This window comes from Bufo gargarizans, chromosome 1, assembly GCF_014858855.1.
Source record: "Bufo gargarizans isolate SCDJY-AF-19 chromosome 1, ASM1485885v1, whole genome shotgun sequence".
Classification (NCBI taxonomy): Eukaryota; Metazoa; Chordata; class Amphibia; order Anura; family Bufonidae; genus Bufo; species Bufo gargarizans.
Genome location: NC_058080.1, coordinates 189,194,790 through 189,266,878, shown reverse-complemented (window position 1 = coordinate 189,266,878; position 72,089 = coordinate 189,194,790). Strand labels below are relative to the sequence as shown.

At 45.7% G+C, this 72,089-nt stretch overlaps 1 protein-coding gene across 1 annotated transcript; it reads left to right on the top strand.

Moving 5' to 3' along the window:
* The first annotated feature begins 32,636 nt into the window (after positions 1–32,636).
* SMARCA5 (SWI/SNF related, matrix associated, actin dependent regulator of chromatin, subfamily a, member 5) lies at positions 32,637–71,821 on the top strand. Its single transcript, XM_044300532.1, has 24 exons — positions 32,637–33,169; positions 37,618–37,698; positions 38,630–38,796; positions 47,633–47,733; positions 49,269–49,369; positions 49,995–50,174; positions 50,542–50,697; positions 51,702–51,833; positions 51,929–51,997; positions 52,080–52,189; positions 62,498–62,724; positions 64,265–64,386; positions 64,457–64,609; positions 65,686–65,818; positions 66,581–66,729; positions 66,831–66,950; positions 67,497–67,607; positions 67,715–67,828; positions 67,926–68,048; positions 68,369–68,501; positions 69,853–69,971; positions 70,055–70,267; positions 70,539–70,649; positions 71,378–71,821. Exons 1-24 carry the CDS (start codon positions 33,017–33,019, stop codon positions 71,444–71,446), a joined length of 3,147 nt encoding a protein of 1,048 aa, XP_044156467.1. The 5' UTR covers positions 32,637–33,016; the 3' UTR covers positions 71,447–71,821.
* The last annotated feature ends 268 nt before the right edge of the window (positions 71,822–72,089 follow it).

Here is a 72,089-nt window from a genome sequence, read left to right as displayed (position 1 = left end):
TACATTTAGACCGTCTTACATATGAATGTAGCAATACGATCATTTCTGTTGCTATTTTTGAACTGCGCACAACGAGTCAGTATGACATGACATGGCCGCGACAGTCCTTGCGCGCAGTTATGTGACGCCGCCCTCACCACATGACCACGTGAAGGTCATGTGATCATACGGGACCACATGGTCTTCCGGACGCCGGCGTCTAATGTTGGAGGTCATTTCCGGCGCGACCACGGCGATGCATTAACCAGTAATAGATGGTATGTACCGATTGGTCAGCAGTTGTATTTAATCTGGGTCCTCCAGTGATGACGCTACCCCCAGACGAAGGTACGCCGAAACGCGCATTGGGGTTGGCGCCATCCTGGAGGAGACACAGTATGGGTAATTGTCCAATGTTCATTATATTTATCAGCTTTTTGCACATGCACTTTAACCCCTTAAGGACTCAGCCCTATTTCACCTTAAGGACTTGGCCATTTTTTGCAAATCTGACCAGTGTCACTTTAAGTGCTAATAACTTTAAAACACTTTGACTTATCCAGGCCATTCTGAGATTGTTTTTTCGTCACATATTGTACTTCATGACACTGGAAAAATTAAGTTAAAAAAAATAATTTTTTTTGCATTAAAAAAAAATACCTAATTTACCCAAAATTTTGAAACATTTGCAAATTTCAAAGTTTCAGTTTCTCTACTTCTGTAATACATAGTAATACCCCCAAAAATTGTGATGACTTAACATTCCCCATATGTCTACTTCATGTTTGAATTATTTTGGGAATGATATTTTATTTTTTGGGGATGTTGCAAGGCTTAGAAGTTTAGAAGCAAATTTACAAAAAAACTATTTTTAGGGACCACTACAGGTCTGAAGTCACTTTGCGAGGCTTACATAATATAAACTGCCCAAAAATTCTGACCCCATTCTATAAACTACACCCCTCAAGGTATTCAAAACTGATTTTACAAACTTCGTTAACCCTTTAGGTGTTGCACAAGAGTTATTGGCAAATGGGGATGAAATTTGAGAATTTCATTTTTTTTGCCTAATTTTCCATTTTAACCCATTTTTTCCACTAACAAAGCAAGGGTTAACAGCCAAACAAGACTGTATCTTTATTGCTCTGACTCTGCCGTTTACAGAAACACTCCATATGTGGCCGTAAACTACTGTACGGACACACAGTGGGGCGTAGAGTGAAAGGTGCGGCGTATGGTTTTTGGAAGCCAGATTTTGCTGGACTTTTTTTTGACACCATGTCCCATTTGAAGCCCCTGATGCACCCCTAGAGTAGAAACTCCATGAAAGTGACCCCATCTAAGAAACTACACCCCTCAAGATATTCAAAACTGATTTTACAAACTTTGTTAACCCTTTAGGTGTTGCACAAGATTTAATGGAAAATAGAGATACAATTTCAAAATTTTACTTTTCCAGTTACAAAGCAAGGGTTAACAGCCAAACAAAACTCATTATTTATGGCCCTGATTCTGTAGTTTACAGAAACACCCCATATGTGGTCGTAAACTGCTGTACTGGCACACGGCAGGGCGCAGAAGGAAAGGAATGCCATACGGTTTTTGGAAGGCAGATTTTGCTGGACTGTTTTTTTTTACACCATGTCCCATTTGAAGCCCCCCTGATGCACCCCTAGAGTAGAAACTCCAAAAAAGTGACCCCATTTTAGAAACTACGGGATAGGGTGGCAGTATTGTTGGTACTAGTTTAGGGTACATATGATTTTTGCATAAGAAAGAATAAAAACAGGCACTCACCAGCTGGTATGTCTATAGTAGAATATTTATATAATAAAATCTCACATAAAATATATATAAAATACAAAATAAAATACAATATATCATAAAATAGTAATACACTGAGATTGGTCCATATGTTAAATCTCCTTCACTCTATCTATGGCTAGCAAAATAAATACATTGTAGCGGTATAATTCAAGAAATAATAATTGCTTGCATCTGTTAAATGATAAGACTGGTCAATATTGAGTAAAGTCAAGGATCTGTGAATAATTGTCCTAAATACAAGATGATGATCTGTGAAAAAAATAATATATATCCTGTGAAAAGTTATGAAAACAGTGAAAAAAACTGTGAAAAAACAGCTAAATCGCTGAATGCTATCTTCTTCTGTGACAATTGTGTCCATATGAAACTGATGTAGCTACTTAGTAATTTTCTTGCATAGATGTTATATCCAATATATTGTAGCGCTATTGTAGCAATGTAAAGCCGCAGATATTACCTGCATACAGAGTCCGCACTCAGGGTTCAGTAAGGCATATGTTAAAGTGTAAACGGTGATCAGGTTTTAAGAATGGGGCGTCCCCCTATCTGTAAACCCCCTTACCTTGTCCTTTAGAATGCTTGTCACTTGTATAGTTTCTGCTGCCGATGGTAGTTGGGTACTTTATATCACTCGATATGAGATCTGGTGTTTTAAATTTCAAATTTCCCGCTTGTTGCTCTCCGGTCCCGGCGTTCCACGTGGTATCTGTGCGTGTCACCTTCCAGGAAGCAATATGCAGGGATTGCGTAATCCCGCGATAGGTCAAACCAGCTTCTCTTTCACTAGTATCCAGATACTTATATTGACCAACAATGTATAGGTCTCTGTCCTCGGGTTAAGGTGGGTAGTATATCACTCGCAGGACCAGCCAGACGTGTTTCGAGGGGTCTCCCTCTTCCTCAGTGGCTATATTGCGAGTGCTGCTACCCTCTTCTTTATATACTCCAATTTTCACAAACTCCCCCAAATACCCGGCATGGATTGATAATCTTCATATTTAGCATTTTACCTTATCCTCAATGCATAATATTACATATATCTCTATAGACACTTTTACCTTTATTAATAAAACTAGTATTTAATTCTAAAATTAGTATTGATAAGAATTAAGGTTAAAATACATTTAAAATACATAAAGAAACGTCTTTGGATTCCTTTTCCTTCTTTTAGATCTCTCTATACTTCATTAGTGATGTATTTTAGTCAGTCTCTGTTTTAGCTTTTTCTTGTTATTTTCCCACTCCTAATATTTGATTCTTCAAATGTTTCAAATGCATTATATATAAATGTTCCAATATGTATAGAACTCATACAGCCGCATCAAAAAGTCCAGAAAACGCATCGAACTTGAAAAAACCGCATATGCTTTTTCGGTGCGTTTTTTTCGGATTCCGCTTTCTTATGTTTATTTGTATTGTCCCTTATCAATTGGAAATAAAAACTGATAATTTTAGAAGAATCTTGTTGAATATTTTATTTGTTTCTTATTTTTAATTTCTTATTTCTTATTTTTGTTTTTTTAATTTCTTATTTCCCATATTTATTAGTGCCCCTTCTCTCCCTTGAGTTACTCAGAATTCTGCAGTGTTGATAGCTGTGTGTGGGGAGGGAGCCCAACTCTGAGGGGAGATCCTGGTGCTGCTAAACAGCCTGACTCAGGATGTCACCATCAGAGGAAGGCACCCATCCCCAATATCTACAGGAAACCGATCAACTCAAAGTCTGAGTTTAGTCCTCGTGGGAGGAGTGTTTCAAAATCAAAGATTCGTCTGGATTCCTGCCTTGACATCCTGGCGATATGGTCTCCTCCTCTCCAGTGCACATCCACTTTTTTGAAAGCCGCCAAGACCATACCCTCAGGATTTTTATTATGATGTTCTTTATAATGTAATGAGAGAGAGTGCTTTTCATAGCCATTTCTTATATTTGTGATGTGTTCTGACAGTCTTTTTTTCAATGTACGTTTTGTCCAGAATTTATCCTTAAAAGTGGCACCGACAGTTACAAATAAAAATAATAAATTGTCTATGCAAGGTTGGTTGAATTTGAGTGGCTTCTACAAATGTGGGAAATGTGGGATATGTAAACTAACATCGTTTCCTAAGAAGACCACTGAAATTCAATCACGGGTAAGTTCCTTTACATGGAAAATAAAGGAATTTCTGACCTGTAGCTCAACCAATATTTTGTATATGATAGAATGCCAGTGTAAAAAACAATACTTGGAAGGACAAAACGTACATTGAAAAAAAGACTGTCAGAACACATCACAAATATAAGAAATGGCTATGAAAAGCACTCTCTCTCATTACATTATAAAGAACATCATAATAAAAATCCTGAGGGTATGGTCTTCGCGGCTTTCGAAAAAGTGGATGTGCACTGAAGAGGAGGAGACTATATCGCCAGGATGTCAAGGCAGGAATCCAGACGAATCTTTGATTTTGAAACACTCCTCCCACGAGGACTTAACTCGGACTTTGAGTTGTTCGGTTTCCTGTAGATATTGGGGATGGGTGCCTTCCTCTGATGGTGACATCCTGAGTCAGGCTGTTTAGCAGCACCAGGATCTCCCCTCAGGGTTGGGCTCCCTCCCCACACACAGCTATCAACACTGCAGAATTCCGAGTAACTCAAGAGAGAGAAGGGGCACTAATAAATATGGGAAATAAGAAATTAAAAAAAACAAAAATAAGAAATTAAAAATAAGAAACAAATAAAATATTCAACAAGATTCTTCTAAAATTATCAGTTTTTATTTCCAATTGATAAGGGACAATACAAATAAACATAAGAAAGCGGAATCCGAAAAAAAAATGCACCGAAAACGCATATGCGTTTTTTTCAAGTTCGATGCGTTTTCTGGACTTTTTGATGCGGCTGTATGAGTTCTATACATATTGGAACATTTATATATAATGCATTTGAAACATTTGAAGAATCAAATATTAGGAGTGGGAAAATAACAAGAAAAAGCTAAAACAAAGACTGACTAAAATACATCACTAATGAAGTATAGAGAGATCTAAAAGAAGGAAAAGGAATCCAAAGACGTTTCTTTATGTATTTTAAATGTATTTTAACCTTAATTCTTATCAATACTAATTTTAGAATTAAATACTAGTTTTATTAATAAAGGTAAAAGTGTCTATAGAGATATATGTAATATTATGCATTGAGGATAAGGTAAAATGCTAAATATGAAGATTATCAATCCATGCCGGGTATTTGGTGGAGTTTGTGAAAATTGGAGTATATAAAGAAGAGGGTAGCAGCACTCGCAATATAGCCACTGAGGAAGAGGGAGACCCCTCGAAATGCGTCTGGCTGGTTCTGCGAGTGATATACTACCCACCTTAACCCGAGGACAGAGACCTATACATTGTTGGTCAATATAAGTATCTGGATACCAGTGAAAGAGAAGCTGGTTTGACCTATCGCGGGATTACGCGATCCCTGCATATTGCTTCCTGGAAGGTGACACACACAGATACCACGTGGAACGCCGAGACCGGAGAGCAACAAGCGGGAAATTTGAAGTTTAAAACACCAGATCTCATATCGAGTGATATAAAGTACCCAACTACCATCGGCAGCAGAAACTATACAAGTGACAAGCATTCTAAAGAGCAAGGTAAGAGGGTTTACAGATAGGGGGACGCCCCATTCTTAAAACCCGATCACCGTTTACACTTTAACATATGCCTTACTGAACCCTGAGTGCGGACTCTGTATGCAGGTAATATCTGCGGCTTTACATTGCTACAATAGCGCTACAATATATTGGATATAACATCTATGCAAGAAAATTACTAAGTAGCTACATCAGTTTCATATGGACACAATTGTCACAGAAGAAGATAGCATTCAGCGATTTAGCTGTTTTTTCACCGTTTTTTTCACTGTTTTCATAACTTTTCACAGGATATATATTATTTTTTTCACAGATCTAATCTTGTATTTAGGACAATTATTCACAGATCCTTGACTTTACTCAATATTGCACAGTCTTATCATTTAACAGATGCAAGCAATTATTATTTCTTGAATTATACCGCTACAATGTATTTATTTTGCTAGCCATAGATAGAGTGAAGGAGATTTAACATATGGACCAATCTCAGTGTATTACTATTTTATGATATATTGTATTTTATGTGAGATTTTATTATATAAATATTCTACTATAGACATACCAGCTGGTGAGTGCCTGTTTTTATTCTCTCTTATGCAATTGAGGTACATTTGTTCCATTGGATGAACACGTGAAACATCCAAAAAACAGAGCACCTTAACCACATTAACAGACACGGGTGAGCCACGATATAATTATATTCTACATATGATTTTTGGTTGCTCTATATTACACTTTTTGTGCGGCAAGGTAACAAGAAATAGCTTTTTTGGCACTTTTTTTTTTGTTATTTACAACATTCATCTGACAGGTTAGATCATGTGGTAATTTTATAGAGCAGGTTGCCACGGACGCGGCGATACCTACTATGTATACAATTTTTTTTATTTATGTAAGTTTTATACAATAACTTCATTTTTAAAACCCCAAAAATGTTTAGGGTCTCTATAGTCTAAGAGCCATAGTTTTTTCAGTTTTTGGGCGATTATCTTGAGTAGGGTCTCATTTTTTGCGGGATGAGATGACAGTTTGATTGGCACTATTTTGGGGTGCATATGACTTTTTGATCGCTTGCTATTACACTTTTTGCTTTTTTTTACACCGTTTTTATTTTTTACGGTGGTCACCTGAGGGGTTAGGTCATGTGATATTTTTATAGAGCCGGTCGATACGGACGCGGCGATACCTAATATGTATACTTTATTTTTATTTATGTACGTTTTACACAATGATTTCAAAAAATCATGTTTTAGGGTCTCCATAGTCTAAGAGCCATAGTTTTTTCAGTTTTTGGGCGATTATCTTGAGTAGGGTCTCATTTTTTGCGGGATGAGATGACGGTTTGATTGGTACTATTTTGGCATACATGCAACTTTTTTGATCACTTTTACTACCTTTTTTGGGAAGTAAGGTGGGCAAAATTTCAATTTTCTCATAGTTTTTATTTTTTTATTTTTATGGCGTTCACCGTGCGGGGAAAGTAACATGACCGTTTTATAGATCAGGTCGTTACGGACGCGGCGAAACCTAATATGTGTAGTGTATTTTATTTTTTTCATTTTTATTCAGTGATAAATGTTTGTATAACAGTGGGTCTGATGTCTGTATAATACAGTACAGTACAATATATATTGTACTGTACTGTATTTTACTTACACTTTGTCTGAACAGATCTATGCCTTTAGCATAGATCTGTTAAGCACCATGGACAGCAGACGTGGAAGGGTAAGCACAGGGCAGCGGGGGGCTCTCTCCCTCTCCATCGAGGGGCTGCAAAGGCACAGCAGCCCCCCGATGGAGAGAGCTCCCTGACCGATGACAGTTAACCTTTTCCATACCGCGGTCCGTACAGACCGCGGTATGGAAAAGGTTAAACGGCTGACATCTGCACAGATGTCAGCCGTTTATACCAGGGTGTCAGCAATGTGCTGACACCCTGGTATACCCACTAGAAGCCAACAAATTTTCAAGGGGAGGTGGGAGGGGGATCGCGATCCCGCCTGCCGCACCGCCTGCCTCCCGCAACGCCCCCACCTCTTGCGACACCCCCCCCACACCACCCGCCTGCATAAAATCGTGCAGGGGTGCAGGGGGGGGGGGGGGTGAAAAATCTTTGTTTTAGGCACTCAAAAGTTTCTGATCCCCGCGGATCAGAAACTGCAAAAAGCGCAGCAAAACGCAGGTCTGAATTGACCTGCGGTTTGCTGCGATCGCCGACACGGGGGGGGGTCACATGACCCCCCTGTCGTTGTGACAGGATGCCGGCTGAATGATTTCAGCCGGCATCCTGTTCAGATTAACCCCTGGGGCGCCGGAATCCCGATGTAAAGTTAGGACGTACTGGTACGCCCTGAGTCCTTAAGGACTCGGGAAATATGGCGTACCGGTACGCCCTGCGTCCTTAAGGGGTTAATGAATAATTAATCATGTTGGATACTAATGGACTTATATTCGCTGTATATCTCCTCCACCATTGTTTTTAATCATGTCTGTATTGAATTTTTGTAACATAATGTGAGTTTTGTAATAAAGGATATTATTAGCCTAAGCGGTCTGGCATTTTCTATGTAGGTTATATATATTATATGGTGCCATAGGCTTAATCAATTACTTGGACAAGTAATCATCCTTTGTTTGGGGTTTATATTGGATGTTGCTACACCAATTAATCTGCGACGTGCCAACTCGCTTGAATTCGACCTGTTGGGTGTTGAAGCACTTCGAAGAATCCATAAAGTTTGTCAGCATGGACAACTGCGGCATGAACAATGTCATCCCTCTAATATTTATCTTAGAACACATGCAGCAGGGGACCACAGTGGAAAAACAGCAGCTGATGCATCTTGCTGTTGGCCCTATAGCTGTTGGGAAGACACAAAGGGAGTCTGCCATGGAGGAGGATGACAAAGATGAGGAAGATAAGGAGGAGGAGTCGAAGGAGCAAGAAGACAATGATGAGGATGACACCAGCCAAGATACCCAATCGTCTCAGTGGAAAGCTGAGCTGGTAGGAAGTGGCTCCTCAGGCACTATGGTCAGAATGGCCACCTGTATGCTCGCTTGCTTACGCAGTGACAGGCATATAGTTGACATCAAGCAGTCATAGCTTTTAGACCCTCACTACCAAGGCTAAATGGGGGAGTTTTTATCTGACAGAAAATGTTACTACCAGGAAACACTGTGTACGCAGCTTGCCACAGCTCCCGCCACCACGATCAGCAAAAGCCACATCAGCCATTTCGGTCTCCTTAACATGATGGAGCATTTTTTCCACATGTCGCACCAGGCAAAGGTCAGCAACCCGACAGCTCCCACCTCAACACCCAGATTCAGGCCTACCTAAACTATGGCCAGTCTCTGTGGCATATCCTAGTCCCTGACCCCATGGATTTCTGGGCAGGCAGATTGTGACAGTGGCTCAAACTGGCACAGCACGCTCTCTATCTTCTTTCTTGCCTAGCCTCCAGTGTCATCTTGGAGAGGGTTTTCAGCACCACAGGAGTCGTGGTGACACCCAAACAGACCAAATTGTCCTCCACCAGTGTCCATCACTGTTCAAAATGAAATAAGCCTGGATTCAGGAGGATTTTCACACTCGGCTGATTCCAAAGAACAGACCTAGCCTTGCTCGCGGTACCCCATCTTGCCACTGTTGCTCTCTGTCTTCCCAACTACCATTACATTCTGTATTGCTGCATGCTGCGGCCTCCATCATGCCATTTATGGCTCAATTGTCAGTTTATGTGTATTCAGTTTCTACATTGTTGAAATTATAAATATTGTGTGTGTTGGTTACATTTTATTAAGAGGCATAAGTATGTGATTACTGCATCAATACCAACATTTTCTCACAGCTCAGACTGATTCCGATGAATACACATCGCAGTGGGGATCTTGCCACTGTTGCTGTCTGTCTGCCTACCATCACGTTCTGTACAGCAGCTGCGGCCTGCATTATGCCACTAATCCCTCAATCGCCCGTTTACGTGTATTCAGTTTCCACACAGCTGAAATAAAAATAAAACATTTTTCAGTTGACCACAGATTAAAGGGGTTGTCTCACCCCAGCAAATAGCATTTATCATGTAGAGAAAGTTAATACAAGCCACGTACTAATGTATTATGATTGTCCATATTGCTTCCTTTGCTGGCTTGATAAATTTTTTGATCACATTATACACTTCTCTTTTCCATGGTTATGACCACCTTGCAATCCATCAGCGGTGGCTGTGCTTGCACACTATAGGAAAAAGCACTAGCCTATATCCCGGCCACCAAAGAGGCCGGAACTTTTTCCTATAGTGTGGAAGCACGACCACCCCTAATGGATTGCAAGGTGGTCATAACCAAACAAGCAGTGTATAATGTGATGGAAAAATGAATTAAGCCAGCAAAGGCTGAAATATGGACAATAACAATACATTAGTAAGTGCCTTGTACAGTATTAATTTTTTCTACATAATAAATGATTCCTGCTGAAGTGAGACAACCACTTTAATGTCTGATGTATTTGTGTGCAATAGTTACAGATATATACCATAGTGGACTTACTCTGTCCAAATTACCTTTTTTTTTTTTTTTTTTAAATAGAAAATGATAAATTATTTTTATTATTAAAAACAGATTACAGATACAATACAGATAATCACAGACCGACCAACCAACCTGACACCCCCCCCCCCAAAAAAAAAGTTAAAAGCTAATTAACCTCTTAAAGTGTCACTAACCAACAAACTCTGCATTAATCAATGCATGTATCTGACATCAAGGTGCAGTTTTCCTCTGAACATAGTGAATGTCTCGTTTGCAGTTCTCTCTGAGATGGTGGGTGGAGACTAGCTGCCATCCATTGCACACAGAAAGTAGAGGAGAATCTGCTTCCTAACCCTCTCGTATGCACTCAGAATCAGCCCCAGGTTCATGGAAGACATTACAGAGAAGTAATGACCTGTATGTTTGTGAGGACTCTTCTCTGTCTTACTCCTGCTGCTATCTGTCCCCTCCCCTCTGTATTGATATGTGTAATATGATCATCCTGTGGAGCAAATCCATCTAGGACGGGATTAAAAGGGTTTTCCGAGATTTTAAAACTAATGACTGATCCTCCATTTTTGTATGGCTTTTTGATAACTTTTCTTAAAAATTTTTTTCCTCTAGCCCCCACAGCGGCACGACAGGAGGAGGAGGATACCCCGCCTCCCCAGGGACAGGAAACAACGTGGAGATCTTTAACCTGCTCACGACCACCCTACGCAGGATTGCGTCTTCGCGGCGGTCGTGCAGTTCTGCGTCCTCTCGCAGGACACGAGATTTCGGGGAAAGCCAGCCCGCGCATGCGCATCGCGGGCCGGCAAAATTCAAAGGACAAGTTCGTCATCAACCTGCCAGCCACGATCATTGGCTGGCAGGTTGATGATTTAAAAAAAAACGAATCAGCAGCCAGATACCACATCATATTAGTAAATATGATGTTATATGGCTGCTGTGCTCCTCTGCTCCTTCTTTTGGTCGGTTGGTTCCAGCAGAGGAGCAGAGGAGCACACATCACTGTGATTACCCACCAACACCACATACTAGCCCCAGATCACCTCCCAGCACCCAATTAACCCTTTGATCACCCCTTCTTGCCCCTGTCAATCACTAGTGAAAAGGAAAAAAGTGATCAGTGCAAACTGTCACTTTTTTTTTTTCACTGGTATTGACCGTTAGGTTTTAGGTATAGTTTAGGCCCTTGGTTAGGTAGTTGAGCGATCAGTTAGCGCCCAGCCCACCGCACCGCAGTCCCTTATTCGCTGATTAGCGTATCGCTAATCAGCATTTGTACTTTTATAGTATCTGGAAGTGATCAAAACTGATCACGGTCAGATCTATAATAGAATTAGTGTCACTTTAGTTCGCCCTCCACCCAAAACACAGTGTTTGCCCGATCAGGCCTGATCGGTCGCCCACACGTGCGTTCACCCACGCCCGCCCCACCGCAGTGACAAAAAAATTATTATTTTTTGAACACTGCACATTCACTTTACACGCACTGCGGCAATAAAAAAAATCAGTTTTGATATTTTTTATCAACCGCAGCGGCCTCCGGTACTTCGCTAGGCTCCCCTTTGTAAGACAGGCTTGCTTTTTTTTCTTGGGTAGTCTCAGGGAATACCCCTAAATTTAGTTGCCCAAATGTCAAACAGGGGGTATTCTTCTGAAGAGGCCTACAGGCTTCTGACCCAGTCGGATGAGGAATGGGAACCCTCATCTGACGAATCTAGCGGGTCAGAATACGAACCTGTAGAAAGCAGTGGCTCTCTGACCCAAAGTTCGGCTGAGGTCCCTGATAGCACCAGGCGTACCCGGCCCCGTGTCGCTAGACCGCAGGTTGCGCAGGATCCGCTTCAAGAGCAGCAGAGTGGGGCTGGTGCTGTCGGATTACGTGGTGAGGCATACACCAGCAGCCCAGCCCTTCCTGGACCTAGTACCAGCACTGCCGTACAACCTGGTGAAGTGGCGAGCACCAGAAAGGCAGTTGAAGCTGGTACGGTGGCACGAGCAGTAGTGACCCCGTCGCAGCCACCGCAAAGACGTGCCCGTAGAGCCCCTAGAATCCCTGAGGTGCTGGCAAACCCTGATTGGCAGTCCCCAACTTCAGCCGCACCTGTAGTTTTCCCTTTCACTGCCCAGTCTGGAGTTCGGGTTGAGACAGCTCAGATCGGTTCGGCCCTGGGATTTTTTGAGCTGTTCTTAACTTCGGTCCTCTTGGACTTAGTCGTGGCCGAAACAAATCGGTATGCCACACAATTTATATCCGCCAACCCGGGAAGCTCTTATGCTCAGTCTTTCCGGTGGAAACCAGTCCAAGTTTCCGAAATTAAAACTTTTCTGGGCCTCCTCCTCAACATGGGTCTAACTAAAAAGCATGAATTGCAGTCATATTGGTCCACGAACCCAATTCATCACATGCCCATGTTCTCTGCTGCTATGTCCAGGACACGATTTGAGACCATCCTGCGTTTCCTGCACTTTAGTGATAACAGCACCTCCCGTCCCAGAGGCCACCCTGCTTTTGACCGGCTCCACAAAATTCGGCCCCTCATAGACCATTTCAACCTGAAATTTGCAGATTTGTATACCCCTGAGCAAAACATCTGCGTAGACGAGTCCCTGATACATTTTACCGGGCGCCTTGGCTTCAAACAATACATCCCAAGCAAGCGCGCCCGGTATGGGGTCAAATTGTATAAGCTCTGTGAAAGGGCCACAGGCTATACCCACAAATTTCGGATCTATGAGGGAAAAGATCAGACCCTGGAGCCGGTCGGTTGCCCTGACTACCTGGGGAGCAGTGGGAAGACAGTCTGGGACTTGGTGTCACCCTTATTCGGCAAGGGGTACCATCTTTATGTGGACAATTTTTACACAAGTGTGGCCCTCTTTAGGCATTTGTTTCTAGAACGGACTGGCGCCTGTGACAGCGCGCGAACTAGTCACGCGGGCTTCCCCCAACGGCTCGTTACCACCCGTCTTGCAAGGGGGCAGAGGGCCGCACTGTGTAACGAAGAACTGCTCGCGGTGAAATGGAGAGACAAGTGTGACGTTTACATGCTCTCCTCCATTCACGCAGACTTGACAATCCAAATTGAGCGAGCAACCCGTGTCATTGAAAAGACCCTCTCAGTCCACGACTATAATTTGCTCATGGGAGGGGTGGACTTCAATGACCAGATGTTGGCTCCGTATTTAGTGTCCCGCAGAACCAGACGCTGGTATAAGGTGTCTGTATATTTAATTCAATTGGCTCTGTATAATAGTTTTGTTCTCTACAGTAAGGCTGGGAGAACTGGATCCTTCCTCAAATTTCAGGAAGAGATCATCGCGAACCTCCTGTACCCAGGAGGTTCCGTGGCCCCATCCACCAGTGTAGTTAGCCGTCTACACGAGCGACATTTCCCCAGTGTCGTTCCTGGTACCTCAAACCGACCGCCACCCCGAAAAAAATGTCGTGTCTGTAGCAGGAGTGGAATAAGACGTGACACCCGCAATTTCTGTCCTGACTGTCCTGACCACCCTGCCCTATGCTTTGGAGAGTGTTTCCGGAAGTACCACTCACAGGTACACTATTAGCATAGGGATCACATCTCACCAGGACAATAATAGTAAGGAAGTTGCAGCACACAGTTTTACTTGTTAACTATTAAGTTTTAATTTCACATTTTTTTCTTTTCACATTTTTTAAACATGGTTAAAGTTCCGGTGCAATATTTCACAGCAATGAGAAGAAAAACGACCAGACGTTTCGGCCTTTCACGGCCTTCCTCAGTGGTCTAAATCTATAAAGATAATGTATATTTGTATGAGTTATATAATATATGCATTGGTCCCTTCGTTACATGAGAAAAAAATGTTTAGGAAAAGTTTTCTAGTATACATATATATACACCCACATATACAATTGAACATAAGGAAAAATTATATACAAAGGATATAGTATAAAAACAATAGATAGCTCATTGTCATCTGTGAGTAAATAAGATTTTACCAGCGATTATAGTCAATTAAGTTTAGTATGCTACTATTGGTAAGTGGGTTATTGAATGTGGTGCATCACAGTATCGTAGTTGCACACATGGCGGTTTTGCCCAATGTAAAACACATTTGCACTATTGAACCGGTATATCATATAGAGGATCCACTAAGAAGGCAGAGGGTCTTGTGGAATATTTGTATATAACTACAGAGAGGTATACATAAGGTTAGTGCGCTGTGTCTATCACTGGGCAGCCCCATGAGTGCACATCATTTAGTCTATAATCTAGAGATTATTCACCAGTTGTAATTACTGGCGGTTGTCCCCTCATCCTACTGATTAAGCATATACAGGTCTCTTGAGAATATATAGGTAGCCGATAATGTAGGCTTCTAAGTAACATATAGGCAGGCAACAATATATTGAGTAACAAGCCAGTAGATATGCAGTAATTACCTTGTATGCTGTATGTCAGGGGTGAAGCGCCGGATGCACTGAATGCGCGCCAGTCTAGTGTCTTTTAAAGACGAGGGGAACGCCGCTGCGCTCTGAATCATGGGGCATGTCCGGTCATGTGGGTAGATGGGGGCGTGCGTGCGTTCCACTTGCGTGTCAAGCAAGCGGATTTGGCCGTTCACCGGGCTGTATAGTGCATGCGCGAGCAGGGCGGAGCTGTCCTGCGTTCCACCTGCGTGTCATTCGTGCGGCTCTATGCTGGTCAGAAGGAAGGAGTTTTATGTCATGTGACATAATGATATATTGTGCGTTAGGGTTGCGTTAGACACCCTTGTGTGTCTAGATAGTGGGGCCATATATATTTTAATGTAAATCCTAGGCGAAATTCATGACAGGGGCTAAATTGGCACATTGGAATAAATGGTACAGCACCACATATAATATCAGATTATACGACAGGGGATTCATTGGCACACTGGAATAAACGGCAAAGCACCACATATAATATCCGAGCATACTTTTGTCGAACTTGATTCAAGATAGAGAACTATTAGTATATAGTAAACTATAATATCCCTAATGTAATGGATGGTTTGTGGGGTGGATAACGGGAAAGGAGGGTAGGGAAAAGCTGAGGAGGGGGAAGGAGGGGGAGGGAGGTAGGGAGGGAAGAGGGAAAATGGGGGTAGGGAAAAAAAAAAGGGGGGGGGGTTGTTGGTTATCTCACCCTCGCAGGTCGTAATATCAACGGGTCTGTAATGGAAAATAAGAGTTTGTTAATCATACATAGAAATTGTAATTGACCCGATACATTAGACATTAATAGAAAAATCACATTCCCGATTGAGACCATGTGGTGAGAGAGTCCCGAGTGTGTGGATCCAATACGCTTCTCTTTGTTTTAAATGTAGGATCCGGTTTCCGCCGCGTCTCGGAGGGTCCACTTGTTCTAATACCTGGAACCGTAATTGGGATACCCGATGGTTTTTCTCGTTAAAATGGTATGGGACGGGTAGTAGGGTGTGTCCGAGTCTGATTGTGGATTTGTGTTTACTTACACGATCTCGCACATGTTGAGTTGTCTCGCCCACATACGCCAGTCCGCATGGGCATTTCAGTACATAAACTACAAAACTAGAATCACATGTAAAAAATCCCCTAATCTGGTATGGTCGTCCAGTTCTTGGGTGGGTGATATGTTCGCCTCTAGTGACGCTAGAACATTGTGCGCAATGTAAACAAGGAAATGTCCCTTGTCGTTGACTCCTCAGGAAAGTTTGTTTTGGTAACTTGGTAAGGCTACCTATGTCTGCCTTGACCAATTTGTCTTTGACATTATGGTTTATGGGGTCTCTTATAGCACGTGATTGGTGGTTCGCTGAATTCCGGAATGTTAGGGTATGCTTTTATGAGTAGTGGCCAGTGTTTTCTCAACGCCTGGTGGATCTTAGGTATCAAGTTGTAACGCAGGCTAACCTTTTGAGTTACTTTTGACGTGATTGGACTTTTTCAGTAATGTTATTTAATGTGGAATTAAGGAGTGTTTGTGGGTAACCTCTTGTCTGGAATTTCTCTGTCATCTCCTTCAACCTGGTTTCTCTCACATCGGTGTCGGTAACAATGCGGTTGACTCTTATATACTGAGATTTGGGCAGAGAGTTTTTAGTGGCCCTAGGGTGGCAGCTGTTGTAGTGGAGGAGACTGTTACGGTCGGTGGGTTTATTATATAGATCAAATGTTATGTTGCCTGCTAGGTCAAGTTTGACTATTGTGTCCAGGAAGCTTATTTTTTCTTTGCTTGACTGTATGGTGAAGCCTAATTCTGGATAAACAGAATTGAGATCCTGCACGAATTTGTCAATAGAGGTTGTGGGGCCCCCCCATATGCAAAAAATATCATCGATGAATCGTAGCCACGTGATTGAGAATTGATTGAACAAAGAATGGGTATATACGTGATCTTCCTCGAAGGCTATCATGTAGGCATTTGCATACGGTGGGGCCACATTTGATCCCATGGCGGTACCTTTTTTCTGACCGTAGTATGTGTCCCCGAACATGAAGTAGTTTTTGGTCAGTATGGTAGTTAATAATTCTATACAGAATTTCTGTTGTCTTATTTCCAGATTTGAATGATTACATAATAATCTGGCTGTGGCTTGAATTCCCTTTTCATGTTCGATTGATGTATATAAGCTGTTTACGTCTAGAGTGATTAGTGTGCAATCCAGTGGTTTATCTATCTGTTGTAATTTGGAGATGAAATCTGTTGTGTCAAGAAGAAACGATCTGGATGTTTTAATCAGAGGAGTGAGAATTTTCTCTAGGTAGATGGCCAACGGGGAAAATATGGAATCTGTGGAGGCAACAATGGGGCGTCCTGGGGGATCTTGTAAATTTTTGTGAATTTTGGGCAAGGTGTAAAATACTGGTATGATGGGATCTTGTTTGGTGAGGAACGTTACGGTCTCACCAGGACAGGCACACAGGGCTATTAGGGCCCATTCACTCACACAGCTGCTGCAAACGTCTCCTTTCACCTGGGACAAAGTAAGCAAAAAAGGTTAATGTTTAGTTCAAAAAGTTAAAGTTTATGTATTCTGTTCCAAAGTTAATAAAATTATTGCGTTGCGGCCTGGTTTTTTTCATTTTTTTTTACCTTTCAGGTGGACCAACCGACCGACTAGCTGCAGCACTGATGTGCATTCTGACAGAAGCATTGCGCTGCTGTCAGATTACACGCAAGTCGGTGTATGCGGCGCTGCAAGACGAGATTTCTCCTCTGCAGTAACAGATACGTTTGCCGAGGCATACGAGCTGAGGAGGAGGCGGCGTTCCTATGCTTTGGCAAACACTTTGTATATAAAAAATAAATAAAAAACCCCATTTTGGAAAGAAGACACCCCAAGGTATTCGCTGAGGGGAATATTGAGTCCATGAAAGATTAAAATTTTTGTCCTAAGTTAGCAGAAAGTGAGACTTTGTGAGAAAAAAGAAAAATAAATCAATTTCCGCTAACTTATGCCAAAAAAATAAATTTCTATGAACTCGCCATGCCCCTCATTGAATACCTTGGGGTGTCTTCTTTCCAAAGTGGGGTCACATGTGGGGTATTTATACTGCCCTGGCTTTTTAGGGGCCCTAAAGCGTGAGAAGAAGTCTGGGATCCAAATGTCTAAAAATGCCCTCCTAAAAGGAATTTGGGCACTTTTGCAGCCTAGATGCGCAAAAGTGTCACACATCTGGTATCGCCGTACTCAGGAGAAGCTGGGGAATGTGTTTTGGGGTGTCATTTTACATATACCCATGCTGGGTGACAAAAATATCTTGGTCAAATGCCAACTTTGTATAAAAAAATGGGAAAAGTTGTCTTTTGCCAAGATATTTCTCTCACCCAGCATGGTTATATGTAAAATGACACCCCAAAACACATTCCCCAACTTCTCCTGAGTACGGCGATACCAGATGTGTAACACTTTTTTGCAGCCAAGGTGGGCAAAGGGGCACATATTCCAAAGAGCACTTTTCGGATTTTGCAGGCCATTTTTTACACATTTTGATTGCAAAGTACTTCTCACACATTTGGGCCCCTAAATTGCCAGGGCAGTATAACTACCCCACAAGTGACCCCATTTTGGAAAGAAGACACCCCAAGGTATTCCGTGAGGGGCATGCCGAGTTCCTAGAATTTTTTGTCGCAAGTTAGTGGAATATGAGACATTGTAAGAAAGAAAAAAAAAGAAAAAAAAATCATCATTTTCCGCTAACTTGTGACAAAAAATTAAAAATTCTAGGAACTCGCCATGCCCCTCACGGAATACCTCGGGGTGTCTTCTTTCCAAAATGGGGTCACTTGTGGCGTAGTTATACTGCCCTGGCAATTTAGGGGCCCATATGTGTGAGAAGTAGTTTGCAATCAAAATCTGTAAAAAATGACCGGTGAAATCCGAAAGGTGCACTTTGGAATGTGGGTCCCTTTGCCCACCTAGGCTGCAAAAAAGTGTCGCACATCTGGTATCGCCGTACTCAGGAGAAGTTGGGGAATGTGTTTTGGGGTGTCATTTTACATATACCCATGCTGGGTGAGATAAATATCTTGGTCAAATGCCAACTTTGTATAAAAAAAATTGAAAAGTTGTCTTTTGCCAAGATATTTCTCTCACCCAGCATGGTTATATGTAAAATGACACCCCAAAACACATTGCCCAACTTCTCCTGAGTACGGCGATACCAGATGTGTGACACTTTTTTGCAGCCTAGGTGGGCAAAGGGACCCACATTCCAAAGTGCACCTTTCGGATTTCACCGGTCATTTTTTACAGATTTTGATTGCAAACTACTTCTCACACATATGGGCCCCTAAATTGCCAGGGCAGTATAACTACGCCACAAGTGACCCCATTTTGGAAAGAAGACACCCCAAGGTATTCCGTGAGGGGCATGCCGAGTTCCTAGAATTTTTTGTCGCAAGTTAGTGGAATATGAGACATTGTAAGAAAGAAAAAAAAAGAAAAAAAAATCATCATTTTCCGCTAACTTGTGACAAAAAATTAAAAATTCTAGGAACTCGCCATGCCCCTCACGGAATACCTTGGGGTGTCTTCTTTCCAAAATGGGGTCACTTGTGGGGTAGTTATACTGCCCTGGCAATTTAGGGGCCCAAATGTGTGAGAAGTACTTTGCAATCAAAATGTGTAAAAAATGGCCTGCAAAATCCGAAAAGTGCTCTTTGGAATATGTGCCCCTTTGCCCACCTTGGCTGCAAAAAAGTGTTACACATCTGGTATCGCCGTACTCAGGAGAAGTTGGGGAATGTGTTTTGGGGTGTCATTTTACATATACCCATGCTGGGTGACAAAAATATCTTGGTCAAATGCCAACTTTGTATAAAAAAATGGGAAAAGTTGTCTTTTGCCAAGATATTTCTCTCACCCAGCATGGTTATATGTAAAATGACACCCCAAAACACATTCCCCAACTTCTCCTGAGTACGGCGATACCAGATGTGCGACACTTTTTTGCAGCCTAGGTGGGCAAAGGGACCCACATTCCAAAGTGCACCTTTCGGATTTCACCGGTCATTTTTTACAGATTTTGATTGCAAACTACTTCTCACACATATGGGCCCCTAAATTGCCAGGGCAGTATAACTACGCCACAAGTGACCCCATTTTGGAAAGAAGACACCCCGAGGTATTCCGTGAGGGGCATGGCGAGTTCCTAGAATTTTTAATTTTTTGTCGCAAGTTAGTGGAATATGAGACATTGTAAGGGAAAAAAAAAAAAACATCATTTTCCGCTAACTTGTGAAAAAAAAAAAAAAGTTCTATGAACTCACTATGCCCCTCAGCGAATACCTTAGGGTGTCTACTTTCCGAAATGGGGTCATTTGTGGGATTTTTCTACTGTTTGGGCTTTGTAGAACCTCAGGAATCATGACAGGTGCTCAGAAAGTCAGAGCCGTTTCAAAAAGCGGAAATTCACATTTTTGTACCATAGTGTGTAAACGCTATAACTTTTACCCAAACCATTTTTTTTTTTGCCCAAACATTTTTTTTTTATCAAAAGACATGTAGAACAATAAATTTGGCGAAAAATGTATATATGGATGTCGTTTTTGTTGCTAAATTTTACAACTGAAAGTGAAAAATGTCATTTTTTTGCAAAAAAAATCATTACATTTTGATTAATAACAAAAAAAGTTAAAATGTCAGCAGCAATAAAATACCACCAAATGAAAGCTTTATTAGTGAGAAGAAAAGGAGGTAAAATTCATTTGGGTGGTAAGTTGCATGACCGAGCGATAAATGGTGAAAGTAGTGTAGTGCAGAAGTGTAAAAAGTGGCCTGGTCATGAAGGGGGTTTTAGCTAGCGGGGTTGAAGTGGTTAAATACCCCCCTCCCCTTACCTGCTCCAGTAAATAACCGAGAAACTCTGGAATGGATGCAACAAAATTAATCTTTATGTGTTATTGAGAATTAGACAAGGAAACTCTCCAAGAAAGACAAAAAAACTTTTTTTTTTTTCAAATAAAAGTTAGAATAATCGTTAGGAGGGAAATTCCCTGTGCTGCTGTGGGGGCTAGAGGAAAAACCAATTACCGGTAAGTAATTGAAATCTTTCCAAACGCCCCCACAGCGGCACGACAGGAGGAATAACATAGGAATCCCATATCAGGGGGGGACAACAGCAGATAACACTCTGCGAGCAAATGATAACTCCCTGTTCTTCAACACATCTAACTGATAATGTCTAAAGAAAGTAGAAGGTGACGACCAGGTGGCTGCCTGGCAAATTTGTTCTAACGGAACTTCCGCTGATTCAGCCCACGAGGCTGCTACAGATCGGGTTGAATGGGCTTTCAAGCCTGCCGGGGGAGGAACCTCCCTTAAGTCATAACAAGTCAAGATTGTCGATCTAATCCATCAACTCACGGATGCTTTGCTTGCAGCGTTTCCCTTATTTGGGCCTGCAAACTGAATAAATAGTCTGTCCGTCTTCCTGAGATCCTCTGTAGCCTTTAGGTAGGTAAGAACTGTTCTTCTTACATGTGAGAAGTACTTTGGAAGCGTCTTTGCTCCTGACTGCCTGATGGGGATCCAAAAGAAGGGAGGGACACTTCCTGAAGACAGTGGAACTTAGAGACCACCTTGGGTAAAAAAGAGGGAGAATGTCTCAGTACTATCCTATCATCCTTGATGGACAGGTACGGGGGCTTACACGAGAACGCCTGTATCTCCCCCACCCTCCTAGTTGAGGTGATGGCTATTAAGAAAACTGTTTTAAAGGTAAGCAATTTTAGAGATATTTCTGGTAAGGGTTCAAAAGGGCTGTCTGATAAGGCTGCTAAGACTAGATTTAAGTCCCAAGGGGGGACAGTGGACCTCACTATTGGCTGTTTTCTCCGATCTCCTTTCACAAATCTCTTAACAAGGTCTATCTCTGCTAATTTCATATCAAGTAAGGCACTCAAAGCTGATATATGAACTTTTATAGTGCTTACTCTTAGCCCCTTCTGAAGACCCGACTGGAGAAACTCCAGGACCTTAGTGATTATAAGGGGACCTCTGGTATCTCCCCTGTAAATCTTCTGAAAGACTGCCAGATCCTGTCATAGATCTTAGAAGTCACCTTCTTGCGACTAAAATGAATTGTGGAAATTACCGCGTCCGAGAGGCCCTTTCCTTTTAATATTTCCCGCTCAGTCTCCATGCTGTCAACTGAAGTTGTGTTGTCCTGGGATGCCATACTGGGCCCTGGTGAAGGAGATCCGGGATGTTTGGTAGTTGCCACACGTTTCCTGCTGACATCCTCACTAGGAGAGGGAACCATGACCTCTTGGGCCAGTAAGGAGCAATCAGGATCAGCTTGTGGTTCTCCTGTAGTACCTTTTGCAGCACCTTGGGGATTAACGCAAAGGGAGGGAAGGCATACAAGTTTTCTTTTGGCCATGGGTGGGAGAGAGAGTCCACTATCACAGGGTGATCTGTATAGGCCAGAGAGCCGAACTTCTCTACTTGTCTGTTTTGACGCGTGGCAAACAAATCTATTTCTGGAAGGAACCATGTTTGTGCTATCTGACGGAATATCCTTGGGTTTAAGGACCATTCCCCTTCTTTCAAGACATCTCTGCTGAGAAAATCCGCAACTGTATTGTCCTCTCCCCTTATGTGAACTGCCGATATTGACAGTATGTTCCTTTCTGCCCACTGGAAAATTTCTCTTGAGACCCTCGCCAAGGATGGGCTTCTTGTGCCTCCCTGCCTGTTTAGATAGGCCACCGCTGTGGTATTGTCTGAGAGTATTCTCACTTCTTTCCCGCGGATCTCTGAGTGAAGGGCCTTCAAGGCCTCCCAGACTGCCCTTAAATCTTTCAGGTTGGAAGAGGCTAGGATTGGATTTCCTTGCCAGCCCCCTTGTATTACGGACCTGTCTGAAAAGGCCCCCCAACCGTTCTTGCTGGCGTCTGTAGTAATAGTGACTACATCTGTTTGTTGCCACGGGACGCCTGTGTTTAGGTTTTGGTTGATCAACCACCAATTTACGGAGTCTCTTACATATTGAGGGACTCTTACTCTCCGTTCTAGTGAAGCTATGCTCTTGTCCCATTCTCTGAGCATAAAAGCCTGAAGGGTTCTTGAGTGAGCCTGAGCCCACTTTACTGCTGGGATAGCTGAGGACATTAGACCCAAGATCTTTATTATTGACCTGATTGTCACTCTTGATTTGCTGCGGAAAAGAGTAAACTCCTGCTTGATAGTCTGAACTTTTTCCTGTGGGAGGAAGGTCCTCATGAGACCTGAGTCCAGCAGCATTCCTAAAAAGATTTTTCTTCTTTCGGGCTGGAGGTCTGACTTTTCTATATTTATTAGCCACCCCAGGTCTGTTAGGCTTTGCTTCACTAATTCTATCTGTTCTAATAGGAGACTCTCTGATGCAGCCGCTATAAGGAAGTCGTCTAAGTAAGGCACAACTAATATGCCTTTTAGATGAAGATCTGCTATTACCTCTGCCATCACTTTGGAGAAGACTCTTGGTGCTGACGTAATGCCGAAAGGAAGGACCTGGAATTCATAATGGAGTACCACCGAACCTTGTTGTACTGAAAATCTTAGGAATTTCTGATGCTCTCTGCAGATTGGAATATGGTAGTATGCGTCGGTAAGGTCTAGGGTTGCCATAAAGCTGTTTTTCTGTAACAGACTTATAGTGGATTTTATGCTCTCCATCGTGTTGGTTCAGTCCCTTTAAGTTTATAATGGCTCTGTATGAGCCGTTTGGTTTTTTGACTAGAAATAAGGAGGAATAATAACCTGTTCCCTGTTCTGCTAGGGGAACTGACGCTATAGCTTCTATTTGTAAAAGGATTTTTACCTGATCTAGTATTAAAGCTTGGACTGGATCGGCTTTTTTGGTGATGTGGAACACCTCCTGGGGAAGAGTGGAAAACTCCAACTTTAGGCCTGATGAGACTACGTCCAACACCCATGGGGAATTGGAGATACTCTCCCAGGCTGGAAGGAAGTACTTCAGTCTTCCTCCTACCCTGCATCTGGCGTCATTGTTTTGATGACCTTTGGGAGGAGTCAGAGGGGTTGAATAAAAACCTTCGACCTCTTCCTCTTCCCGAACGCCACCGGGGGGAAAAATCCTTTCTTTTTTGGTCTTGTCTGCCCCTAGATGTAGGAAAAAAACGTCTCTGACGAAAATTATTTTGTTCCGAGGGAAACCCCTTCTTTCTGTCTGTGGCTTTTTCTAGGATGTCGTCCAGGACTGACCCAAACACCCTATCACCTTCGCAGGGGATGCTGCAGAGCTTGTTTTTGGATACCGCATCACCTGACCAGGACCTAAGCCACACCGCCCTTCTGGTAGAGTTCGAGAGGGCCGCAGATCTGGCTGCTAACTTAATAGAGTCGACCGAAGCATCAGCCAAAAATATTGCCGCCTGTTTAAGAACTGGCAGAGAAGCTAAAATATCCTCTCTAGGGGTTCCAGATATTAGATGTTCCTCAAGCTGGTTTAACCAGATAGACATGGACCTGGCTGTATACGTTGAGGCTACGCTAGGTCTAAGAATGGACATGGAAGCCTCCCAAGATTTTTTTAATAGGGCCTCGCTTCTCTTATCCATTGGGTCTTTTAAGAGACCTAAATCCTCAAAGGGTAAAGCTGACTTCTTCGTAATCTTTGCTACGGGGGCATCCACCTTAGGACATTTGTCCCAAGAGGACGTATCTTCCTCAGCAAAGGGATATTTTCTTTTTAAGACCCTAGATACGCTTGGTCTTTTTTCCACATCGGTCCACTACTTATTAATTAATTTTATAATATTAGAGTGGAGGGGGAAAACCCTCTTCCTTTTTTCTCCTAAGCCCTTAAACATTAAATCCTGTATAGCTTTGGACTGTTTAGACTCGCCCTAATGGTCTTTAATAATACTTCGGTCTCCTCAATGGAACAAAGAGGCTTCCCGGACTCATCTTCAGAGGAAAGAGGTTCAGTCTCCGAGAGCTCCCCTTCATCAAAATCCTCTTCCTGATATTCCGACTCTAAAGTCGCAGGCATCTCAGTCATAGAAGTAGAAGGCTTCTGGGACGTAGCAGCTAGTCTTTGATCCACAGCGCTGCTTACTTCATCCTTAATAATACTTCTAATATTGTCCAATAAGGAGGGGGACTCTTCTGACATAATCTTTTCCAAACACTTTGCACAGAGGGCTTTCTTATACCCTGATGGTAAGGCCTTTTTACAAATGGAACACTTTTTGACTCGCTGGGACTCTGGCTTCTGAACTTCCCTGACCTATAGATATAAGTCAGAAAGTTTGTTTAATAAAAAAGGGGGGCTGCCTAGTCTGTAAAGAAAGGGAGAGGTACAGTCCCTTATCCAGTGTAACAGAAGGCCAGAAATTTTAACCCCTCAGTGAACACAGGCAAACATAGGCATTTATCATTTCCCTCCAGAGGAGGGTAGCTTACCGGGCTGCCGGTCTTGGAAGGATCCGAGGGTCTGCGCATTGCGTCCTCTCCTGATGCCGACATGCTGCAGGCTGTTCTCAGGACGCCGCCGATTCCCGCCGCTTTTTTGAATTCTCTGAGGGAAATGACGTTCTACTCCGGCGCCTGTGAGCTTGCGCTCACGTGACCCACGATCCTGTGGCTTCTTCTCGCGATACCAGCAAGGAAGCGCTGCCCGGGGCTGCCTCCACCGGAGGACTTGTGCCTGGGAGACAGGGAGAACCGCACCGCAGTCCCGCGATCCTGCTCCCCTATCGACCTCCGTCGACTTTAGCGATGGGAAACTTAAACAAAATCCCACCAGCGAAAAACTCCACGCTTGCTCCCAGAGGGACAGGAAACAACTGGAGCAGGTAAGGGGAGGGGAGTATTTAAAGATCTCCACGTTGTTTCCTGTCCCTGGGGAGGCGGGGTATCCTCCTCCTGTCATGCCGCTGTGGGGGTGTTTGGAAAAATGGCAATGGATTTTTTTTTTCCCCATTACAATGTTCACTGAACAGGAAAAATATTTTATTTTAATAGTTCAGGCATTTTAAGATGTGGCAATACCTATTATATTTTTTTTTATGTTTATTTTATTTGTCAAATTGAAAAGAGGGAGGTTGATTTGAATTCTTGATATTTTTAGCCGAACTATTTTCCCGTAGGTGCTCTGATCGGAAAGCAAAGAAGCCCCCTCCCTCTCTCAAAGATGCCGTAGTTGCTATTAACAGCAGCATCTTAAGGGTTAAACACCTGGCTTCGACAAAATTGCTGATCCCAGTCATTGCGGACGGATACCTCCTGTTTTATACAGGCGGCACCTGCGAAATATGGAGCAAGCTTACCATATGAGAGTATGCCGCATACCTGTATGTGATTATGCGTAAAGGGATTCAAAAATTCAGTTAAGACTAGTGTAGACTGTTTTCTTCTCAAACTATTTATAAATTCAGATCAGAGATTTTTGTGGCTGATGTACTTGTCTGTGTCACAGCTGTATTCTACTTGACTGTTGAATGGATTTTTCTTTAATTTTTAAACTTCAATTTAATGAATTGAGTTGATCAGAAACTATTGTGCCTGACATACTGTTCTGCCTCACAGTTGTATTCTACAGGACTCTGCCTAATGACTGTTTCTTTCTTCAAACAATTTTTAAAATTTAGTTTAATAAATCCTGAGGATAGGCCATCAATATCAAAATCTCGGATAACCTCTGACTAACCAAATAACACACACGGTGGACAAGGACAGAGGAGAGCTTATTATAAGAAAGGCTGCTGTATTTGTGGATTAATGCCTTAGAGGTCACTAACAGGTTTTAGTTTAGGCTGCTGCCACCTATTTACGGTGGCCTAGTCTAAGGCCTCATGCACATGGCCGTTGCCCGTATTGCGGCCCACATTTTGCACCGCATCACGGATACGGACCCATTCACTTGATTCAGAACGGAGGTACAAAATCCCACGAGAGCACTCTTTCCGTGCCTCCGCACTGTAAGAAAATTGAACATGTACTATTTTTTTGCGGTGCGGACAGATTCAAGTTGAATGGGTCTGGATCCGTCTGCGGCATCTGCATGGATGGTGCCAATGCATTGGGGACAGCAAATTGCGGACCCCAATGCACGGAACGGCAGTGCAACAGCCGTGAGCATGAGGCCTAAGCGATGCACTGATCTCCTGTGGAGCAACAGTGACCTAAATGGTTTAACGGAAGGAAGCTCCCTCTGTGTCCCATTGGCACCCTGTGAATGAGATTGTGGGGTGCCAATGTCTTTGAATGGAGCCTGGGGGCTAATAAAGGCCCCCATACAGTCTATCCCTATCGGGCTGCATCTCTCTGATGGTGCCTGTTAGTACAGCACTGACAGTATAATACACTGTACTGCATAAGCAGTACAGTGTACTATAGAATAGTGTTGCACTGGGTATCGAATTATTGATACCCAATCGATACTTTTGTACAGGTATCGATTCGCACTCCATGTTTCCTCAGCAGCACAGGGGAGAAGGAGTCACTCTCTCCCTCCCCCCTGTCCTGCTACCACCAATGAGAAGAGAGAGGGACAGAGAAGGGGAGGGGCTGGGGCCACCAATGAAGATAAGTAACTCATTAATACAGATACAGGAGGCGGGTGCCGGCAGCAGAAACACATAGCCGGCACCTGACCTCTATGACGGAGCTGCGATCAGCAGCAGTTAACCCCTCAGGTGCCGGTCCTGAGGGGTTAACTGCCACTGATCACAGCTCCCTGTCATAGAGGCAGGGTGCTGGCTATGTGATTCTGCCGCCGGCACCCGCCTCCTGTATCTGTATTAAATGTTAATTATCATTGGTGACGCAGTGCGCCCTCCCCCCCAAGTATTAAAAACATTGGTGGCGCAGTGCACCCTCACCCCCCCCCCCCCACCCTAGTATTAAAGTAATTGGTGACGCAGTGCACCCCCCCCCCCACCCCAGTATTAACCCCTTAAGGACCTTCACCGTATATGTACGGCGGAAGTCCAGTCCCTAAACATGGCGCCCGCTCGCATGTGCAGGGGGCTCCATAGCCACCGGGTTTCTGCTATTTTAAATAGCAAAGACACGCAGCACATGTATGCGATCAGCCCAGAAGCGGAAGACGCGCGCTTTTGCTCCGGTAACAGCGTTCCCCAACTGAGATCAGGGAACCTGTTAAATCTCTTTAATAGCCCGAAGCCTCAAGCAGACTTCCGAGCCAATTTTTAGGAATATACCAATACAGGCCACTAGGTGGCAGCATTGTATTGGTATAGTGCAAATGAACTGTTCAATGATGGCTATATAGCCATCAATGAACACAATGGGAAATCTAAAGATTACCAGTTATTGTCACCCAAGGTGACAAAAAGTTAGGCTACTTTCACACTTGCGTTCAGAGCGGATCCGTCTGAGACGGATCTGCTCATATAATGCAGACGGTGGATCCGTTCAGAACGGATCCGTCTGCATTATATTGTAAAAAAAATTCTAAGTGTCAAAGTAGCCTCAGACGGATCCGTCCAGACTTTACATTGAAAGTCAATGGGGGACAGATCCGTTTGAAAATTGAGCCATAGTGTGTCATATTCAAACGGATCCATCCCCATTGACTTACATTGTAAGTCTGGACGGATCCGTTTGCCTCCGCACGGCCAGGCGGACACCCGAACGCTGCAAGCAGCGTTCAGGTGTCCGCCTGCTGAGCGGAGCGGAGGCCAAACGCTGCCAGACTGATGCATTCTGAGCGGATCCGCATCCACTCAGAATGCATTAGGGCTGGACGGAAGCGTTCGGGGCCGCTTGTGAGAGCCTTTGAACGGAACTCACAAGCGGAGCCCCGAACGCTAGTGTGAAAGTAGCCTTAAAAAGTAAATAAATAAATAAATAAAAGGAATTTTATTGATATATATATATAAAACAAAAAAAAAGTTCAAATCCCCCACTTTCCGTAAAATAAAAATACCTAACCAATAAAAAAATAAACATCATGGGCATCGCCGCGTGCGAAAATGCCCATACAAATAAAATATAACAATATTAATGGAATACGGCAAATGGGGGGAAAAAAAAAACTGCCACTTTTTTATAAAAAGTGATCAAAAAGACGCACACACTTCAAATTGGTATCACTGAAAAGTACAGATTGTCCCGCAAAAAATGAGCCCTCACACAGTCCCGTATACATAACTTCAAAAAAGTTATAGGGGTCAGAATATGGTTATACATTTCTTTTTTCCCCTCAAAGTTTTTTTTTTTTTAAATTCAGTATTAAAACGCAAGAAAAATTATACAAGTGTGGTATCGTTGTAACCATACTGACCTGGAGAATGAAGAAAACAGGTCAATTTTACTGCATAGTGTACAGTATAAAAAAATAAAAACCTTTAATGAGAATTGCGTTTTTTCCCAATTCTACCCCATTTGGAATTTTTTTCCGCTTCCTACTACATGGTATGCAACCGTAAATGGTGCCATTAGAAAGTACAACTTGTCCTGTAAAATATTAGATAAGGCTATTTGAATGGAAAAATAAAAAAAAGTTAGGACTATGGGAAGGCGGGAAGTGAAAAACGAAAACGCTAAAATTGAAAATCTCAGGGTCCTTAAAGGGGTTTTCCCATCTCAGACAATGTGGGCATATCGCTAGGATATGCCTCTGATGTCTGATAGGTGCGGGTCCCACCGCTGTGACCCGCACCTACAATAAGAACGGAGCGGGGAAATGAACGGAGGGCGCACTGCGCATGTGCAGCCGCCCTCCATTAATTTATATGGGGCAGCCGAGCACTTGCTCGGTTATTTCCGTCTGCCCCATAGAAATGAATGGGAGCAGGGGCTGCGTGTGCGCTCCCATTCTTTTCTATAGGAGCAGCGATTGGTGGTGGACGGACCCCGCTAAATCTGGGGTCCTCCAGCCACAGCTCTCCCCGCTCCATTCTCGTTGTAGGTGAGGGACCTAGTGATATTCCCCCATTGTCTGAGATGGGAATACCCCTTTAAGCGCCCCCCCCCCCCCCCCCCAAGTATTAAAATCATTGGTACAAGTGGCCACAGGGTCCCCTCCGTCCTCTTCATTGGTGGTGCAGTGGCAGTTGTGAGGCTGTGGGGCTCGGTTACCATGGCAGCCAGGATGCTACTAAAGCCCTGGCTGCCATGGTAAGCTCCCTGCTGCTGTGTGCATTATGCACAGGGCAGCAGGGACAGTGTAAAGTTCTATTCACCCTAATAGAGCTCTATTAGGGTGAATAGGACAAGGGATTAAAAGAAGCCAGGTTCTACCCCCTAAGAGGGAAATAGTTATTAAATAAAAAGTAAGAAAAAAAACCCCCCACCAAAATATTAAGTATGAATCACCTCCTTTCCCAATTTTTCATATAAAAGATATAAACAATAAATAAACATATTACATACCGCCACATCCGAAAAGTCCAAAATATAAAAAAATATCTCCTATGTGGTGAAAGCCATAACAGAAAAATAAAAACTGCGCGATTCACCATTTTTTAGTCACCTTGTGCCCCCAAAAAATAGGATAGGACTGTTCTATTATGGGCCGGACGTTCTATAAAATGCGTAATGCACGCTGCTTTTTTGGTGTCACGCGTGGTATCGAGTGTCACAATACTTTTTTATGGTATCGAAATTGAAGCAAAATTTGGGCATCGTGACAACTCTACTATAGAAGCGATCAAAAGAATGCCTGTCAAAGTCCCTTTGTGGGACTAGTAAATAATAATAAAAAAGTTTAAGTTTTATTAATTTAAGAAAAGCTGTAAGCTAAAAAAAAATACTTTTTTGTCTACTGAAAAAAAAGGAAAAATTGCAAAAATAAAATAGTTGGTATTGTCACGTCCGTAATGATTCAGAATAAACCATTATCATGTCATTTATTCCGTATGGTGAATACCGTAAAAGGCAGAATTGCTGTTTTTTTGCTTATTCACAAAAAAACAGAACAAATTATTAAAAAGTGTTATGTACCCCAAAATGATACCAAGCTAAAAGTCGTCCTTCAGAAGTCTTCACACAGCATGTCAATTTTTGTTGCGGATCTCCACCAGATTTGACCCTTTGCAATGGAAAGTGTGAAGTCCACAGCCATTCCCGTGACAATGTGTAAATAAAATTCATGTCCATTCGCATGTCTGCAAGTGTTGTCCGCACCCGTTTCGCAATTATGTGAAAGGGGTGCGGACCCATTTATTCTCTATGGGGCTGGAAGAGATGCCGAGAGCACACTATATGCTCTCTGCATCCGCATTTCCGGAGCACGCCCCCGATCTTCCGCTCCGCAAGAAAATAGAGCATGTCCTATTCTTGTCCGCAATTGCGGACAAGAATAGGCATTTCTATGGGGGTGCCGGCCGGGTGTATTGCCTGATCCGCAATGCACTACAGACGTGTGAATGATCTATACCAGTGTATTACTGTACTGTGCCGGCAGCAGGGAGCGCACGGCGTCATAGCAACCAGTGACGCCGTGCACTCCTGCTCTCAGGAGGGATCCAGGCCGCGGTTCCACGGCCCGCACACGGCTGTGAAACACGGCCATGTGCATGGGGCCTTACAATGATGAATAGTGAATATGATGGAGCCTTCTATTTAAGTTTATAGGACCGGGGCAATTGCGATGGCGAGCAGGTAAACAATGAAGAGAAGGCAGCACTCGTACAAGCGCTGCCTCTTCAAACAGCTGATCGGCGGGGGTGTGGGGTGTTGGACCCTGCTGATCTGAGATTGAGTACCTATCCTGAGGATAGGCCATCAATATCAAATTCCAAGCCCCTTTAATATATGACGAGGCACAGTTCATGCGCCTAGAATGAAATCCAGCTGGAGTAGATTTCAATTGTCATTTATGCCAGGAAACTGGCGTATATGATAGTGAATAGGCCGGGGCTGATCACTCTGCCTCCATCACTACCTAGTGGCAAGGGTAGCATACAAGCGCCGCATGTGCCCAAATCTGCTTGCTGGTAATGTGCATTGCTGCAAACTGTCGCATGAAAATGCACAATGACAATTCAGCAGCATGTGAACATAGCCTTAAAGGGGTTTTCCAGGATTTTTATACGGATAACCTATCCCAGTGATGGTGAGCCTTTTATAGACTGAGTGCCCAAACTGCAACCCAAATCCCACTTATTTATCCCAAAGTGCCAACACGGAAATTAAACCTGAATACTGCAGTCCAATATAGTATATCCCGTCCATGTACTTTATCATTTAGCTATAATAGCCTGCCTACAGTCAGTGCACTACCTGTGCCGTACATAGTGCGCCCTGCGCTGATGAATGGCAGGAAAAGTCCAAGGCATATTGGTACACCATAGACTTATTCTAGAGTGCGGTGCCCACAGAGAGGGCTCTGAGTGCCGCCTCTGGCACCCGGGCCATAGGTTCGCCACCAGTGATCTATCCTTTGGATAGGTCATCAGTACCCGATCGGTGGGTCCGCTGCCAATCAGCACCATGGCCTTTTTTGCTCACATTGTATAGCACAGGGATCAGCAACCTTCCGCACTCCAGCTGCTGTGAAACTACAATTCCCAGCATGCAAACTTACTCGGCTGCTTTTGCAACTCCCACAGAAGTAAAAGGAGGATTCTGGGAGTTGTAGTTTCAGAACAGCTGGAGTGCCGGAGGTTGCTGATCCCTGGTATAGCGGCTGTAATTGGTAGAACAGCTCAGCCCCATTCATTTTCTGTGATGATGAACATAAAAGAGAAGGCCGCTACCTTCTCAAACAGCTGATCGGTGGGCGCCCTGGATGTCAGACCCCACTGATCAAATATTGACGGCCTATCCTGAGGCGAAGTCATCAGTATCTCAGAAACCGCCAGGCTGTATTGTGGGGATAGTAAGAAAACCCATGTTGTCTAATGAACTGCTGCCTTCACACGTTAACCCTGTAGTCTAACCAAGGGGCGTTTAAATGAAACGCGAAATCCCTCCCTAGGTCCCATGGATTAACGCTTCCATTACATATCACGGTCAGGGAAGGCCAGGGCGCACTGTGAGAACAACGACAAAACAAGGCGCCAAACTTCAAACAATGGAAGGAGATGACAAAACCAGGCAGCACCTGGAGAGCGCGGCATCTGCGTAATCTCGCGAGAATGAGCGCCCGCCGCGCAGCTCCCTGGTCTCCTCCTCTCATTCATCCACCACTTCAGAGTAGGAGCTAGGGAGTCTTGTAAAGGGAACTATCAGTCCCAGCATGCCGTGCAAGTGAAAGACGCAGTCTAGGAGACCGGTGTTTCGAACAGCATCATGGGTATTGTAGTCTCACGCGTTACACAGCCTCCATGTTATAAGCCATACGAGTCCGTGAACCGGGTCACGCGCGCGCATCCACTCGGGAACTAAACAAGGGTTCTCTGCGTACTAGTTAAAGGAGATATCGCGCGATTTCATGCAAGGCCCCGCCCACTTTTAAACGACTTGATTGAAGGAAAAAAAAAAAAGCCGGCAGCAGCTGCAGGGTGAGCGCGCGCTTTCAGCTCCGGAGTGACTCCCGCCAGCCTCGTGCAGCATCGCGCCGCCCCCTCCTGAGCCGGCTCCTGTCTATTGTCGGTTGTGCCGTGTGAGCAGACATGTCCGAGGAAAGTACCGAGCAGCGGAAAGAACCGGCCAGCGAGGTGAAGGAAGAAGAAGAGAAGATGACGGTGGAAGAGGCGACGGATGCTGACGGGAACAAACCGCAGCCGGGGAAAGATGAAGCCGCGGCGAAGGAGGAAGCGGTGGAGGTGAGCGGTGATCCCTTCCCCATCACTCCCCGCCGCATCCAGCGCCATCGCTTATGTAATAGCCGCGCCTCAGGTGGCTGACATGGAAGGACGGAGAACAATGGGCTCAGGCCTGTGTCTTTGTTATGGCCCTGAGGTGACAGCCTTCGTGTGCTGCTTTCTTATTGACAACTAAGGGTACTTTCACACTTGCGTTGGCCGGTTCCGGCATAGAGTTCCGTCGTCGGGGCTCTATGCCGGAAGAATCCTGATCAGTTTTATCCTAATGCATTCTGAATGGAGTGAAATCCGTTCAGGATGTCTTCAGTTCTGGAACGGAACGTTTTTTGGCCGGAGAAAATACTGCAGCATGCTGCACTTTTTGCGCCGGCCAAAAATCCTGAAGACTTGCCGCAAGGCCGGATCCGGAATTAATGCCCATTGAAAGGCAATAATCCGGATCCGGCCTTAAGCTAAACGTCATTTTGGCCCATTGCCGGATACGACGTTTAGCTTTTTTAGAGTGGTTACCATGGCTGCCGGGACGCTAAAGTCCTGGCAGCCATGGTAAAGTGTAGTGGGGAGCGGGGGAGCAGTATACTTACCGTCCGTGCGGCTCCCGGGGCGCTCCAGAGTGACGTCAGGGCGCCCCACACGCATGGATGACATGATCGCATGGGGCGATCTGACATCCTTCTGGAGTGCCCCGGGAGCCGCGCAGACTGTAAGTATACCGCTACCCGCTCCTACTATGGCAACCAGGACTTTAATAGCGTCCTGGCTGCCATAGTAACACTGAAAGCATTTTGAAGACGGATCCGTCTTCAAATGCTTTCAGTACACTTGCGTTTTTCCGGATCCGGCATGTAATTCCGGCAAGGCCTAAGGCCTCTTTCGCACTTGCGTGATCCGGAAAAAACGCAAGTGTACTGAAAGCATTTGAAGACGGATCCGTCTACAAAATGTGTTCAGTGTTAGGCTACTTTCACACTAGCGTTCAGGGCTCCGCTTGTGAGTTCTGTTTAAAGGCTCTCACAAGCGGCCCCGAATGCATCCGTCCAGCCCTAATGCATTCTGAGTGGATGCGGATCTGCTCAGAATGCATAAGTCTTGCAGTGTTTGGGCTCAGCTCGGAGGCAAACAGACCCGTCCGGCCTTACAATGTCAATGGGGACGGATCGTTTGAATTTGACACAATATGGCTCAATTTTCAAACGGATCCGTCCCCCATTGACTTTCAATGTAAAGTCTGGACGGATCCGTCTGAAGCTACTTTCACACTTAAGTATACTGCTCCCCAGCTCCCCACTACACTTTACCATGGCTGCCAGGACTTTAGCGTAACCATTCAGAAAAAGCTAAACGTCGTATCCGGCAATGCGCCGAAACGACGTTTAGCTTAAGGCCGAATCCGGATCAATGCCTTTTAATGGGCATTAATTCCGGATCCGGCCTTGCGGCAAGTGTTCAGGATTTTTGGCCGTAGCAAAAAGCGCACCATGCTGCAGTATTTTCACCGGCCAAAAAACGTTCCGGTCCTGAACTGAAGACATCCTGATGCATCCTGAATGGATTTCTCTCCATTCAGAATGCATTGGGATAATCCTGATCAGGATTCTTCCGGCATAGAGCCCCGACGAAGGAACTCTATGCCGGAACAAAAGAACGCAAGTGTGAAAGAGCCCTAAGGGTACTTTCCCACTAGTGTTTTTCTTTTACGACACTGAGTTCCGTCACAGGGGCTCAATACCGGAAAAGAACTGATCAGGCATATCCCCATGCATTCTGAATGGAGCATAATCCGTTCAGGATGTCTTCAGTTCAGTCGTTTTGACTGATCAGGCAAAAGATAAAACTGTAGCATGCTCCGGTTTTATCTCTGGCGAAAAATACTGAAGGCATGCCTGAATGCCGGCATATTTTCCCATAGGAATGTATTAGTGCCGAATCCGGCATGCGCAGACCGGTAAAGATTTGAAAAAATGTACGAGACGGATCCATCTCTCCGCCTGTCATGCGGACGGATCAGTCTCTCCGCCTGTCTTTGCCTAGCAATGTATTAGTGCTGGATCCGTCCTTCCGGTCTGCACATGGGCAGACTGAGAAAAAAAGTGAAGAAAATAAATGCCGGATGACACCGGAAAGACGGATACGGCATTTCAATGCGTTTGTAAGACTGATCAGGATCAGTTGGCACATGTTTTGCCTGATTCGGCAGGCAGTTCCGGCAACAGACTGCTTGCCAGATCACTCTGCCACAAGTGTGAAAGTAGCCTAAGGGTACTTTCACACTAGCATTGTTAGAATCCGGCAATAGAGCTGCTTGCCTGATCCAGCAAGCCGTATACAAACGGATAGCTTATTTTTTTTTTCTGGATCCGTATCATCCAGAATAATGGATCTGGTATTTCAATTTTTTTTTTAAAGATCAAAAGCGAAAGTAGCTCCTCCTATATCCCGGCGCATGCGCAGACAGGAAAACTGTATCTGGCAATTTCCGGACCACTTGGTACCGGATACGGCATTAATACATCTCTATGAAAACTAATGCGGGCAAGTGCGGCGGTGTCACGAGCCTTACATCATGACCTCATTTGTCATGATGTAAGGCTACTTTCACACTAGTTGCGTTCCTATACTGGAGAGCAAACCGCAACATGTTGCAGTTTGCTTTCTGTCCTGGGATGCGGAGCATGACTGATCCGTCATGACTCACAATGTATGTCAATGGGGACGGATCCGTTTTCTGTGACACAATAGAAAACGGATCCGTCCCCCATTGACTTTCAGTGCTGTTTATAACGATCCGTCTTGGCTATGTTAAAGATAATACAACCGGATCTGTTCATGACTGATGCAGATGGTTGTATTATCCGTAACGGAAGAGTTTATGCTGCACTGCCGGATCCAGTAAAAACGCAAGTGGCAGCTGGTCCCTGCTGTGGCCAGTGATTGGCTGCAGGTGGCATCAAACAGGATACAGAGTGCAGGCTGGGAAGAGAAGTGGGGAGCCAACCCAGGTCAGGCCAAGGGGCGGTGGTTAATTTACCAACAACCCCCCCCCCCCCAATTCTTGCTCATCCCCTTTAAGTACTTAGAGTGGGAGAACGGAGGGGCCGTAGTATACGTAAAAACAAAGTCAATGTGGACTCTGTACAGCACTGCTCCTGTGTTACTGCAGGTAACAGTCCAGATTCAGGGTGACCAACTCCCTTTTAAGCTCCTAAGCAACATGGAGCCACATCCATGGGGAGTCTGTCCTGGCCACGTGTGGCTTCATTATTTTCATATGCAAAAGACAGTTGGAAGCAATGACATCAGCAGTGCACAGCTTCAGTGTGTTCCGTGTGTCAGGTCTATGTGGTGGAGTTATGGCCTGTGGTAGCGGAATCCATAACGGAATTCTTAGATATCCTGAACCTTGTACCGCAAACTTCAAACACAAGTTCGCTCCTCGCTACTGTAGATCACTCCGCTGGGAGAAGCTTGACCCCCGGGCAGGCTTAGCAGTCTGTGACTATGGGGTTCTTATTAGTTGTCTAGTCTGTATTTGGTGGATGATGTGGGTCAGCTCTGGAGCATCATGGGTTTATTATACTGGGCTTAGCCTGAAGAGGGTGTTTGCCATACTTCATGAGATTATACCTTGGACTAGGGCTACGCATCGACATTACAGGGCTTCTCTGGGCTTCAGATATTGCTGACCTGGCATCAGTATCACATTGGTGGTGGTCTGACACCCGGCCCCCCCGCTATTTCTGCTTCCACTCCATACACCTAGCTCTGGAGCTGCGGAGGTGTCGGACCCCATCCATCTGACATTCATTACAGAAATCCTGCATGTTTCACAACCACGCGTGGGTATCTATGACTACATTCTCTAGTATTAGGGGTTGTGTTTCGATTTTGAGATCCGGTGACCGTGCATCGCTATGTAGACCTTTCAGCGGTGATGGGTGACTGCATGAAGCATACGTGACTGACACGCTCTGCTGTAGAAAGGCCCCAAACTGTGGTGGGATCATATTCGCAATGTTGTGTGCCCGGGCACTCGGACCATCTCCCTGCTGACAGTGTCAGAGCGCTTGTTGTTTCCCGTTGAGAACTCATTCTGGGCTTCGCCTTTCTTCCCCAATCTCAATAGCTTATTGGGAGATGAAACAAATGGCATGAGTGGGGGCTTCAGAACAAGAGAAATGCAGGGGATCCTGGGTGGAGATGGCCACAGCCATGTAAACGTAACAGGTCACGTCACTAGCAGAAGCTCGTCCATATGTATGTAGCCAGCACTCATGTGCTGTGAATGAGGTGGTGACTGCCATTGCTTGGCATAGAACTTGTGCCGTGCGTTTCCTTACACCTCTTTATACCTGCTTGGGTTAACCCTTTGTTTAGTTACGTATCAGTCTGATTTGCCTATTTGGAGTTTGCCTTAGTCTCATACGTTGTCAATCTTTCTGCTGGAACAGGACCCTGGACAAGATGAGAGCGACTCCCCTAATAAATCAAAAGAGAGCAATGAAATGGATCCTGGTTATGAAGAGAAAAGGGTAACACTTTTTATTACGTTGTATGAAAGCTACTTTTAGGTGTTTTGCAGACTGTTGGGGGCTGTACCTGTTACAAAGCTGCTGTATTACATGGTGTCTTGACTCTCCATGGCCGAAAGGAGGCTGGGCATATTGAAAATCAACTGGCACTGTTAAACATGGAAGGACACCTTTTTAAAGAGGACCTGTCACTAAAAAACTGCAATGCAGTCTGACATCACCATGTTGTAGAGCAGGAGCTGAGCGGATTGATATAAGGTTTTGTGGGGAAAGTTAAAGTAAAACCTGTAATTTATACATTTCTCTTCCTGTGAACAGCTATTGGTACAGGAGGGTGGAGTTCACGGTTTGTATACAGAGATCGCGCCTCCTCCCTGTATTGATAGCAGTACACAAGAAGTGGAAAAAAAGTTGATATTTCAAAGAAAAGTATCAAAGTTTTGAGCAGTGGGGGTCTTGAGTGCTGAGACCCAGGAACGATGAGAGAGAAGCCCTCGTCTAGCATACGCTCTCATTGCTGCAGGTGATGGGCTCTATAGGAGTCTATGGACCTGTCTCAAATCTGTGCCTAGCAGTGAGAGGCCGATATACATGCGCTTCTCCCCTCGTACAGATCATTGGGGATCTCGGCACTAGTCAGACCCCACCCATCAAAACTCAGTGACCCTTTAAAGATTGATGACCTATCCAGCAGGATCTTATTGCTGTACAAATCGCCCAGCTTCTCCTCCTGCTGTGATGACCTGCCTCGCCAGTGGTTTGGGTCATCGCCAGCTGTGTTGGGCAGTCAGCAGGAAGTGAAGGGGACAATACGCTGGTTTATATTTCTTGTTTACTTACAAGACATTTTGTATTTTACCCGTTGAACTTGCAAGTCTTTCCAGTTGTGAACAATACTTCTTGGGTCCTGATTTTGTCTTGTCTTAAACAGAAAGAAGACCGCACCAATAGATTTGATTACCTTCTGAAGCAAACCGAGTTGTTTGCTCACTTCATTCAACCAGCAGCACAGAAGACACCCACATCTCCATTAAAAATGAAGCCTGGTCGTCCTAGGTTGAAGATAGATGAGAAGCAGAATCTGATATCTGCAGGAGAGTACGTGTTTATACTGCATATGTGTCACTTTTGTGCCTTGTGGTCGCCAAAGGACAGTTCTGTCAACTATCTTTTCCTATATTACAAGCGCCAGAAATCTATCCTGAAAAAGACTATGCTTTGTGAACATCTATAGCAGGGATGGCCAACCTGAGGCTCTCCAGCTGTTGCAAAACTACAACTCTCAGCATTCCCACACAGCCTACAACAGGGCATGGTGGGAGCTGTAGTTTTAAAACAGCTGGGGAGCCACAGGTTGGCCATCCCTGATCTATAGTCTTTGTGGTCTTCTTACCTCTGGGAACCCTGTAATGTTAGAGTCTGAAGAAATTCATTGGTGAACCAGGCACAATGTCTTGGGGCTAGCTCAGCTGAATGTGTTACTGTACCTTTCAGTTTGCAACCTATTGCTTCATTCTGGAGACAAAGTACCTTTAATCCATGTGCAGATGTTAAGCGCACCGATGGTGGCCGTAGTCACACTGCAGTCTTGCTCCACCTGTTTCCTCTGCCAGCCCATCGCTTCAAGGCCAGGCTAGATGACTGAAGATGAAGGTGCTGGTAGAGCAGGGGCACAAAGGTGCGAAGGTTTGGGCCAGGGCCGGCTCCAGGTTCATCAGTGTGTTCACATCACGTTTTTCCTATCTGTTTGATGTATACAAATGTGCAACACTCCACGTTTTTGTATCCTGCAGAATCCAGTAAAATTGCATACATTAACTTATTTTTTTTTTCCAATGGAACTGTATGGTGAACGGACGCCACTGTACGGCATCATTCTGAGGCATCTGTTCACGCATAAAATTTTGGTATGCGTTAAATGGATGGCAAAAATAGGATGTGAACCCAGCCGTAGTGTCAGAATTAGCACCAGTACACAGTGGAGCAGCGTGGCGGAGATGGGAGGCCGCCATGTACTGACAGAGCGCTACCTGTTCCTGGTGGTCGGGGATGAGGACTGTTTCCCAAGGATCATTTATCTTTTGGGAAATACAGGGCACAGTGTAATACACTAGAATCTATATAATATAAAGATATTAACCCTACCCCCGAATAATAAAATAACGGGGGCCTTTATTATATAGAAATACGTCTATATTAGGCGTATTTTTCTGACACAGATGTGGCGCAAAGGTCCTTAGCACCGCAATCTGTATCTTTTCCCGCTCATGCCAGGTCTAAAAAAAGCAACGTGGTCAGGGAAGGGGATACAGTTATGACCATACGGTTATTGGATACCACCACCATACAGTGATAACACTGCCATACATTTATAAAACCACCATAAGGGGGCACTGTACAGGGTGTGGTAAGAGGGCACAATGCAGGGTATAAAGGGGTACGGTGAGGGGCACAGTACAGTGTGGGCGGCACAGTCAGATGACCCTGTGACATTAGAAGGTCCTTATGGTGAATATGGTTCAGACGCCACCATAATAAGAGGCAGAGGAGTAAGACAGGTACCCGGTGCCCTGGATGGACAGGAGGGGTGGACACAGGAAGTAGGTGGAAGGGGCTCTGAGGGGGGATTCATACAAGAAGTAGTGGCAGGTGGTCTGTGCAGCGATAGGAGGGTGAAACAGGAGCTCTGGATACATAAGGATGAGAGAGGACAGGATATTCGGGGGGGGGGGAACAGGTGTCATGGAGGCAAACTGCTTAATAAAACAGTAAAACAACTAAAAAGAATGAAGCAGCAGATCGAAGAGTCCCCCTCCTGTCCCACAGGGAAGAGACAGTCACAGTGCAGACTTACTGACAACCTGTGTTCACACTTCTGCTCCAGCTCTGCCTCTCCACATGTCCTGTGTAGAAGGGGCATGTCCGAGTCTCTGCAGCAGCCGGCCTCATGTGACTGAGGGCCCACCAAAGGGGTACTGCATGGATGTCAAACTCATGGCCCTCCAGATGTCATTCCCTGATAGCTGTAGTATGCCCAGGCATGATGGGAGTTGTAGTTTTGCAACAGCTGGAGGGCCAAGAGTTTGACATCCCTGGGGTACTGCGTAAGTGAAGTGACAGCAATGATAGCTTCCATCTGTATTGATGGAAGTGCTCATAGCAGCTCAGTGGGCCCCCTCAGGAGCATTGGGCGCCGGCACTTGCCCGGGTTTGCCGAGTTATGACTCCAACCCTGGTTTGGACCCACCCCGGTGTACTAACTTTTCAAAAACTTTTAGACATATCAAAAAATTGCCTGCAATCCAGAAGTTCCTGGATCCTGACCCAGCACTGTTAACTTAACCTGGAAGGGGGGTAAATTTCTCGTACTTTTTTCCATTGGGGGACACAGACCATGGGTATAGCTTAGAGGTATTAGTAGGAGGGACACTATGCAAATGAAAGAGCTCCTCCTCCTCGGCTATACCCCCCGACTCCACCAGGAGGAACTCAGTCTTTGCTTAGTGTCTGGTGAAGGAGGTTGACGCTCTCTGATTCTACTCCTTTTTGTTATTTTTATTCTAGATGGGGACACAGGTCGGCATGGCGCCTTCCTGGTCCCCCGTGGAGTGCCCGCCGCCGTCTTTGGGACGTTGCCTGGCTGCCTCCATTTCCCCCCAAGAAGATAAGTGGATCCGGGCTCGACCTGTTAGCTCCGGCATCCCACCAGCTGCTGGGACGCCTGCTGCCTACCCTCCTCCAGAGCACTGTTCTCCTGGATTGGAGTCAGAAGTCTGAAGAGGCGCATCCCTGCTGGTCTGGACATCGAGGGAGCATGCTGAGCAGATAAGTATTGCCCAGTCCCTCCCCCTCCCTCTGTGTCTGTTTGTCTGTGGCTACCTGGGTGAGCTTGAAGATGGATCCTGATGGGGCACTTTCTTCATTTTGGCACTGGAGTACTGGCATCTCTTCCCCCTTAAACTGTGGGCTTCAGCGCTTCTCTCGTCAGGCCTTGGCTGCTGCGCTCTCTCAGCGCCCGCCGGCAGGCCGCTCCTCCACGTGGTGTTTGTTCGCGCGTGCGTTTATTTTCGCGCGCGTGCGCTTATTCGCGCGTGCGCTTATTTTCGCGCATATTTTCGCGCGTGCTTATTTTCGCGCGCTTATTTTCGCGCATATTTTTCGCGCGCTTATTTTGCGCGCTTTTTTCGCGCCGTTCGGGGGGCGGAGCCTCGGCATGCCGCTCTGACTCTCCTTACACCGGAGACTCTGTTTGCTCACGGCCGTGCAGCTCCTCATCACTCTACTCCGTTTTTGTGCCAGGCAAGCCGGTAGCTCAGTGGTAATGCTGCTGCTGCCCCATGTCCAGGCTTTCTGAGTTCAAAGCCCCTTTCAGCCTTCAAAAATTGTTTACATTATTCTAGATGGGGACACAGGTCGGCATGGCGCCTTCCTGGTCCCCCGTGGAATGCCCGCCGCCGTCCTTGGACGCTGCCTGGCTGCCTCCATTGCCCCCCAAAGAAGACAAGTGGATCCGGGCTCGACCTGCAGCTCCGGTATCCCACCAGCTACTGGGTCTCCTGCTGCCACCCTCCACCAGAACACTGCACTCCTGGACAAGGAGTCAGAAGCCTGAAGAGGTGCATCCCTGCTGGTCCTGGAGTCGAGGGAGAAGATCTGCAGGAGCAGATAAGTATTACCTGCATCCCTGCCTTACCCCCCTCCTCCACCCCTCCTCCACGTCCATGGGAGCCTGCGGTCCCCGCTTGGGCATCTGCCATGTCCAGCGCGGCCGCTAAATTGGTCTTAGTCGCCAAGGCAACCATGTCCTTTAATCCTGTGGCGCTAACAACTCCATCTCTCAGTGGTCCCCACAGTGGGTGACTGACTACGAAGAGGCAGCGTGAGCGGCAGCATCCCACCTCGGATATCTCCGTCTCTCCACCCCCCTCACCTCGCCGGTGGCGCTTGCGGACTGCTCTTCCCCCTCCCTAGGGAGAGTAATCCGAAGGGGAATTATCCGGCTCGGACGAGCCAGGTCCTTTTTGGACTATAGGGCATTTTCAAATCCTGTGACGCCAACCACCTCTCTAAGTGGTTTTCCACAGAAGACGCCCGACTACTAACAGGGAGTGTGAGCAGCAGCATCCCTCCTCGGATGGCTCCGGCTCCCCCCCTCGTCTAGAGGCGCGTTTGGGCGACTCTCCCCTCCTTAGGGAGCGCAAGTCTGAAGGAGAATTTCCGGCTCTGATTAGGTCATGGAGCGGGACCCCTCGCCTAAGCTCTCCACCAGGGTGGCTGACTTAGTGGCGGCTGTCCGAGACGCCTTTATTCTCCAAGGGGATTCTCCTCCTTCCACTGGTCAGGAGTTCCCCCTTTTTCCGTCCAGGCAGTCGGAGACTACCATGTTCCCGGTCCATGAGGGATTTTTCCGCGGTCATGTCCAGGGCCTGGGGTAGTCTTAATAAGGTTCTCGACCACCCAGCGCATGAATATACTTTCCTTTCCCTGCTGACGGCGAGGAGAGGTGTCTCCTCCCCCTAAGGTGGATCCTCCGGTGGCCGGATTAGCCAATTATATGGCCCTTCCTGTCTTAGTCAGTTCCTCTTTCCAGGATGCTGTAGACAGACGCATAGACTCTCTTCCAGGTCCTTTTTTCGCTGGCAGCGCGTCCCTGTGACCTACCTTTCACTCAGCAGGAGTAGCCAGTGCTCTCTCGGTGTGGTTACAGCACCACCACCAGGAACTGGCGGTACGAGATGCGGCTACTAACACACTGGAGTTGGTTCTCCAGATGTCTCAGGCTTCTAAGATTCTTTGCGAAGCTTCTAGGGACATTGTTTCCCTCTTTGCCCGCAGGTTGGCCATCTCTGTCACTCAGCGCGAAGAGATCTGATTGAAGGTGTGGGACGCTGACGCCTCCACCAAGCGTTCCCTTGCTAATCTCCCCTTTGGGGTTTCCAGACCTTATGGGGATCAGCTGGACGAGTTCATCTCTGCATGCCTTTTGCCGTTTCTCATCTGGTAGGCCGTCGCCTGCTTCCTCCGCCGGGGGTCTCAGGTCGCCCGCAAAGAGGCCTTCCTTTGCACCAGCCTTCCCGGCACTAGAGGGCCCAGTCAGCCCGCCCTGCTGCTCCTAGGTCTATCACATGTCCCGATTGCGGAATCCCACCATCGATTCCTGCGCTTCGCCATTATGAGTCGACACTGTCAGTTTGTCGCCCTTCCTTCGGGTTGGCGACCACCCCGCGGGTCCTTACCACGGTCCTGGACCGCTCATGGCGCTTCTTCGTACCAAGGGCATTCCTTTGCTGCCCTATCGGGACGATATCCGGATAGAGGCCCCCCTCTCTACCGCAGACCAAGGACAGCGTCCGGATCACTGTTCAGACTCTGGAACGGTTCGGCTGGCTGGTAACTTTCCCAAACTCCTGCCTCTTCCCGTCCCAGAGGCTCTCCTTCCGGAGGATGATTTTGGACACCTCGGCTGCCAAAGTATTCTACCAGCCTTCAGGTCCTCCCAGATCCAGGGGGCAGTGTCGCATCTGCTGCGCTCCCCGTGCCTCTCCATTCGGGAATACTTGCAGGTCCTGGGTCTTATGGTAGCCTCTTTCGAGGCCTTCCATATGCCCAGTTTCACACTCGCCTGGCGCAACAGGAGATCCTTTACCTTTCAGCGGGTTCGGGCAGCTCTCCCTAGGTGGCTGTTCCCGATGAACCTGAGGTCGGGGAGTTCCTTTCTCGCATTCTCCTGGACGATCCCCACCACCGATGCCAGCATCCTGGGTTGGGGGGGGGCGTTTTCCAGTCTCGCACGGTTCAGGGGATTTGGTCGGCGGCAGAGTCTCGCCTTCCAATCAACTTTCTGGAACTGAGGCCGATTTTTTCCGCTCTCTCTCTCCTATTGGACCTCTCTCCTTGCGGGCCTCCCAGTGCGGGTTCAAACGGGCAATGCCGTGGCCTATATCGACCATCAGGGCGGGACCCACAGCCGGATGGTGATGCAGGAGGTGAAGAGAATTCTGCCGTGGGTGGAGACGCACGTTCCGGTGTTGTCAGCAGTTGGCATTCCAGGAGTGGACAACTGGACAGCAGACTTTCTAAGCCACTACACGGTGGATCCAAGCGAGTGGTCTCTGCATCCAGAAGGGTTCGAAGAAGTCTGCCACAGATGGGACCGTCCGGATGTGGACTTAATGGCGTCCGGGTTCAACAACAAGATCCCAGTGGTCCTGGCTCGCGCCCGAGATCCGGAGGCGTACGGATGGATGCGCAGGTGTCTCCGTGGCAGGACTTCAGCCTCCTCTGTTTTCCTCTCCTACCAAAGGGTCTACGCCAGTTCGAGGCGGAAGGGAATCCGACCGTTCTCATCACCCCAGAGTGGCCTCGCCGCGCGTGGTTTTTCGGACGTGGCTCGGTTGCTGACGGACGCCCCATGGCCTCTTCCCGACAGACAGGACCTACTGTCTCAGGGCCCGTTCTTCCACCGGAATTTGCAGTCTCTTTGTTTACCGGCGTGACTGTTGAAACCGCCATCCTGATGAAGATGGGGTTCTCGGATTCAGTGGTTAGGACCATGATCAGTCCGGAGAAGTCTTCTTCCTCCCGGATTTACTATCGTACCTGGATGGCCTTCCTGTCCTTTTGTGAGGGTTCGGGGTTCCCTCCCCTTCGGTTTTCCATCTTGATGGTACTGTCTTTTCTTCAGTCTGGGCTTGTGCAGGGACTGTCGCTTAGTTCCCTGTAAGGTCAGGTTTCGGCGCGGGCCGTCAGAGGTCCCTTGCTCTTAAGGGTCCGGTGGTGACCTTTCTTCGGGGGTGGCGCATTCGGTTCCCCGTATGTTCCCCCTTTGTCTCCTTGGGATCTCAATTTGGTTCTGCGCGCTCTGCAGTCGGCCCCCTTCGAGCCTTTGAGGAGGGTCTCTCTGACTGTTCTCATCTGGACTTCCTTGTGACCATAGCTTCTGATACAGCTACATAGCGTAGTGATTAAAGTTCTGGGCTATTATGCAGTGGCTGTGAGTTCACATCCCATCACGAGCTTTTAAGTCAGACTGGTGTCGAAGCTGGCCGCTCTTTCCTGTCAGGAGCCTTTCTGGTTTTCCACCAGGATTAAGTTGTGCTCCGTCCAGTCCCCTTCTTTTTGCCCAGGGTGGTCTCTCCCTTCCACCTTGATGAGGATCTTGTCCTGCCTTCCTTTTGTCCTTCTCCGGCTAACCCCAAGGAACGCACTCTGCATTCCCTGGATGTTGTACGGGTCCTGAAGGTGTATCTCGCGGCTACTGCTTCCGTCCGCCGTTCTTGGCGCTCTGGATCTGCTTGGCTATTTCCGCGGCTTGTCGCGCTTGTGGTGGAGTTCCCCCGGCTAGGATTGCCGCTCGCTCCACTAGGGCGGTGGGGGCTTCCTGGGCAAGACGCAATCGTGCCTCTGCGCCTCAGCTGTGTACGGCGGCCACCTGGTCGTCCTTGCATACCTTTGCAAATTTTTGTCAGTTGCATTCACTGGCTTCGGCTGATGCGGCTTTGGCCGCAGGGTTTTGCAGGCTGTGGTTCCTGTTTGACCGTTGGGCGTTCCTCCTGGCGGTGCTGATATTTTTTCCCACCCCATGGACTGCTTTTGGACGTCCCATGGTCTGTGTCCCCCAATGGAAAAAAGTACGAGAAAAGGAGATTTTTGTGAAACTCACCTGTAAAATCTTTTTCTCGTCTTTTCCATTGGGGGACACAGCTCCCACCCATTATTCCTGTTGCAGGAGGGGTCTTTAGTTCAGTTTTTCTGTTTCTGGTTGGACCTTATGGCTTGGTCCGATGGTTTCCATGATTTTTTTCTTGCTCCTTCTCCTACTGCTTGTGCAACGCCTGAGTTCCTCCTGGTGGAGTCGGGGGGGTATAGCCGAGGAGGAGGAGCTCTTTCATTTGCATAGTGTCCCTCCTACTAATACCTCTAAGCTATACCCATGGTCTGTGTCCCCCAATGGAAAAGACGAGAAAAAGATTTTACAGGTGAGTTTCACAAAAATCTCCTTTTTTCACCCAGGGTCCCCCCACACCGGCTCTTTTGGTTAGCTGGGCCCGCAACCTCCTATGCTTCTTCCTGGCCTTCCTTTACTTCAGTCCCCGGCTCCTGCCTGGGACTGGGCCGACAAAAGTGCGTCTTATGGGGCGAAAAATGCGGTGATCACAAATGCTGTTTTGTATGTAGTTAACTGTATTCCTGTTATCGGTTCTGTACCCTTGTTTGGAGCCAAGGATACAACATTCACACGGATATATAAACAAGATCTTAAAGGTGCATTCCAGTCACATAAAGTTCTATCCACAGGCTTCTGATTACAAGAAGGGGTCCCATGTACCCCATAGAGGGAAGAGGGGGGGGGGGGGGGCGACAGGTGAAGTGCCACTCCATTTTTAAATCAATAAAATTACATACATTTATTAAATACATGATTACTTCAGCGAAAATCTAAATATCACAAATTTCACAACTAATGTATCTATAATTTAGTACCGACCCTAACCTTCCCTACCTATCAGTGGCCAGGGGAAAACTGGCCCATCATCACTGCAAAATTAAAGAGAAGGGGGGGGGGGGGGGGGGGAATAACAACATTTTATATCCAACCTTTCCCCCCAAGAAAGTCTCATCTATTTGGGACCAGACGATTGGGTTCCACGTACCGCATAGAGGCCCCCGATATAAACAGAGGGTCAGGCAGGCCTACTGCTGTACCATTCACCTCTGGGATTCCTGGAGACAGCACAGTACATCCCTCTATCTTCAGAACTCCCATAGAAATGAATGCTCCTGTGGATAGAGGGTAACTTCACGTAACTGGAATACCATTTAATTACCAAATCTGTGACTAAACTGGTTGTCGCAACATAGATTACCTACCATATAATTCTAATTGCTTAATAGTGAAAAATAATTGTGGCTTTCAATGTATTTATAATTTCAGTAACCGCCATCGGAGAACAGAGCAGGAAGAGGATGAAGAACTTTTAACTGAAAGCTCCAAGACTACTAATATTTGCACCAGATTTGAACAGTCTCCATCATGTAAGTACTGTGGGGATTCGCTCTGGTAGACAGGACAAGCGGGTTGCAAAGACATGTTTCTAACTCAAACTGCAGTGTTTATTTACACTAGTTGCAGGTTCACAGTATGACAGTCCATTTTCAGTATAGTTGTTAGTTCACACCCAAAACAGTTTATACAGAAAAACATTCACCTTTGATCCTGGGTGTTTAATCCACACCCGGCTGAATTCTCAGCCCCAAAGTCCACCTGAAGGCTTAAGGCGGCCTGCTCGCCCGACACTCTTCAGCTTTCAGCCCACACACAGGCCTCAGATCTCAGCAGAGTTTCAAACGGCTCCAGTGTCAGAGAGGAATTATCCCACCCACCTGACACTGCTGGCTGTTTTTATAGGCCTGTCAAAACCCGGCCTGGACCGTGGGGAGTAGTCACCCACCCAGCACTTTGACTATTCCCAGTAAGAGCTGTCCCGGTTCACCTATTTACAGCCATACTAGATAGCAAGGTGTCACACAGCAACTGCTGCTGACGCCTGAAAACTGGCTCTTACTCCACCGAAGCCAGGAACCTCTGACGCATACCTATCGTCCATGATTCCTTGTACCTTCTTACAGTAAACTGATGTAAAGAGCTGTTAGATGTGAGGTTTTTAGTGCAGGTTTGTTGGACAGTGTATCTGTAGTGACTAGTCTCAAATACATCCAAAATTGATTTTATGGCTTGTCATTGAGACAACATTATGCAAGTAATGAAGTTATAAGAAAACCCAGGTCCAGCCTATAATCCTAGACTGCTGAATCAGCCGGAGGTAAAAAAGATGCAGGTGCTAATTTCCCTTTATTATGGAAGAAAATGGGTTTGACATTTAAACTTAAATTATTTTTTTTTAGATTGCATGCAAGTCTCTGTATTTCTTTGGACAGAAGATGTAGATCCATAGTTTAAAAATCAACCAATGGCGCTAAAAAGGGTCAGTGTAGTCCTGGCCTTGTACTTACCTAAGTGTACTTAATCCAGAGCATGATGGGACGTGGTACTGACATTGTTGTTGCTGCAAGTTCTATAGCAGGCATGCTCAACCTCCGGCCCTCCAGCTGTTGTAAAACTACAACTCCCACAATGCCCTGCTGTAGGCTGTTCGGGCATGCTGGGAGTTGTAGTTTTGCTGGAGGGCAGCAGGTTGAGCATGCCTGTTCTATAGCTTACTTTGCTATGCAAGATGTGTTTAAACAGTTAAATGGATATCTGCAACTTTTGTTATCAAAACTAGTGGTAAGGTGGAGTAGTTCTATATTGCCAGCAGGTTAATTATTTCATGAAGAGTATTAGATGCTTGAAACAAACTTCTAGCAGATGTGGCAGGAAAACGTACCTACAGTAAGTGAATTTAATCATACTGGGGAGAAACATATAAATCGTAAGAGGAAAAATTTATAAGGGCAGACTAGGTGGACCATGCAGAGTCTTTCAGCTGTAATGCTTCTATGATAAGACCAGCCTTTAGTATTATACGTTATGTACAGTATCACAACGTTTTTGTTTTTTTTCCCTCCAGATGTTAAAGGTGGTACGTTAAGAGATTACCAGGTCAGAGGCTTGAACTGGCTTGTATCATTGTACGAGAATGGCATTAATGGCATACTGGCTGATGAAATGGTATGTCACATTTTGCTTTTTAACCACAAACTATGGTTGTTTAATGGGTGTTATTTTTCCCCATCACATCAGATATATCGATCATGACTATTTTGTGGGCACTGTTCAGTGTCCCCACGAGATCATGGAGTTGCAACCATTAGTAAGGGAGCTGTCTCTGATCCCTGTAGTTGAACCCTCCTTAAATGCCACAGTAAGTAGCTACTGCGGCATTTGAGGTTGACAGTACTGCTGATGTACATGAATACATGGCTTTCTTCTCTACTTTGTTCTGCCTCAGCTCTACTGTATCTGCATCTTAAAGGGGTTATCCAACCCCTCTAATGTCTGGGCCCCTCATATAGGTTATACTTACCTGGCACCCGCATTGCTTCTGATCCCTGCACAGCTTTTGCAGTCATGATCTGTTATTGGCTTGTCAGCCTTCCCCTGTCGCTGGATGTTTTGATCCACGGGGCGATGCATCGGCAGCCGTGCGGGTATCAGAAGCTACTCAGTTGCCAGGGAGCGGGGCAAGTATAACCTACTGTGAAAATTGTGAGCTCACACTACTGATTGTACTAATGACGTTGCCTAATTTTGTGCTTTGTAAATGATAAATATATTTTGTTTTTTGTGTTCTTAGGGTCTCGGCAAGACTCTGCAGACAATTAGTCTTCTTGGGTATATGAAACACTACAGGAGCATTCCTGGACCACATATGGTGTTGGTTCCTAAGTCTACCTTGCACAATTGGATGGCTGAATTCAAAAGATGGGTGCCCTCAATCCGTGCAATCTGCCTTATTGGTGACAAGGATCAAAGAGTAAGTCTAATTTTTGTCTCAATGAATGCTGAAAAGCTATATAGGGAGTGAAGTTTTTAAGGGGGTTATCCCATGGTTAATGTACAAAGTGATACATGATCTAGTACATGACATCCTCCAACAAAGATAGAACAAACCCAGAGATCTTCCCATTCATTGCCCTAATTGTTCTGTTTTTATTTCAAACTGACAGCTTGGGGGGGGGGGGGGGGGTCCTGTCTGCTCCAGCTGGTGTCAGTTGAGGGATGTAACTGAGCATGTCCTTCTGTCTCAGTGAGGAGGACACAGAAATTAGAGTAAACTTGCATGATGTGTTTATCTTACCTGCTGTATAAAACATTATGTATATATATTTTTTTCCTCTAAGGCGACCTTTATTCGCGATGTTCTTTTGCCCGGGGAATGGGATGTTTGTGTGACATCATATGAAATGCTTATTAAGGAGAAGTCTGTGTTCAAGAAGTTTAACTGGCGATACTTGGTTATTGATGAAGCACACAGAATCAAGAATGAAAAATCTAAGGTTTGTCAAAAAGTTTGCAGAATGTGTATTACATAAGGGTAGCATAAACTGGTGACAGATATACTGAGCTGCTCCAGTACTGACACCTTGCAGAGCTCGACTTGAGCTGTTAAGTACACCCAGTTGTATCACTTAAGGCTGAGTTCACAGTTATAGGAGCGAGAGAACGAAAAGGACGGATTCGGCACATTACGGAGCCTACGAGTCCCCATTGACTATAATGGTTTCCACTCGGAGCATGATTTTTGAAGCGGAGAGAAAAGTCCTGCTTGCACAATTCCCATTTTTGTCTACGCTTCAAAATCTTCCACTGAGCAGAAACCTAATGGACCGCATGATAGTCTATGGGCCTGTAGGCTCCGTTCAGCTCGGTTATGTGCCAAATCGGTCATTTCCGTTTTTCTGCTCTTTTAACTGAGCAGGAGAACGGAAAGGCAGAACGCTGATGTGAACTCAGCCTAAGGGTACGTTCACACTTGTGGCAGAGGTTTCCGGCAGGCAATCCGGAATGCAAACGGATGGCATTTGTCATCCGCATGCACATCCGTCTGACAAATGCTTTGAAATACCGGATCCGTGTTATCTGGAAAAACCGATCAGGTATATATATATTTTTTTCACAGATTTAAAGGTCTGTGTGGACCGGAAGAACGGATCCATAAGTGCATCAATTTTAATGCCAGATCCGGCACTAATACATTCCAATTGAAAAAACGTAAGAGGGACTGAACTGATGCATACTGAACAGAATGCTCTCCATTCAGAATGCATTAGGATAAAACTGATCAGGTCTTTTCCGGTATTGAGCCCCTAAAATGTAACTCAATACCGGAAAAGAAAAACGCTAGTGTGAAACGACCCTAAGTCACCCCTTGTTCTGCTCAGGATCTGTCATGGGTTTTTGCCACTCTCAGCTGGGTAAAAGTGGTGACCGATTCTTCCCTCTAAAGAACTGTGGCACATTTAATTTATCTCGTATTTATGATTTCTTTGTCTTATTTCAGCTGTCGGAAATCGTGAGAGAATTTAAGACTACAAATCGTCTCCTCCTAACAGGGACCCCTCTTCAGAATAACTTGCATGAACTTTGGGCACTTCTGAATTTTTTGCTGCCAGATGTGTTTAACTCTTCAGAGGTAAGTGGTGTAATACAAGTGACAGGGTTCCTGTAAGGATTAACATGTTCTATGCTGGAGTGGAGTCTTATTTTGTGTTAACTTTTTGGTTATAGGATTTTGACTCCTGGTTTGATACCAACAACTGTCTTGGGGATCAAAAACTGGTTGAGCGTCTTCATTTGGTAAGTATTGATCAGTACACTTGATTATGAAATGATGAAGCTATTGTGGGGCATTCTTTTATATGGAACTACCTATTTGTAGGTGTTGAGGCCGTTCCTCCTGCGACGTATAAAAGCCGATGTGGAAAAGAGTCTCCCCCCAAAGAAGGAAGTCAAAATCTATGTTGGTCTAAGTAAGATGCAGAGAGAATGGTAAGTGATTTTGGTCAATATAGGGCAAAAACACACCTTTGGCACAATTTTACATGTCCCACAGATATGTTGCAGTGTTCAGTGTTGTCCAGCACATAGTTCCATTTGACTTGCGTATCTGTGGAAATATGGGCTGACTAATGGAGCGCGATGGAATTACGGGGGTTATCCAGTAATTAATATAGATTTACCTATCCTCAATATCAAATCAGCATGCATCACCATACATAGTCACATGGCCTAGTTGCAGCTAGGCCTTATTTAAGCCAATGGAGCTGAGCTACAATACCAAGAACAGCCGCTATACGATGTATGATGATATGCTTGGTAAGTTGCCAGTAGCCCGCCGCTCTCAATAGAGCTCTGGTCAGAGCCTGCGGCTCCCTGAAACTACTGATCGGCTTGGGTGCTGTGACAGAATTGTGATAATGATGCGCTATCCTTAGGATAGTATCTTTCCTGGATAACCCCTTTTCACACTTGCACGGTGTGCCCGCTTCTATTAATAAAGAGCTGGATGTTATCGGTAAGTGTCGTCGCTGTATTTCTGTGGATACTTGAGTCCAAATTACTTATTAAATAAGTTGGAAAATATGATTCACACAGTATTTAATTTTCTTACTCATGTCATGTCCCCCTCCCCCACACACCCTGCTCCACCCATTCTGTGGAATTTGTCAGCAGGCCATTAAACGTGCCGCTAGCATTCCCAACTTTAAAGGGGTTATTTGACTTGTATAAAACATTGCACCCCAGCCAGCAATGATTACAATCCACTGCTTCAGTTCTCCTTACTCAGTCATGTGCTGTGAGGCCAGTATTTCTCGCCCAGTTTCCTTGGGGGACACAGAAGACCTTGGGTATAGCTCATCTCCATAGGAGGCGTGACACTAAGTGAAAACTGTTAAGCCCCTCCTCCACAGCTATACCCTCAGCCTGGAGAGAGAGGCTGCCAGTTTTTGCTTAGTGTCCAAGGAGGCAAGACACTCCCTGCTACTGCAGGGCTGTTTTCTCCTTTGTTATTTTTAAAAATTTTTGATTTTTACTTTTTCTTTTCTTTTGTTCCAGAATACGGGATAACAGAGACGCACTAGACCTCTGTTTCTCCCGGGGTTGAGCTGCGCCAGTGCCGGCATCCGCACTGCTGCCTCCCCCACAGAAGGCAAGGTGGACCAGGGCAGCCCAGCTCCCCTGCATCCCGCCAGCGTAAGGGTCGCCCGCACGCCAAGTCCCTCTTCCAGCGTCCTGCCACTACGGTGCCAGTAGCTGAAGGGGCGACCCTGCTGGAACGGACCGAGGGTGAAGACGGCTGTGGTGAGAGAGTGGCTTCTCCAGCCCTACGACCCCCCCCCCCCCCCCCCCCCCCCCACCCCGGTCTCCTGCTTGACTGACCCCAGGAGAACATTATAAACTACACCTCCTGTATTATCTGCAGGAAAACCTGGGGTCTCACATAGTAGTCACCAAAGCCTTGTGAGCACAGTGTTAACGGTGGTCAGCTTGGGCGTGGGAAGTGCAGCTCCCATGCTGGTCTGGCCATTCTAGTTTGTTTTATTAGCTCCCTAATAGGTGCATCCACTGAGGGGTTATGCTGGCGTCCCTATCATGCCGCCCAGGGAGCTGCCTCTCTCCTTGCAGGGTCCCCCATCCCCTTCCCCTATCCCCTTACCGGTGTGCAGGCATCCCCTCCTTTGAGACGGCTCAGGGCCCTCTCCCGACTGCTGCGGCGTAGGGCCCTTGTTTCCGGCCCGCGGGGTGGGCACCCGCGGCCGGCATGACTGCGGTTTTTCCAGCAGACCCCGGCCGACCGCAGGTGCTCTCTGAGCGTCTGTCTTCCGGTCGGTTGGGCGCCGCAGAAAGATTCTATCCCGGGCTCCTTCCTGGGCCCCCTGACTCTCCGGCCCGCGGGGTGGGCTCCCGCGGCCGGTATTATGCATGCGCCGCTCCCTCCAGATCCCGGCCGGTACCTCCGGGCACCGCAAAATCTAGGCCCCGGCTTCGCGGCCTACTAGGCCGCAATATTCCGGCCTTGATTGGAGGGGGCGGGCATTCACAGGCGCGAGTTCTTCCCGCCGGAGGTCCCCCCGCCCCCAGGGGATCGCTGCACCGCCCTCAGGTCCGATGCGTATTAACCTTTTGGATGCCGACGGCTCCCATCTGGAGGAGACCCTAGGATGGCTAGCCTCTCAGTGAGGCTGTGCGCTTATATGGTGGCTCCTTTCTGCGTCAAAGAGGCTGTGTTTTACAATAATTAATAAAAAAAAAAAAAAAAAAAAAATGAAGTATGTATGTGTGTATGTATATATATATATATATATATATATATATATATATATATATATATATATATATATATGAAATATCTGTATTTTATGTTGGCTGCGCAGGATACTGCAGCCTGACCTTAGAGCGCTGGCCGTATGCCTGCCCCTATTCCATAGGCGGCATGTTGCGCTCCGTGGCACTGGCCAGGTATACATGTTCCCCTTCTAGGCGGACCCTTGCCTTCTCCTGGGGTACGGCGCTGGCCAGGTGCAGGCCGCCTTTTCTATAGGCAGAATTTGTCGCCCTCTCCAGTCGCGATGCTGGCCATGTGCATGACCCCCCATTATAGGCGGCATACTGCACTCTCTGGCTGCGGGCTGGCCTTGTGCATGACCCCCTTCTGTAGGCGGAATGCTGCCCTTTTACCGCATACGATGCTGACCATGTGCACGACCCCCTTCCATAGGCGGAACGCTGCACTCTCGCTGGATTTGCTACGGCCATATGCATGACCTCCTTCCACAGGCGGAACGCTGCACTCTCGCTGGGTTCGCTACGGCCATATGCATGACCTCCTTCCATAGGCGGAATGCTGCACTCTCGCTGGGTTCGCTACGGCCTTATGCATGACCTCCTTCCATAGGTGGAATGTTGCATTCTATCTGGCTTCGCTGCTGGTCTTACGCATGACCTCCGTCCAGAGGAGGACTGCTGCGCTCTCTCTCTGGATTCGCTGCCGGCCATATGCATGACCTCCGTCCATAGGCAGAACGCTGCACTCTCGCTGGATTCGCTGCCGGCCATATACATGAGCCGGCCATGTGCATGACCTCCTTCCATAGGCGGAATGCTGCACTTTCTGGATTCGCGGCCGGCCATACGCATGACCTCCGTCCATAGGCGGAATGCTGCACTCTCTCTGGATTTGCTGCCGGCCATGTGCATGAACTCCTTCCATAGGTGGATTGCTGCACTATCACTGGATTCGCTGCCGGCCAGGTGCACGACCCCTTCCTTGGGTGGTGTGCTGCACTCACTGGAATCGCTGCAAGCAATGAACATGTATCCTTTCTTCAGGCGGCATACGCACAACGCCACTGACTGTGGTTGTTTTCTCGCCAGTGCGTTGCTGGCCATGTGCATGTCCCGCATCCTTGGCGGGGTGCTTGCATTTTTGCTGGATGCGATGACGGCCGTGTGCATTACCCCGCCCCCTTCTGGGTGGAATACTGCTCTTTCGCCGGATGTGTTGCGGGCCATACACGGCCCTCCTCATCCATGGGCGAAAATTTGCACCCTCACGTGACCCATGGCTGTCCTTGATATGCTGTGCGGGACTCTTGCATGTTCTCCTTCATTGTGGAGTAGTTGCACTCTCACAGTATTCGGTGTTAGGTGGGTTATTTCGCACTCGCTTAATGCTAGGATAACCCCGTGCATGTCCCCCTTTCTCTGGGCGGACCTCCTGCGTTCCCGCTGGGTACTGTGCGGCCATGTGCATGGTCACCTTCTGGGCAAACTATGGTATGTTCTACTTCTCTCAAGTTGTTACTGGCCTTGGGCATCCCCCCTTTGGGACGGGCCTTTGCATTCTTACCAGCTGCAGTGTAGCCAGGTACATTTCCCCCTTTTCTGGGGGGCCTGCCTGCGTTCCATCGCATGCCATACTGATGTCTTGTGCATAACTCCCTTTCAGGTTGTACTTTGCACTTCCGTTGATACTGTTGGACTCTGTGGCTGATCCCCTTCACTGGGTGACTATTTTTTTGCAGTGAGCGGAATTTTCTGGTGCGCTCTGTCCGTTGTTTGGGCCGTGTATGCCTTCTCCTCCCATAGGTGGGTTGGCCTTCTCACTGCTTGCGGGGCTGCTCGTACGTATGCCTCACTTCCTCCTGTGACATGCCCTTTTCTCTTGGGATGTGGTGCTTGTCACGGGCATTACACTCTTCTCTGAAGAGATCATTATGTCCACCTGTATAACCCTTGGGTGCTGTCATACAAACATTAAAAGAATGCCATTGTATTCAAAGGTGTATTCTTTAGATATGAGTAGATGGGCTCTACTTGCTCTCTACTTCGCCGAGCTGGGTGGTGCTCGTTCTCTGGTTTGGCCTGCATATTGTGGTCCCGTTGTGTCGGCATCCACCATGTCCGTTGGCCTTTCCACCTGGGGAGTGTTCGTGGTTCTTTGATACGTACCTTTTCGTTCTCCCGTGCACTCGCTTCCCGGCGCAAGTGGTCACTGGGTCGAGAGTGCCGTTTGCAGTGCCACTCGATTTCTGCGTTGGCTCTGGCGGGACTGCTGTTCCCTCGCCTACTACTGTTTCCTCCTCTTCGGGTGTCGTGCAGTATGAGTTTTTTCTTTTGGCGCCCGCTCTGCGATTCAGGCTGGTCCGCTACCGGGTTCGGGCCGCTTTTCTCGGGATGGTCACCCAACTTTTCTTGGGTGCCCGCTTACCCAGGTCCGTAGGACCTCCACCTTGGGTTCTTCAGGGTATTTGCCGTCTGCGTGGCTGTGAACCGGGCGTCTCAGTGAGCGGGGTTCTGCCTTTGAGCTGTCCTATGGCTCCCCTGTTGCCCACTCCTCCTTTCGGTTGGAGGGTGTTATGCCGGCCTCTGTCTCGACTGCCTTTTCTCGCCGGCTCTTCTTGGCTCCCGCTCGGTTCGGCTCGGCCCCCTCCGATGTGGCTTTTGCCCCGGCTGCGCTTCAGTGGCGGTTCCTTCGCTGCCCTCCCTTCTGGGGAGAGCTTGGTTGTTCATGTGGGTGGTTCTGATGTTCCTCTTGGCCTCGTACTGTCTCCCTTGTTCACTCTGGCGGTGACTAGGGAGGACTCCCATTCGGTCGAGATTGTCATTAGATCTCCCACACCGGGACTGTAGGACGTCTTCCTGTGGTGGCTACATCGACATGGACTTTGGCCTGTCTTGTCCTGGCGGTTGCTGGGCAGACCCTTCGGTTCCTTCCGTCTGTCCTTCTGCTCCCCCACTCCGGGTGGTTACAGGACAACGTTGCACGGGGGCCGACGGGTCCAGTTTTGCCGACCGTTCTGCCCGTGTTACTGGTCTGCGCCTGTTCGCATTGGGTTTTTTTCCCGCTTGCCCGGGCGACTCTAGCGGGCTCGCTGGTGTTCGCTCCTGGCCGTGGTTTGTCCAGGATCTGTTGTAGGACTTAGGGGTTTTACCGGGGGTTCTGTGGGAAGCTGGGCGTTCCCCCACGCTGCCTTTCTCTCTCCATGGTTCTGTCCTTCTCCAGTCCGGCCTAGATCTGGGACTGGGACGCTGTTGCTTGAAGTGTCAAGTGTCAGCGCTGTCCTTCCCCTTTCAGCGTTCCCCGGCCCTCTGGGCCTGTCAGGACCCTCTTCCGTGGAGCGTCTTGGGGTTCCCTTGTACTGCCCCTGGGTACCGTCCTGGGCATTGCATACTGGGCTCTTGGCACTCCAATCTTTCCCTTGGAGCCGTTACAGAAGTTCTCTACTCCTTCTGTCCTGTACGGTTTTGTTTCCGTAGCCGTCGTGTCTCTGGCGGGTGCCTGGGTGGCGGCCCTTCTTGTTCCGAGCCTTCTCTTTCCTCAGGACAGGGCTGTTCTCCATCCCGTCTCTTCCTTCCTTCTGAAGGTGGTGTTTGTCTTTCATTTTAACGAGGCTTTCGTCCTCCCCTTCCCACCCCCGGGAACGGACACTTCACCGATTTGGGAGTTGTTTGGGCCTTGCGGTTTTTTTACTTGGAGATCTCCGACTTTTGTCGACGTTCGGTCTCTTGGTTTTCCAGGACGTCCGCGCAAAGGGTTGGTGGCCTCCAGGGTGGCTTTCCTCCGCTTTCTCACAGTGGTTATTGCTGTGGTTACCGCACCGAGGGCAGGGTTCTGCTTTTGGTGTCACCGTTCATTTCACCAGAGCGGTTGGTGCCTCCCGGGCCGGAGGCATTTGGCTTCGGCCATGCGTCTGGCGAGGCGGTCACTGGTCTTCCTTACAGCGTTCTACAGGGTGCATACTCTGGCTTCGGCAGATGCTGCCTTGGGCCGCCTGGTCTGCGGGCGGCTGTTTCTTGATGACTTCGGGTGCTTCGCCTTGGTGCTGTGGTCCCTCCCCCTTTTGGACTGCTTTTGAACGTCCCAAGGTCTTCTGTGTCCCCCAAGGAAACTGGGCGAGAAAACGAGATTTTTGTATAACTTACCAGTAAAATCTCTTTCTCGCTCTTTCCTTGGGGGACACAGCACCCACCCATTCTTTGTTTTTCTCTGCACGGTTTCCGAGTTGTTTTACCCGTTGGGTAGTTGGCTTGTTGGTTCCGCTTTTGGACTTTGCCTTTTTTCACTACTTGGACACGCAACTGGCAGCCTCTCTCTCCAGGCTGAGGGTATAGCTGTGGAGGAGGGGCTTAACAGTTTTCACTTAGTGTCACGCCTCCTATGGAGATGAGCTATACCCAAGGTCTTCTGTGTCCCCCAAGGAAAGAGCGAGAAAGAGATTTTACTGGTAAGTTATACAAAAATCTCGTTTTTGCTGCAGCACTGAGCTTTAAGGTGACGGGAGATAAAATGGGTGCAGTAAGTATACTTTGTCACTTGATGCCTGTGGAGACTTTTTTTTTTTTTTTTATTAACCACCTTCGGACCGCCTAACGCACATGTGCGTTCCGGAGGTGGCAGGCTGGCGCACAGTCACGCATATATGCGTCATCTCGCGAGACGCGAGATTTCCTGTGAACGCGCGCACACAGGCGCGCGCGCGCTCACAGGAACGGAAGGTAAGCGAGTGGATCTCCAGCATGCCAGCGGCGATTGTTCGCTGGCAGGCTGCAGATCCGAATTTTTTAACCCCTAACAGGTATATTAGACGCTGTTTTCATAACAACGTCTAATATACCTCCTACCTGGTCCTCTGGTGGTCCCTTTTGTTAGGATCGACCACCAGAGGACTCAGGTAGGTCAGTACAGTCGCACCAAACACCACACTACACTACACCCCCCCCCCCGTCACTTATTAACCCCTTATAAACCCATGATCACCCCATATAAACTCCCTGATCACCCCCCTGTCATTGATCACCGCCCTGTCATTGATCACCCCCCTGTCAGGCTCCGTTCAGACGTCCGTATGATTTTTACGGATCCACGGATACATGGATCGGATCCGCAAAAAGCATACGGACGACTGAATGGAGCCTTACAGGGGGGTGATCAATGACAGGCGGGTGATCACCCATATACACTCCCTGATCACCCCCCTGTCATTGATCACCCCCCTGTCATTGATCACCCCCCTGTCATTGATCACTCCCCTGTAAGGCTCCATTCAGACGTCCGCATGATTTTTACGGATCCATGGATACATGGATCGGATCCGCAAAACACATGCGGACGTCTGAATGGAGCCTTACAGGGGGTGATCAATGACAGGCGGGTGATCACCCATATACACTCCCTGATCACCCCCCTGTCATTGATAACCCCCCTGTAAGGCTCCATTCAGACGTCCGCATGCGTTCTGTGGATCCGATACATGTATCCATGGATCCGTAAAAAATCATGCGGATGTCTGAATGGAGCCTTACAGGGGGGGTGATCAGTGACGGGGGGGTGATCACCCTGATTACCCTGATCACCCCCTGTCATTGATAACCCCCCTGTAAGGCTCCATTCAGACGTCCGCATGTGTTTTTTTGGCACAAGTTAGCGGAAATTTTTTGTTTGTTTTTGTTTTTTCTTACAAAGTCTCATATTCCACTAACTTGTGTCAAAAAATAAAATCTCACATGGACGCACCATACCCCTCACGGAATCCAAATGCGTAAACATTTTTAGACATTTATATTCCAGACTTCTTCTCACGCTTTAGGGCCCCTAAAAAGCCAGGGCAGTATAAATACCCCACATGTGACCCCATTTCGGAAAGAAGACACCCCAAGGTATTCGCTGAGGGGCATATTGAGTCCATGAAAGATTGAAATTTTTGTCCTAAGTTAGCGGAAAGTGAGACTTTGTGAGAAAAAAACAAAAAAAAATCAATATCCGCTAACTTATGCAAAAAAAAAAAATATTCTAGGAACTCGCCATGCCCCTCATTGAATACCTTGGGGTGTCTTCTTTCCAAAGTGGGGTCACATGTGGGGTATTTATACTGCCCTGGCTTTTTAGGGGCCCGAAAGTGTGAGAAGTCTGGGATCCAAATGTCTAAAAATGCCCTCCTAGAAGGAATTTGGGCCCCTTTGCGCATCTAGGCTGCAAAAAAGTGTCACACATGTGGTATCGCCGTACTCAGGAGAAGTGACAAAAAATAAAAAATTCTAGGAACTCGCCATGCCCCTCACGGAATACCTTGGGGTGTCTACTTTCCAAAATGGGGTCACTTGTGGCGTAGTTATACTGCCCTGGCAATTTAGGGGCCCAAATGTGTGAGAAGTACCTTGCAATCAAAATCTGTAAAAAATGGCCTGCAAAATCTGAAAGGTGCACTTTGGAATATGTGCCCCTTTGCCCACCTTGGCAGCAAAAAAGTGTGACACATCTGGTATCGCCGTACTCAGGAGAAGTTGGGAATTGTGTTTGGGGTGCCATTTTACATATAACCATGCTGGATGAGAGAAATATCTTGGCAAAAGACAACTTTTCCCATTTTTTTATACAAAGTTGGCATTTGACCAAGATATTTTTCTCACCCAGCATGGGTATATGTAAAATGACACCCCAAAACACATTCCCCAACTTCTCCTGAGTGCGGCGATACCAGATGTGTGACACTTTTTTGCTGCCAAGGTGGGCAATGGGGCACATATTCCAAAGTGCACCTTTTGGATTTCACCGGTCATTTTTTACACATTTTGATTGCAAAGTTCTTCTCACACATTTGGGCCCCTAAATTGCCAGGGCAGTATAACTACGCCACAAGTGACCCCATTTTGGAAAGAAGACACCCCAAGGTATTCCGTGAGGGGCATGACGAGTTCCTAGAATTTTTTATTTTTTGTCGCAAGTTAGTGGAATATGAGACTTTGTAAGAAAAAAATAAAATAAAAAAATCATCATCATTTCCCGCTAACTTGTGACAAAAAATAAAAAGTTCTATGAACTCACTATGCCCATCAGTGAATACCTTAGGGTGTCTACTTTCCGAAATGGGGTCATTTGTGGGGGTTTTCTACTGTTTGGGCCTTGTAGAACCTCAGGAATCATGACAGGTGCTCAGAAAGTCAGAGCTGTTTCAAAAAGCGGAAATTCACATTTTTGTACCATAGTTTGTAAATGCTATAACTTTTACCCAAACCATTTTTTTTTTTTGCCCAAACATTTTTTTTTTATCAAAGACATGTAGAACAATAAATTTGGCGAAAAATTTATATATGGATGTCGTTTTTTTGCAAAATTTTACAGCTGAAAGTGAAAAATGTCATTTTTTTGCAAAAAAAATCGTTACATTTTGATTAATAACAAAAAAAGTAAAAATGTCAGCAGCAATAAAATACCACCAAATGAAAGCTCCATTAGTGAGAAGAAAAGGAGGTAAAATTCATTTGGGTGGTAAGTTGCATGACCGAGCGATAAACGGTGAAAGTAGTGTAGTGCCGAAGTGTAAAAAGTGGTCTGGTCATGAAGGGGGTTTCACCTAGCGGGGCTGAAGTGGTTAAACAATTTCCCAAGCTCTTATTCGGTTTTAATGAGTTTGGGAAATGTTTTTACAGTGCAAATTAATTTATGCAGTTATTACACGAAGTCTCGTGAGACTTTGGCTCATCGGAGCCAATTCATTCTAATACTGTTTCATCCGAAGTCGTTTTGCTCATCCCTAGTCATCGCCTACAACCACCCGTGTCTATCATTTTGCAGAAAAGTGTATAAATGCTGGTGTTTTGAGTGCTATTTTTATATTTTCATTGCCAACACAAGGAGCTGGTCCCTGAGAAATTGCCACTTTGTCCCTACTGTCACTCTTCGTACTTAATTTACAATGTAAACTCCTGTGAACATTGATTACTCATAAATATTTTTTTCCATTAATTAACCCTGAAAATATTGACTTGACAGTAGTTTTTTTTTTTTTTTTATAGGTATACAAAGATTTTAATGAAGGACATTGACATTTTGAACTCCTCAGGGAAGACTGATAAAATGAGGCTGTTGAATATCCTGATGCAGTTGAGAAAGTGTTGCAATCATCCGTACCTTTTTGATGGTGCGGAGCCTGGTCCTCCGTACACCACAGATTTGCACTTGGCTACTAATAGCGGTAAAATGGTTGTGCTGCACAAGCTGCTCCCCAAGCTAAAAGAGCAAGGTAACTGAACTTCTTTTGACTTAACGTTATCATAGACTCTAAGCTGTATCTCCAGGATCAACCCTATAAAACCAGGCATGAAGCTGAGTAAATCGATACCTGTCAAGTGTAGGTGCTGGCATTCAGGGGAAATTGGCACTTATTTTTATGCAAATGCGCGATTGAAGCACTAGGAGGCGGGTTTATGCAGTTTGAGCACCACTCTAGCGTCACCCCTGCTGCTCAATACAGGCACCACCATCGTTAAACATGTCCCCCTCCCCTTAGATTGACAGTGCTGATTTATTGAACCTGGCAGTGGAGACGACTGCAAATAAAGCAGGAAGCACCTCCAATTCGGGGCTCTGACATCAACGGCACGTGCGCACTAATCATCTTTGCTGAAGACATGGTGCGCATGTGCCGTGCTAGCGATAATGTGCAGGTGTGAGAAATCGGTGCTAGACGTGAAGTCTAGCACTGTCAATCTAAGGGAAAGGGGGTACACGAGTTGTCTGTATTGAGCGCCAGGGGCGTCACTGGAGTGGTCCTTAAACTGCATAAGCCAACCTCCTGGTGCTTCGGTAGTTCATTTGTATAAAAAATAAAAGGGCTTATTTCTCTGGAATCCTGGCACCGACAATCAAAGGAAAGGTATTTGATTTGGGCTACATGCACACAAATGTTTTTCAGTGTCCATTCCATGTTTTGTTTTTTTGCAAATAGGATGCGGACCCATTCATTTCATTGGGTCCGCAAAAAATGTGGACAGCACACAGTGTCCGTTCCGTAGCCCCAAAAAAAATAAAGAACCTGTCCTATTCTTGTCCGTTTTAGGCATTGTTGCAATGGATCCGCAAAAAAAAAATGCCCTCCTTATAGGTTATAGGGTTGTACTTGGTGACAGAGCTCTTTAATTGTATGGTAGGATTTACTGATAAGCAATACTTCTGCTGTTACTCCCAATATGCACAGACCTCTACAAGACCCACCTACACCACCCCTTATCTAGACTAGATTTTCTGTTATTTTTGCTTCCATTATTTTTTTTTTTTTTTTTGTGCAGTAATAGTCTACAAGATGTTTCACTAAAATTGTTAAAGGAAATCTTATCGCATACCTCAGTAGTGCCGCGCCCTTCTCAGTTTTGCCTAGGCCATATGATGTAATGTCCATTGGTCACATGACCTAGGCACAGCTCAGCCCCATTGACGTGAATAGGGCTGAGCTGTGATACCAAGCATGTACAATGTACGCCGCTGAGCTTTGTAACCTGAGGGAAGGCTGTTGCTTTGTGAGCTCCTGAGCCTTCTCAAACAGCTGATCGGTGGGATCCCGGGTGTTGGACCTCCACTGATCGGGTTATGATGACTTATTCAGAGGATAGGTTATCAGTTGAAAAATCTCAAATGTAAAAAAAAAAAAAAACTGGCACATGTAATGAAAGTCTGGGTTTTTGGAGTTACATTTTTAACCTGCATGCCTTACGATATTGTTACATTTTATAAGTGCTTATGACTTTTTATTTTATTTATTTATTCTCTTTATTTCCATTAAATAGGTTCTCGTGTGCTGATATTCAGCCAGATGACAAGAGTCTTGGATATCTTGGAAGATTATTGCATGTGGCGAAATTATGAATATTGCCGTCTGGATGGACAAACGCCGCACGATGATAGACAAGTTGGTATTTCCGTTTTGTTTTAGTTATAGTTGTGTTGGAGAACTTTGCTCTAATTTATTTATCTTGCAGGAATCCATCTTGGCTTTTAATGATCCGGATAGCACAAAATTTCTATTTATGTTGAGCACACGTGCTGGTGGACTTGGTATTAACCTCGCTACAGCTGATGTTGTCATAATATATGATTCTGACTGGAACCCCCAAGTAGATCTTCAGGCCATGGTAGGTTTACCAAATTTTATAGTAGATTGATGACTTTGTGTCATGATATAAATATATCCCCCTATCCTTGATGTGGAATGCATTAGTGGTCTGACCACTGAGACCCCCATTGATAACCAGATGGGTGTCCTGTGTCCCTCTGTTTGAATGGAGGGACAGGTACACACTCACTCTGTTCATCTCTATGGGATGTCTGGGATAACCGAGCATTGTACTCAGCTGTGATTTGCAATACCATACTGATCTTTGGGGTACCCATTAGTTGTACCCCCACTGATTGGTACTCCTCTCTACTTGATGACAGCGTGTATTAATGCCGGAAAATATTATGCCAAACTGAACAAAAAAACTGATTGTTATACTATTAACATAAGGGACCTCTTACTACCGCTTTTCTAATTGACTGTCGACAATGTATATGCTCATATACCTTAACACTGAGAAAGGGGTCATGAGACAGGTGGGAACTTGTGAATACAGCTTATTCAAAACCATGAGTCAACTATGTCTGGCCAATGTAGCTGCTTTCAAGACAGGAAGCCGTAACATATTTTAGACCTAGTGGCACGTGTCAAAATTTATATGGCAAATTAAAATAAAGTGTAACATAAAAACGTGATTTTAAAGTATATAATTTTCTGATGACACACTTCCCGTGTATTTGCAGAGTAGATAGAGTTCTTTATACTGAATCCCATCGCAGAACTTGCTCTAAATTTGATATATAGTCCTTATCTCTGAACTTCTCTCAGCTCATACACAGTCATGGGTCAATTCTTATCAACCAGAATTGAGCTGAGGGTTTGAGCTGTTAGTCGTTCAGAGATATATATCCATCTCGGAGCAGTTTTGTGATTGGATTCAGAATAAAGAGAAATCCTGCTACTCTGGATATACACAGATGGCTGTACCGGAAAAGCTGTTAAAGGTGTCCACGGTGCATACAGTTTGGTCTTTATAGATCATGTTTAAAATTAACAATCTAATTTTTAGTCTGAAGTGATAATCATTTGACTGAATTAATTCCCTCTGACATTAAAATGATATTTAACATATGGCTTTGATGTATCTTTTAGGACAGAGCACACAGAATTGGGCAGACGAAAACTGTGCGAGTGTTTAGATTCATTACAGACAACACAGTAGAAGAGCGTATTGTGGAGAGAGCGGAGATGAAACTACGCCTGGATTCCATAGTTATTCAACAAGGTATGGCTTCTGTGTGAACAAGAAAAGCGCTTCTCACTGATCTGAGCACCTAGACAATCTGCTAGTGAACATACTCAACCTTGCTACAGGTTTTGTATGCGGTTTACAGCAGGTTTACCCAGCGAGTTATACGCCAAAGAAAGTTACAATACCGTCTTCAGACTGGTCACATTATTGATGCATTTCTTTCCATATTATAAAAGAGGTTTTTCATTAGTAGAATACGGCTGAGCTATCCTCTGAGGATTCCTCAGGATAGGTAATCGGGGTGTGACTCTGGCACTGCTACTGATCAGCTGTTTAAAGCATAGCGCTGTACATTGTATAGAGGCTATGTTTGGTGTTGCAGCGTAGGCACAGTAAATATGTATCCCCAAACGACGCCAAAAAACATTTCTGCCCCAAACAAGTCCTCAGACACCCACACTAATGAAAAAATAAAAATGTTATGGCTCTTGAAATGCAGAGGCGCATTTTCAGGCCTGGTCACCAAGGGGTTAAACTGCAATCATATTAGTTACCAAAATTAATGGATTATTCATTGCTAGTGGCCACAAGCAGTCAGACTTGTATGTTTCCACAGATTTTGACTGCCTGGCTTCCTTTCTGTGGGACCATAGCCTTAACTTGTATGATAAGCCTCATACACGGAGAGTTCAGGAGAAATTGTTCTAATCTTCCCTACTGATATGTAATCGGAATTGGTCATCTGTTTGTTTGTTTTTTTTTTGCTGTCTAATTAACCCAATATATTTAAAACAGGAAGGTTGGTGGACCAGAACTTGAATAAGCTAGGGAAGGATGAAATGCTGCAGATGATTCGACATGGAGCCACACACGTGTTTGCCTCAAAGGACAGTGAAATCACTGATGAAGATATAGATGCCATTTTGGAAAGGGGAGAAAGGAAGGTATGCGCGTGTCTTCAACGTTCAAGTGTTTTATTCTTTAAATGATTTTTACTAAATTTTGTTTTCAACATCTGTTATGATTTGGATTTTTCCCTACCTAGACGGCAGAACTCAAAGAGAAACTTTCAAACATGGGTGAAAGTTCACTGAGAAACTTCACTGTGGATACTGAGTCCAGTGTGTATAACTTTGAAGGTGAAGATTACAGAGAAAAGCAAAAGGTAATACATCTTTTTTTTGTATCTGTATAATAATTTTGAAACCAACCATCTTTAACAGTAACTTAAACGTTGTGGCTGGTTGTCTGTGAGGATTAATACAACTAAGGCTACTTTCACGCTAGCGTTTTTTTGCGGATCCATCATGGATCTGCAAAAACACTTCTGTTACAATACAACCGCGTGCATCCATCATGAATGGATCCGGTTGTATTAGGTCTTCTATAGTCATGACTGATCAGTCTTGAACACCATTTAAAGTCAATGGGGGACAGATCAGTTTTCTATTGTATCAGTTTGACTCCGCTTCGTCAGGCGCACAGCAAAACGCAGAAGAGCGGAATGGTTACTGAACGGAGGCAAACTGATGTATTCTGAGCGGATCCTTTTCCTGATTCGTTTTTGAGAGCCCTGAACGGATCTCGCCAAAACGCTAGTGTGAAAGTAGCCTTATGTACTTTCCCGAATGTTTGTGTGGAGAGAGGGTCAATGGATGTAGCATCCAAAAAATAAACTTCTTTTTTTTTTTTTTTTTTTTGTATTTCCTAGATGGCATTTACTGAGTGGATTGAGCCACCAAAACGTGAAAGAAAGGCAAACTATGCTGTGGATGCCTATTTTAGGGAAGCACTTCGTGTCAGTGAGCCCAAAATACCAAAAGTATGTATCTACTTGGTTCATTTTTGCGACTCTACTATGTGAAGAGTGCCATCATGTGTGCCAAGCATCCTGCAGGTCTGTTTTATGTATTTTGTTTTTAATTTTAGGCTCCACGTCCCCCAAAGCAGCCCAGTGTTCAGGACTTCCAGTTCTTCCCTCCACGATTGTTTGAGTTGCTGGAAAAAGAAATTCTATATTATAGAAAAACCATTGGCTATAAGGTACCTCTTAAAAAAATTTCTATCAAGTTTTATTTTTTATTTTTTTTGTCAAAATGGAATGCTGTTGCACTATTTATACTATTTTCTGTTTCCTCAGGTGCCTCGCAATCCAGAATTGCCTAATGCAGCCCAGGCGCAAAAGGAGGAACAGTTAAAAATTGATGAAGCAGAACCACTTAATGATGAAGAGCTAGAAGAAAAGGAGAAGCTGCTAACACAGGTGTGTGAGGAAGTCGGACACTTGTGTGCCCTGAATGCTGCATGTCAAACCTGTGGCTATTATAGGCACCACACTGGGAGTTTTCAGTGAAAGCAATTCTGAAAACCATGCTTTGTGGTGATGGTGGCTCTGGTTTATGGTCAATCACCACTGGCTCTTAGGAGGATACTTCCTGAAGAAAAGTCTTTATAATTCTGTCTTTTGGACTGGATCATTTATTGAATGGGATGTGGGTGGCAAACATGCCACAGTGGCATGCCTTGTTTATAAATGTGACCCATGGGATACGGCATCTGTGTAAACTGATTTTTCTCTTAAAGGGCTTCACCAATTGGAACAAGAGAGATTTCAATCAGTTTATTAAAGCTAATGAAAAATGGGGAAGAGATGACATTGAAAACATTGCCCGTGAAGTAGAAGGCAAGACTCCTGATGATGTAATGGAGTATTCAGGTAATTATTTTCCCTCGACCACTTCTATTAAGTTGCTGCTGCTTAAATGGGTTTTCCAAGATAGGTCATCATTAATATCAGATCGGTGGGGGTCCGACACACTGTACCCCTGCCGATCGGCTACTTGAAGAGAAGGCTGCGCTCCATGATTATAGTGCTGTATTCCCATCATTGTTTACCTGCTCACGCTGCAATGTCGACATTGCAGGTGTAATTGCAAGCCATCCCATACACTACTGTTCCTATTCCAGTGTATAGGAAGGAGCCATTACCATAGAAGTGAATGGGCTGTCGTCTTGTATTACACCTGGTCGCCTCTGCGATGTTGATTGCGAGCAGGCAAACGACAAAGGGAAGGCAGCTGTTCGGCAGAGGTGTCGGGTGTTGGATCCCTGCTGATCTGATATTGATAACCTATCCTGTGATCTTTTCAGTACTTAAAGAGGACCTTTCACTACTGTATAAACTAAAAACTAACTAGATCAGTGGGCAGAGCGGTGCCCAGGGGTCCCCCTGCACTTACTAGTATGCCTGGGCGCCGCTCCGTTCGCCCGGTATAGGCTCCGGTGTCTGCGCTCCCTCTGACTGATTTCTTGTAGGAGGCGTGTCCCTTGCTGCACTGCTGGCCAATCGCAGCGCACAGTTCATAGCTAGGCTATGAGCTGTGCGCTGCGATTGGCCAGCACTGCAGCAAGGGACACGCCTCCTACAAAAAATCAGTCAGAGGGAGCGCAGACACCGGAGCCTATACCGGGCGAACGGAGCGGCGCCCAGGCATACTAGTAAGTGCAGGGGGACCCCTGGGTGCCGCTCTGCCCACTGATCTAGTTAGTTTTTAGTTTGTACAGTAGTGAAAGGTCCTCTTTAAAGGGAGTCTCTTGTTTTTCACTATAACTATCAAGAGTGGCCATCAGAAGGTTTTATAAGCATTCTAAACATTTTCTTGTGTTATTTCAATGTCCAGGAAAAGCACATTTCTTTGAAAAATGATTCCCAAGTGCCCATCTGGGCAGGCTTTCCTTTTCAAAGTGCCCAGTATATTCCTGGAGATTGAAATAACACACAAGACTTAAATGTATGTTTCCAGTGCTTATCAACATTGATTACAATTGATGGTAGTTATAATAGTGAAAATTACGTGACCGACTCAATTTATGCAGAGAAATGTTGCTTTATTTGTAATTATTGTTAATGCTTTTACACTAGCATTTCACCAGCCTTGTTGAATACCTTGCAGAGGTATGAAAAGATGAACCTGTGGGAATTATGAAGAGATCAGTAGATAGGAGTCCAGACTGATGTTTTATAAAGGCAATTACATTATCAAGGTTTTTCTTTGCTTGTCTTTCAGCTGTGTTTTGGGAAAGATGTAATGAGCTCCAAGACATAGAGAAGATCATGGCCCAAATAGAAAGGGGAGAAGCAAGGATACAGAGGAGAATAAGCATAAAGAAAGCATTGGACACAAAGGTAATCAGGCGTTTTATTACTACCTGGATCCTGTGGCAAGAATGGTGTATGACTGTTTTTTATTTATTGTTTTTTTTATTTAGATTGGTCGATACAAGGCGCCCTTTCATCAGTTGAGAATATCTTATGGCACCAACAAGGGCAAAAATTACACAGAGGAAGAAGATCGTTTTCTTATCTGCATGCTGCACAAACTTGGTTTTGATAAAGAAAATGTGTATGATGAACTCAGGCAGTGCATTAGGAACTGTCCTCAGTTCAGATTTGACTGGTTCCTGAAATCAAGGACTGCAATGGTGAGCCCTTTCTGGAAATCTTCAAATGTATATGTTAGTGACCCTGTATGCTAAAACACGATTCAATTTGCTAAACTGCTTTTACCTTTTGTCGTGAACACCACCTTTTTTGAGCTTCTCTCCCAGATAAAAGGAGTTTATGAAAGATAAATATGAAAACATAACCATTTTACTGCTAGAGGAGGTTCCTCTTGGTTCCTTGCATTAAAAGGTTTGCACACGTTGGATGAAAAGTTGTCTGAAGTACTTAAACTTTGCTTTTAATATATAGGAACTACAGAGAAGATGCAATACTTTGATCACTTTAATTGAAAGGGAAAACCTTGAATTGGAGGAGAAGGAAAAAGCTGAGAAAAAGAAACGTGGTCCAAAGAATTCTTCAGTAAGTGTTTTATTTTTTTAATCAAGAATATAATTTTTCAGTTCTAAATTCTGTACTTATTTTATATTGTGGCTGTAAAAGAGTTGGAGTCCTGTTTTTATGCAAGTTTTAGTCCCTTACTTCCGGTTACATAGCTGCAACGTACTTCACATTCTTTGGTAGCTGTATAAATCTGTTTTTAGTTTGCTTACCTTGATAAAAGCTGCAAGTGGCCATGTTGTATAAGTAATACAGATCTGTCACTAGAGCAAGCAACATTTGAATTGTGGCGTTTGCCAGTATTGGCATGCTCTTGCACCGCTTATAGTTCTTTATACAACTATAGCATTGTGAGAACCTTGTGGCTGCATCCATGATGTCTCGTAAGTGTTGGGCTTAAGGCCACCTGGTAATTCTTAAAGGGAGTCTTTCACGCCAATTGACCCTATTAACACACTTATGTCCATGGCATCCCCCCTATTAAAACTGTTCTTACCATTAGTTCCCTGCTAGCATCATTCGTCCAAAAAACACTTTTATTCCGTATGCAAATGAGGCTGTGAAGGTGCCCAGGGGCAGCCTTACAACGGCCGGTGCCCAGGCCCCTGGGTCATTTTTCATACCAATTCACTCCCCCTCCTCCGGGGTCAATCGGCGTGAAAGACTCCCTTTAACTTGCTGCCCATATGAACAGACTTTCATGCCATTTACAGTCCAGTCATAATGTTTAATGTAACTTCTTGTTGCAGGCTCAGAAACGAAAAATGGATGGTGCTCCAGATGGCAGAGGGGGGAGAAGAAAGAAGCTTAAGCTTTGAAGTGTATATTCTGTATTCAATAAGTTTTCAGAAGTAGTTATTTGCTTTACGGGTCTTCATAAGATGTACTGTACTCTGATCGCATATTATGTCATTCAACGACATCAGGTTCATCTGTTTTACACTAGAATCGTAGTACTTATTGTAGTAAAATCTCCTCCTTTTTTTAAAATACGACAGCTGTGCTGGGCATTTTTTACCATTCACATTTGAAGTAATAAAACAGACTTAGTCAGATGTGTTATTGTTTGCTTTTTTTCCCCCTTTCTCTACTGCTAAGTAGATTGTAATTAACTGTAAAAACTATTTTTGTATAAACTTTTGTTTATCTACATTGTTCAGATGAATACATATTTTCTTTGTCTGGTAAATTCATAAGTTTGCTTCAGTGTCGTGTTTTTTTTTTATATTTATTCCAGCTATGAGAGTACACGTAATGGGTTAGTATCGCTCACTTAGAACACGGGTGTACAACAGTTCATGGTCCAAATCGTCAAACTGGACCCTTTACGAGGGAAGCAATAAAAACTCAGCATAGTTCCTGCATGGCACTCCAGAGAGGAGGAATTAAGGTTTTCTGTTGGTTTTTAGAAGTTACAAAAACAGCAACTCCTATAAACTACAATGGAGAGACACATTCACA

What these genes read in the sequence shown, in the direction of transcription:
- SMARCA5 (XM_044300532.1), top strand. Translation starts at nt 33,017, where the DNA reads ATGTCCGAGGAAAGTACCGAGCAGCGGAAAGAACCGGCCAGCGAGGTG. An exon ending in ATTTGAACAGTCTCCATCAT is followed by an intron (nt 47,734 to 49,268) that starts GTAAGTACTGTG and finishes TTTTCCCTCCAG; the next exon opens with ATGTTAAAGGTGGTACGTTA. An exon ending in TTGGTGACAAGGATCAAAGA is followed by an intron (nt 50,175 to 50,541) that starts GTAAGTCTAATT and finishes TTTTCCTCTAAG; the next exon opens with GCGACCTTTATTCGCGATGT.